At 40.4% G+C, this 72,089-nt stretch overlaps 1 protein-coding gene and 2 non-coding genes across 3 annotated transcripts in view; all 3 read right to left on the reverse strand.

Moving 5' to 3' along the window:
• Positions 1–88, reverse strand: part of LOC112587501 — a 163-nt gene extending 75 nt beyond the window's left edge. The window contains exon 1 of the small nuclear RNA XR_003112020.1: positions 1–88. This exon is cut by the window's left edge and continues 75 nt beyond it. This is a non-coding gene — a small nuclear RNA (U1 spliceosomal RNA).
• A 33,667-nt stretch (positions 89–33,755) lies between these two features.
• Positions 33,756–48,575, reverse strand: CPOX (coproporphyrinogen oxidase). Its single transcript, XM_006047803.4, has 7 exons — positions 47,893–48,575; positions 45,455–45,598; positions 44,249–44,359; positions 43,499–43,640; positions 40,614–40,832; positions 36,698–36,802; positions 33,756–35,788 (listed from the first exon to the last, which is right to left on the reverse strand). Exons 1-7 carry the CDS (start codon positions 48,431–48,433, stop codon positions 35,701–35,703), a joined length of 1,350 nt encoding a protein of 449 aa, XP_006047865.4. The 5' UTR covers positions 48,434–48,575; the 3' UTR covers positions 33,756–35,700.
• A 16,901-nt stretch (positions 48,576–65,476) lies between these two features.
• On the reverse strand, positions 65,477–65,613 carry LOC112587436. The gene has a single exon (XR_003111930.1). It is a non-coding gene; the product is annotated as a small nucleolar RNA SNORA68 (small nucleolar RNA).
• Positions 65,614–72,089: the final 6,476 nt, after the last annotated feature.

Raw genomic sequence — 72,089 nt, forward strand, 5'->3', positions numbered from 1 at the left:
GGGTCAGCACACCCCGAGTGCAATGGGTAAGTCTCACCTGGGGCAAACCACATTCGTGATCATGGTAACTCCCATGCCAGGTAAGTATCCCATTTTTCAATTTTTTAAAAAAATTTCTTTTTGTATGAGCTATGTATATGCATTTAATATTAACCCCTTATTTGTCATATCATTTGCAAAAATTTTCTTCCATAGCCTCTCCTATTAAGTAGATTGTCTTTCTGTTTTGTTAATGGTCTCCTTTGCTGTGCAAAATCTTTGAATCTTAATTAGGTCCTATTTGTTTATTTTTGCTTTTATTTCCTTTGCTTTAGGAGAAGGATCCAAAAAACGTATTGCTGTGATTTATGTCAAAGACATAAATCTGCCTATGTTTTCCTCAAGGAGTCTTAACATGTTAAAAAAAAAACATGAGTTTTTAATATGATAAATGATTGTTTTTCCCCCTTGCTTTACTATAAAACACAGAGTGAGACACAATAAGAGAATCCTCATGGCCTTAAATAATGTATTCGAAATTTTCAATGTAAAAATCTAGTTAAATTCAGATCCAAATTGTTAGATTTATTGTGCCAAATTTCAAATGGAAATGTGGTTCTCTGCATTTTAAAATGTATAACAACTGTTTATAATATTCTGTATAATACAGACATATCACTATGTGCATGACAGAGTTAAAGCCTTATTTATGCAATTTGTATAGAATACAACACAAACATTTCTGTCAAAAGGACTTGTAAAATCATCTACCTCAACCCACTCATTTTTCAAATGAAGAAACTAAGTGTAGAGTCTTATTCAGAAGCAAAAGTCCTTTGAGTTATTTAAAAAAATCATTAAGCTGATACACATGGGTACTATTATAAACGTTGTTAAGATAGTGATACATTTCTGTTGCTGGTGGTAAGTAGCCACCCCTGAGTACTCGAAGTGCTCACCTCTCCTGGCCTTCAGTCATCTTTGCTAGGAGCTCCTGGGCCCTTCAACATCAACCACCTAAAGGGTTAACCCTGTGAAAGCAGGAGGCCCTTGGGAGACAGGTTCCTCCTGAAGTGGTGCCCATGAAGATGCAGGCTGTTAAACAGTTGTGAGCATCACCTCTGCCTGCAGTCAATGACAGAAACTTAAAATTCCCAGCTGCATCGGACACCTGTCAATTGAGCCAGCATCCATTCCGATGCTTTACCCCCACCCTCAGGCAGTCATCTGCTCCTTCCCACCCAGCTCATGTGTTTTGGTAAAAGCTGAACCCACTCTCAGGCCCATAGAAAAGCCTTAATAGACTTCAGCTCCTCGGTTGCTTCCACACCTCGGCCACAGCCACCACAGGCTGAGCATGTGACCACTTAACTAGGCAGTTCAGAGTGTCGGGTCAGCATTGCTATCTCCCCAGCTGGGCTGCATGGAAACTTGCAACCACCTTATTAACAGCAGGGGGGCCAGTCAGAATAAAATTAACGTGGTTAACAGTTAAGAGAGAAGACAGAAAAACAAAGCAACACAAAACAAACTTTTAAAACTGAGTTTTTACTGGCATGGCTGAGCTGCTAGTTCAATGAACCTAGGTCCTCCCTACATCTGGACTTTCCAGTCACCTGAACTTCACTCTGTTGGTTGTTTTCTCTTGTTGTTTAAGCCCGTTTGAGTTGAGTTTTATTTCAAACCTCAAAAGACCTCAAAGTTCCTCCAGCAGTTTTGCGAGAATTCTTCAGTACAGCACTTAAGTTAAATATATCACAAAGTTATAAAACAAAACAGAATTTCCCAAAATGTGTTCCAAAGAACATGAACTGTAAGAGAAGTTAATAGTTATTATGGTCCTGGAGAGGAACAGCTCAATAAAGTCAACTAAAATAGACCTGGATCATCTCACAAAGAAGATTTGTGGTGTACTCAAAATATAACTTTTATTTTTTATTCTTACCTAATCTATTTCAAATGTATTCATTACAGTAATTGCCCCTTGCCTGAAGACCTTGGGAGATTTATTGACTTTTCTACTTATTTTGGGGGGAAGACTTTAAAATCTCAAATCACAACATTAATTCAGAAAACAAAATAACTTTGTTCTTTTCTTCTCACCATTCACTTAATAGCCAGCTCTTTGGGGAAAGTTGGGGTGGGGTAAGTTACCAGATTTAATAGATTAAAATATGAGATGCCTAGTAATATTTGAAATTCAGACAAATGACATATATTTTTTTAATATAAACATGTTCCAAATATTGCATGGGATATACTTATATTTATAATTAAAAGTGTTCATTGGATACCTGAAATTCAAATTTAACTGAAGATCTTGATTTTTTTCTAGGAATGGTAAGTAAAAGCAAGGAGAAAAGGCAAGGGGAGTTATAGTTCTTTGCTGAATGACTATGTTCTTTGGGCATGGGGGTTGGTGAAGATGACTCATATGAGCCAACATTCGGGTTCTTTAAATATTTCTTCATAGCGGAATCTCCCCAGCATCAATACTCAAGACTTGAGTGATACTCCTCATTCCCTCAGGATGTCTACGTCCCCTAGTCCATCAGCTGGGAGATATAGATTTGTCCACACCAGATATAGATTTGTCCCCATACATCTTTGGCCCTACACAGCCTGGCCTCCAAAGTGGCAAAGCACTTGGAACAGTGCCTGACACAGAATATGTGCTCAGTAAACATCAACTGATATTAATAGTAGGAGTATCAGCATTAGTAGCAGTATAAGCAGTAGTACTGGGGTTGCCTAGGTGACAATTAAAAAATGGCAAACTGAGTTTCGATTACATTGAGACGTGTCATTTTGCAAATTCATGTGTTTCTGATTTTACTGGTCTAAAAAAGCAAATGTTTCCATACATTTGAGTATGGCTTAGTGAATCAAAATGCCTGTAGAGTCCTTAAATAATACTATAATTTTCGTATCCTCTTGTATTGAGTTGACCAAAAAGTTCATCTTGGTCTTTCCATAACATCTTAAAAAAAACTGAAATCAAACTTTTTGGCCAACCCAATATTTTAGCCATGTAAAATCTTTTTTGAAATATAGACATTTTCACATAGTTAGAAGATACATAATTAGGAATTATTTTGTATCTTTTATTTTTAAATAAAGTGAGGTAAAGTGTTAGTCACTCAGTCATGTCCAACTCTTTGCGACCCCATGGACTATAGCCCACCAAGCTCTTCTGACCATGGGTTTCTCCAGGCAAGAATACAGGAGTGGGTAACCATTCCTTTCTCCAGGGGAATCTTCTGTACCCAAGGATCAAACCCAGGTCTCCCGCATCGCAGGCAGATACTTTACCATCTGAGTCACCAGGAAAGCCCCATTCTCTTTTAAAGACAAGAGGGTGCTTAATCCAAAAGAAACAAATATTATTAGCAACTTTGGATAAAAATATAATCATTACAAAACACAACATTGTCTATCTTCTAACCAAATTTCCAAAAAAGTGCATTTTTATTTTGTGATTTTTCAACTTTTGCAGCTCTGCCTGAAGCCACAATCTTATGACTTGGATCACAAGATAAGCACCCTGCTGTCATTAATTTTTAAGCAATGTCTCAGTTTCACATGCAACCCAGAAAGGGCAGAAAGAAAAACAGCAAGCCCCACCAGCATATGCCTCAAGATCACTAATTTTAAACACACAGTTGTATCCTAATTTGCCATAAGCAGCGCACCAAGGAAAGGTGGGCTCTAGATGAGCTGGTGAAAAATCCCCATCAGAACGATTGGGTTTGAGTAGTTCAGCAATCTTGAGAAGCAATTCCATTCAACTTCAACAGACTATCTTGTCATGGTATGAGCTGTGTCCCCTCAAAAAAGATGTGTCTTAACCCCCAGCAGTCTTAACCCCCAGCACCTTAGAATGTGACCTTATTTAAAGAGAAGGTCTTTATAATCAAATTAAAATAGGGTAATTAGGATAGGCTTTATTCCAGTGTGACTGATGTCGGTATAAAAGGAGGAAATTTGGACACAGACCCAGAGGGCTTCCCCAGTGGCACAGCAGGAAAGAACCTGCCTGTAATGCAGAAGATACAGGTTTGAGCTCTGGTTCAGGAAGATCCCCTGGAGGAGGGCATGGCAACCCACTCCAGTATTCTTGCCTAAAGAATCCCATGGACAGAGGAACCTGGCAGGCTACAGTCCATGAGGACACAAAGAGTCGGACACAACTGAAGTGACTGAGCGTGCAGATGGACTATGATGTGAAGTGACTCAAAGAGAAAATGGTCATCTACAAGCCAAGGAATGCCAGAAGCTAGGAGAGAAACCCCCAAACAGACACTTTCCTAGACCCTTCGGAAGGACCATGGCCCTGCTGACACCTTGCTTTCAAACTTCAGGTCTCCAGATCTATGAAACCACAATTTTCTGTTTCTCTAAGCCACCCAGTACTTTGTCATGCTAGACCTAGGAAACCAATACAGCGTATGAAAGTTTGTCCTTCCAAACATCCAAATTACTAAAAGTAGCTGTTCTATACTTTTTTCTGCCAGCTTTTGACAGCTCGTCAAATCTCAGGTTCTGCCCTTTGAAGTTAGTAGAAATGTATACACAAAAGAACCCTACAAAATGATGATACAAGGGAGATAAAATGAAAGAATGCCATTTCAGTATTTCTAATTTTTATTCAAATGGTTAAGCATCTCTTTTACTGAAGGGGGTCACACGCATATTCTGCCTCTGAGATTGCTAGATTTAAAAAAAAGTACTCTTCACTCTTTATTTATTTGGGGGCAGATAGGGTATTACTTTCCCAAGCAGGGCTCAAACCTGTGCCCCGTGCAGTGGAAGCATAGAGTCATAACCACTGGACCACCAGGAAAGTCCCCAGACTGCCACATTTAAAAGTAAAATATTAGTGTTAGAGACCAGGTATATTACATTAAGAATAAATTTTAATTATAATGAATAACCCTGGGATCCAAGGATTGATAGCAATTCTTAAACATTTATTGGCTCCACTCAGAGGATTATTTCCAGTAACTAGCAGGTCAGAGCTTAAGTCCAGCTCAGCCTTGCACACACGGCCTCTGAGTTCCCCTGGAGCCCTCATTTACTAGGCGTGACTACAGCAAAGCAGGGGAGGAAGTGAACAGCTTTCTTAAGCTCCCTGCCTCATGTATAACCCTGAAAACATCCACACTATTGGAAAAAATAGCAAGAAGTTTTGTTGGCTGGATTGTGGTAGGATTCCTGGAAAAGCACAGTCCTCAAAGCATACCTGAGAAAATTCTCACAGGAGTTAAAACAGTTTCCCTGTTTTGTATTTTTCTCTTCTCCCTACTTGTTCTGCAAAACTCCCCATGGAGGTCTTTGTCCCTCAGACCTCTAATCTGAATAGCATCATCTGTTAAGCCCAAAGTGTCTGGACAGAGAAATTAGACCAGGGAAAACAGGACTTCAGGTTTCTAAGACTGGGATAACCACAAGCTGTGGTGGGGCTTTGCACGAGCCCCTTCCGCATTGGCTACAGAAACCTCAGATTCTTATGTGTGAAATGAGGAAGTTGTACTACATGGCTTCAAATAACTCTTACAGCTTAAAAACCCTTTGACTTTGATTCTTTTTTTGTTTGTTTTAATCTTTATAGACATATAGTTGATTTAGCTTCCCTGGTGCCTCAGACTGTGGAATCAGTCTGCAATGCAGGAGACCTGAGTTCAATCTTTGGGTTGGGAAGATCCTCTGGAGAAAGGAATGGCTACCCAGTCCAGGATTTTTCCTGGAGAATCCCATGGACAGAGGAGCCTGGCAGGCTGTAGCCCATGAGGTTGGGAAGAGTCGGACACAACTGAGCGACTAAGCACACACACACACGTGGCTGACTTCCAACGTTGTGTTAGTTTCTGCTGTACAGCTAAGTGAATCAGTTATACATATACATGTATGAATCTTTTTACGTTTCTTTTCCTATATATGTCATTACAGAGTACTGAGTGGAGTTCCCTGTGCTGTACAACAGATAACATATGATATCACTTATATGGATATCTAAAAATGGAATCCAAAAAGTGGACTCTAAACAAATGATACAAATGAACTTATTTACAAAACAGAAATAGAGTCACAGATGTAAAAAACAAACTTGTGGTTATCAGAGGGCAAAAGGGGGAAGGAATATATTGGGAAATTGGGACTGACATATACACACTACTATATATATAAAATAGATAACTAATATATATATATAACTAAATATATATATATATAAATTTATATATATATAACTAAAATATATATTTTTTTTATATATATATAAAATAGATAACTAATAAGGTCAGACAAGTATCCTATGACTTTGATTCTAAACTCACAAGGGAGCAGGGCATGGGTGCTACAATGATGCAATGACCTCACAACTTAGGCTAATTTTAAGAAGAAAAAGAACCCTGACCGAAGAGACGGTGATGTTACCAAAGGAAAGTTAGAGGGGTTTGTGGTAGATTCCCGTAGAAGGCAATGGCACCCCACTCCAGTACTCTTGCCTGGAAAATCCCATGGACGGAGGAGCCTGGTAGGCTGCAGTCCATGGGGTCGCTAAGAGTCAGACACGACTGAGCGACTTCACTTTCACTTTTCACTTTCATGCATTGGAGAAGGAAATGGCAACCCACTCCAGTGTTCTTGCCTGGAGAATCCCAGGGATGGGGGAACCTGGTGGGCTGCCGTCTATGGGGTCGCACAGAGTCAGACATGACTGAAGTGACTTAGCAGCTTAGCAGCAGTGGTAGATTCCCAAGGAAAGTGCTACAGTATTAAATGATCCTACCTGGAAATAGAGAAGTAAGACTTCCAGCTGCAGCAGACCAAGCCATTCCCAGGGAGTGGGTCCCACTGGGCGGGCAGGGATCATCACGCGTTGGGTGATCCACCAGTGAACTCTCTCTCTCTGTGTCTCTGTCTCTCCCTGTCTTTCCCAGATTGCTCTTACTTACAAAACTCTCACCTCACACTGAGAATGACTCATATTCTTTCATGAGCTTAAGTAATATATCAGGATTCCAGGAGGAAAAAGATGGTAACTTCAAATTAAGATAATTTAAGAGGGGCTTAATAAAGAAAGATCACAAGGTGTAGGGCAGTAGCCTGGGATTGGTAACAACAGAGCTTATCCATTCAGTTCAGTTCAATCGCTCTGTCATGTCCAACTCTTTGCAATCCCATGGAGGATAGCACACCAGGCTTCCCTGTCCATCACCAACTCCTGAAACTTGCTCAAATTCATGTTCATCGAGTCAGTGACGCAATGCAAATTTTTTGGTGTGGGATAGGTATAAGTATGAGAAGGGGATGACAGAAGATGAGATGGCTAGATGGCATCACTGACTCAATAGACATGAGTTTGGGTAGACTCCGGGAGCTGGTGATGGACAGGGAGACCTGGCATGCTGCGATTCATGGGGTCGCAAAGCGTCAGACACGACTGAGCGACTGAACTGAACTGAACTGAGGTATAAGTATCTAACATGATTCCTTAACCCCAGAACTCCCCATTGTTCCTCCACCAGAGATGGAAGAGTTGGTAAAAAATAAAAAGTTCTAAAAGTTTGCTACTTGTTAGTCTTTGTAATTAAATACATGAAAGACTGGTTTTTCTTTGGATACACTCTGTGATTATATTAATACTTAACCCGTGACCAAACGTCTAGACTTAAAACTGGGGGGTGAGGACTTCCCTGGTTGTCCGGTGGTTAAGAATTCGCCTGCCAACCCAGAGGAAACAGGTTCAATTCCTGCTCTGGGAAGATCCCACAAGCTGCAGGGCAACTAAGCCCATACGACACAGTTACTGAGCCCATGCACCCTAGAAGCCATGCTCCGCAACGAGAAGCCCATGCTCTACCACTAAGAGTAGCCCCAGCAACTAGAGAAAGCTCGCGTGCAGTGGTAAAGGCCCAGTACAGCCAAAAATTTGAAAAAGCAAAAACAAAAAACTGGGGGAATTCACTCTAGAATTCATTCTCTCACAAATAGCCAGCATTGCTTCAGGAGGCCACCAGGGTCAAACTTCTACAGTCTTACCACAGGTCTTCTTTAATCTGAGAATCTTTCACTGTGTCCTGCTTTATCTGGTATGCTTATCTTAAAATCCCAGTTGGATCAATTCTCTTAGTTGTATTTCTACCCAAAAGAATAGCAAAATTACTCCATATCTAACCTAGGATAGCAAAACGCTTCCATTCTTCACTCATATACGCTCAACTGATGTGGCTAATCGACCGTTTCTCATTCCTGGAAACTGTAAAATAAGGTACTGAGTGTCTCTGTCAACAAATTCTGCTTCTGTTTCCACCCTTAGGAAACAGAATTTTCAAAGTGATATGAATATGTACTATAAAAGCCTTGTTAGGACCTATTTCGATAAACCATTACCATAATAATAGCTCACTCCCTGTAATCACCTTCTGCCAGCTTACTTATATATCATGCTTCTCTTTCTCATCTGCTTCTCTTAATCTTGTAATATCCCTGGTGTTAAGGACTAGTCACAACTAATTAACATTTATCCTTCAGGTAGTGTATGCTGTAAACACTGTGGTAATCAGTGTGTTTTCTTACGGGAACCTTGTTTATAAACAAAGGCAGAATTCTTCCACTTCTAACTGAAAAGGGCCAACTGAGGCAGGGAGAGCATCGCCTAGGGGGATATAGCACTCCTCTGTGTCTTACGCTTTGTTGTTGCTCAGTCCTACTCTTTGCAACCCCTTGGACTGCAGCATGCCAGGCTCCTCTGTTCAAGACCAATCAAATCAAATCCTGGAATACCAAAGCTGGGGGTGGAGTGGGGGTGGAGCGGCCGGGAACCTTTCTTGATGTTAAAAAGAGGTAATTTTTAAGATAATAGGAAACAAAGTTAAAACAAAGAACTTGTCATGTACAATTGGTAACATAAACTAAGATTAGCTCCAAAGGAGCATAGATAACTACGTGCTGGTTGACTTCATGGCTCATTCATTTGTTCAGCAAATATTAAGTACTCCCAAGCCAAATATTTGCCAGGCACTGTTACCGGCATTGTTTACAGGCTCTTCCTAAACTTCAGAAGTTGTCTGGAGGGCAATCACCAGGTCATTGCACACACTAACCCTGAATCAGTCTGAATCAGATGGGTGGATCATAGATTTGCCATAATTTAATAGCATTTTTATTGTGGATATTGATTTCTTCAATTATATAAGCATAATGTACCTAATACAAACCCTTTGATCTGAGTTATTACAAAGAATGTATAAATAGACAAAAATAAACACTCAAACTGAAGTCCTACTTCTTTACCTGACTAAAATTCCATTTTTTTTTTTAAGGCAAATGCTTTGGAAAAATACATAGTTGGCTTTGTCTATGCTCTGTGCTGGGCTAAACCAGTTTCTCTAATATCAAAGCTTCCTTTTCCACCAACTTGATCCACTGTCCTGTTGCCCAAAGTTCTTGTCCCCACAACTTCACTTTACCCAGTCTGATGACAAGACACTGAACTCCTGCAAACAAGAAAGAATGCTTGTGGGATACTATGATAAGTGACTAAATAATTTCAAAATGCTATTGGTTTGTTTTCTTTCTAGAGTATACATAAACAGTAATGCAATTTCAAAGGAACTAAAATCCTTCTCCCTTTCACCACATAAGTTAACACCTCCTTTTCATACAAGTGATCATGTACAAAGCTGTTCAAAAAAGTAGTTTAGATATGAGTTTCATTTAGAATTTCTCAGCTGCATATTTTGTCTTTCACCTATTTTCATTTGACAATTATTTTAATGTATACACCATTCCCAGTACTTAAAACAAGAAATTATGATTTTTAAAAAAACAGTTAGAAAAACAACAGAGGAGAAACCGGTGGGTGAAGAAAAAGTCATTGAAACAAAATTTATCTCGAGAAGAAAAGGAAACCAACAATGCAGCATAAGCAAAAATGTCTTTCTAGAATTATACTTGTTGATGAGGAAATGACTGAAAATCAGGAGCATAAACATGCCTGCCTTCTTCTACTATTCCAAATACCTTCTCTTTATACATAATTATGCAGCATCTTACCTTAAAGAGGAAGATCACAGGCTACTATATCACTGCTTTTTTGTTCAAAGTAAAAATCATATCTTTGTGTGTTTTTTTTAAGTTAAGTGAAATTCAGAAAGACAGATACAAGGCAGAGAAAGAGAGCAAAGAATCCAGATGCCTGCCTGTATGTCTGAAAGAAGGGTTTCTGAAAGGTGTTATTTTATTTTTTTGAAACCTTTTCAGCTCTAGCTAAAGCTGAAGCTAGCCTGAGCATCGCGTGCCATTCTTGAAGGGTCCTTGGGGCTGACTCATTTGTTTTATCATTTCTTGTGAAAACGAGAGGTGGCAACTATCACTGGAGAGCAAAGGGTGACTTGGTGACTGATCTCTTTACCAAACCGAGGGAAGCGATCACACGCGAGGCTCAGAAGCTCCCCACTCCCTGGGAAACCCAGCAGCTTGGTAGAAAGGGAGTAGATTCTATACAAGCAGACAGGTGGTAACTGAGAATACAAACATGAAGAAGAATAAATATGTTTTTCAGAAATATATACCGCAGTAACAATCAGAATTATTCTACTTCTCATTTACACCCTATGCTCTTAACTGTAAATAGTGCAATTTAAAATAGAATTGATCGTTGCTCTGTGTTTTAAAAATTCTCTCCCTTTATAAATGCATCACTTCACTTTTAACTGTCCTTAGAACCTTCATAGTTTACTTCCTCTAAAATAGGTGCACTTTTAATAGAACGGTGGGGGCAAAAGCCACAAACCCACTCATAGGACCGAGGAGTGAGCAATGGGAACAATGAGCAGGGGGAGATAAAAAGTAGTAAATGCCCTAAAAGAAGTCATGGGAAAGTCAGGGATTCTTCTTTCCAGAGTCAATGGGGCTTGACTTCTGATAATTCTTGCTGTTCTTTAGATGCTAAGTCATGTCTGATTCTTTTCAGCCCTATGGACTGTAGCCCACCATGAGATTTCCCAGGCAAGAATGCTGTAGGGAGTTGCCATTTCCTTCTCCAGGCAATCTTCCGGACCCAGGGATTGAACCCATATCTCCTGCATTGGCAGATGGGTTCTTTACCACTGAGCCACCAGGGAAGGGGAAGCCCTGGAAAAGAAATGACCAAAACATTTGTGGAATACTTCTTGGGATAGGAGTGGAGACAGACAGACACTTTACAGACATATATTTTTAATCTTTAAAATATCCTGGGGAAGTAAATATTATCTCAATTTTAAAGATGATAAAGTTCAGATGCATAGTTAATGGAAAAGGAGAGAAAAATAGGCAGACTGACTCCCATTGTCAATCTGGAGACTAAATGTTTCAAAAGCACATCTGCCTTCTTTGTGACTAATAACCAACATATTTTTATTAATTCAATTACTGAAGCATGTCTTCCTATAGTAACTGAATTTATCTTCATTAAAGCACCGATAGGATGTTCTCTCAGGTGAGAAAAACGAGTCTCAGGGTGTTCTCAAGATCACTCATCCTGGAAATTATAGAGCCAAAATCAGAGCATAAATCCTGTGCCCTCAATTCTTCTGCTTTTTCAATCTTTCCCTTTGCCTTTCATCTCTGCTCCCCTCCTCTCCTTATGATTCATGAGAGGGCTGTGATGTTCTTAAACTTTCACATCCACTTGCAGCCAGAACTGAAGCTTCAGCCCATCAATTTTACAGCTTGTCTCCCTGTTGAAAGCCAAAGGTCCTTACGAGAGACAGCACTTTAATCTTTCATCCATCATTTGCACTTTAGTATGACAAAGGGACTGAGACCAGTTTGTCTTTAATAGACTTATTTCTTAGGGTATTTTCAGGTTCACAGCAAAACTGAATGGAAGGTCCAGAGATTTCCCATGTACCCCGTCCCCCACCCATGTTATGTTTTCAACATCCCCTACCAGAGTGGAACATTCGTTACAATTGATGAACGTAAATTAACACACTGTTATCACCCCAAACCACAGTTTACATTAGAGTTCACCCTTGGTGCTATGTATTTTGTAGGTCTGGACAATGTATAATGACATATATCCACCATTATAGTATCCTCCAGTGAGGTCTCACTGCCCTAAAAATCCTCTGTTCTCTGCCTATTCCCCTTCCTTTACCCTAGCCTTTGGCAACCACTGATCTTTATACTGTGAAATAAGTTTTTGATGGGAGGGGGGAATGAAGACTAAAACAAGTGAACAATCAAATACAGAAGACAAGAGCATTTAGACTCAAGGTACACAGGTTGATATGAGTGGGGAAACTGAAGACCTAGACAGAAACTCAAGCAACTTTATAAGTAAGTTAGACACACCTTTCGCTACCCCACCCATCCTCACATCTTGCTGAAGACTCAGCTCAGTGGATTTGAAACAGTTTTAACAGTGAAAACCTATGTTGAAATAAAAGCGTATATTTTTATACATAATATAATAAGAATGTAATTGATATATGTTAGCATGCACATTCAGCTATTTTAATGAAAGTTATAGTCTTACATGCACCCCAGCATCTACCTCAGCTGACAGCATCCAGTCTATTTTTAAAATTTCGATTTAGTTTAATGGTATTGAGATTAAAATCCAATTCATAGTAACAAATATTTGCAAATGGTTCTTTAAAGGAATTCACACTGAAGTCTAGGACTACTTCCATTAAACTGAGTCAGAAGTTTGGAACAGCGCTCACAACTTGTTTGCATTTTTTAGTATAAACATAAAAGTCTAAGACACGCCTAAAAATGTACAGTCAGTATTAACAGCATTTATGTCAAAATATTATCAAAATATGACCAAGTTATGTGTTCATCTGCTTTTATCCAATTGTATTGTATTGCACAGGGGACCCTGGTAGGCTGCCGTCTGTGGTGTCGCACAGAGTCGGACACGACTGAAGTGACTTAGCAGTAGCAGCAGTACTAGTCCTTAAGGAAAGAATTCACCAAAAAGCATTCCTGAGTTTTTCCAGGAACATGATCACTTAAGTATTATTATGGTGTACTCTTAGTTGTGCATAGTCATAGACTTAAATTTTTAAATGACTAGGGCAAAGCTATAAACCTTTCTAAGCCAAGGGTACATCTGTAAGAACTGTATATGAACAGAGCCAGGGAAAACTCTGGGAAAGAAGACTATTTAAAAGAGCTAGCCTTGCCAAGTACTAAAAAATATGATAAACCTCTAGTAATTAACTGTGTGGTGGAACAGATAATCAATGAAAGAGGCCACAGGGTATAGAAATAGACCCAAATACATATAGAAGACATGAATATGATCAACTTGAACATTCCTTCTGTCAAAATTCATTTCTGGTGCAGGGATGCACTGGAACTGGCATACAGCCAGCTGACAAGAGGCAACTGTGCACATCTTTTTCTAACTCTGTGTTAAGTAAATTTACATAGATAGCTTGTAATTGATCATGGTGGGGTGTTTACACTTCAGAAATTGGCAAATATTACAAATCAGTGCTTTTCTTTTTGTTCCTTGAGATTCAATTTTCCAGTCACCAGTTCTGGGAGGTTAAAAAAAAAAACGTAAGATATGAACCAGAAGATAATGTGAGTATTTTTCTCTTAATAATTTTAAAAATGGTAGAGAAACCTTTTTACAAAAATCCAAAATACAGTTTACTACAAAAAGTAAAACCTTCTACTCTGAAAAACTTCTGTAAGTAATACCAAAGTTAAAATGTCAAAATGGGTGAAAATATGTACACAGATAAAACAGGGCTAATTTTCTTAATACACAAAGAGTGCTAACAAATTAATAGGGAAAAGAGTAATTCAATGTAAAGATGATTGAAAGACATCAATTGACAGTTAACAGAAATATAAAACTGTCCAATAAATACATGAAAAAACTGCTCAACCTCATGCCTAATTAAAAAATCCAAATTGAAAAAAATTTTAAACCTATACAATGACCAAAATTTAGTGTGGGTTGTGATGATGAGGGTAGATACGGGGAAGCTTATTCATTCACTGTGAGATATGATTAAATTAAATTTTATATTGTTAAGTGAAATTTAAAATTCACATTTGTTTTAATTTAATAATTCTACTTCTAGGAATTGGTCTTAAAGACTTTCATAGACTCACAAAAGTAAGACAGGGATGATTGTTATGACTGTTTGGATAAAAGTTATGTATCACAGCCTAAGAAATTACCCTGAAACTTAAAAGCTTAACATCATACCATTTATTTCATGCAGTGTCTGTGTGTCAGGAGCTGGAGAGCAGCTTAGCTGGGTGGGTATCTCACGAGGTTGTAGTCATGGTATGGGTGGAGGCTGCTGTCATCTGCAGATTGACTGGGGCTGGAAGATCCAGTTCCAATGTGACTCACATTCATGGCTGACAAGTTGTAGGAGACCTTAGTCCATCACCCCAAAGACCTCTCAGTAGGACTGTTGCAGTGTCCCCAGCACAGGACAGCTGGCTTCCATCAGAGTGACCGATCTGGAAAAGAGCAAGCAGAAGCCACAGTGCTTCGTAGGATCTAGTCCTGGAAGTCACACCTGACCACTTCCACAATATCCTAGTTACACAGGTCAACCCAATTCAGTTAGGGAACTGTATACAAGACGGCACAAAGACCAGGAAGAAAGGCTCATTGGAGGCCATCTTGTGAAGCTACTTTACACCATTTGGACTAACAAGAAAAATAAAATAAAAAAGAATCTCAATATTCATTAATAAAATACTGGTTAAGATTTTAACTTAATAAAATGTTATAGAACCATTGAAAAGAAGGAAACAACCTATCTCTGCTGTGATGGAAAAATGCCCAAAATATAAAGTATGTAAAGCACATATCTATACTTTTATAATAAGATTCCCTTGATATTCTTATAAAAATAGGCATATATGTACAATTACATGCATAGGAGCATGAAATATCTGCAACAGTTTACAAGGAGAGCTATCAGTGGGCAGTGGAACTGGGGTGATAGAGGTTAGGCATATATAGCTTTTTATTGTATGCTCTGAACTTATAATAGAAATGTTTGAAAAAAAATCTAACTGTGCACATATATCACATTTATAATTTTTAAAACTAGCTAACAATATACTCCACAGATATTACAGGACAGACAGCCAAAGGGGGACATTATTTTACCCAAGCTTAGGCAGACTTCCTTCAGATTCTAGCTCCTGCTTGGAAGAGCTGTGTAGATAAGCAGGGAAAACATAAGATGGTTTACTGAGCTGAGGACTGAGTACTGCCAGTCTTCCAAGTCTTCCAGTCTCCAGCCTCTGCAAAGCTGGATTAACAGGAGACAGGAACTGTCCCCAAAGTAGAAATGTGTTCTGTGGTGGATGGCTTCCTATCTGAGGCCACAGGGGCCTTTGGCGCGTCTGGCAGCTGAGATGTGCAGAAATGGTAGGGTTTGCAGTAGGCAGCAGAGACACAGGGTCACACCACCCCGGAATGCCTCTTAACACCTTGATGTTAGCAAACCTTGGCTCCAGTGGATTTCCAAAGTATCTGCTACTGCTGGGGCATGTGAACACCTGTCCTGGAAGATTTTCAGCTGCTGGAAGTTGAGTGATCACTCCTGCTGGATTATCTTGAATGGGTTGAAGCCCAGGAAAGCCCATGCTCAGTTTATTATAAGGCCAAGTTTGGGGTTTGAAGCCTGGAAGACGTCCTCCACTGGGGTGAGAAAGAAGATAGCTGAAAATTGTCTACAGCAACATGAGAAAAATGGAGTCACAAGGTTTTAAGGGAGCCTCCTAAAAGCTTATATCAAATGCCAATAATACAATGATAATAATTATTAAAGGTGCATCTGACATTTGTGTGGTGGTTGGGGTTGGGGGGGGTGGTGTTAGCCGCTCAGTCATGTCCGACTCTTTGCAACCCCATGGACTGTAGCCTGCCAGTCCCCTCTGTCCATGAAATTCTCCAGACAAGAATACTGGCATGGGTTGCTATTCCCTTCTCCAGATCAGACGTTTATTAAGTGGTTATTCACTTACTAGTCATATCCATTTTCCAAGTTAAAAAGCTGAGAACTGGAGAGGCTAAGCAAACCTCCCAAAGATATTATGCACCCTTTTTTTGAATTTCGGTTTGACAAATAAGGTCTATAACATACTTGGGAAAGTTGGTTAGCCTCTCCAGTTCTCAACTTTTTAACTTGGAAAATGAATATGATTAGTAAGGGAATAATACTGATTAGTAAGTCAGCCAACAGCTGATTCATTGGAAAAGTCCCTGATGCTGGGAAAGATTGAGGACAGAAGGAGAAGAGGGCACCAGAGGATGAGATGGCTGGATGGCATCACCAATGCAATGGACATGAACTTGGGAAAACTTCGGGAGATGGTGAGGGACAGGAAGGCCTGACGTTCTGCAGTCCGTGGGGTCACAGAGTTGGATACAACTGGGTGACTGAACAACAACAAAACAAACTTCCCAAGGATATTATGCACTTTTTTTTTTTGAATTTTGGTTTGGCAAATAATTCAAAAATGTACTTAAAAAAAAAAAACATGGAATCAAACATTTTAAGAATTCATGAAGCACTTCTGCCCAAGGAAATAGAAGAATGCTGCTAGTTAACCCATGACTGGAAACCATCAGTGGAATTCACAGAAGGGGAGATTTCTGTTCGGTATAAAGCATAAGCTTATTCAGAATTAAACTAGTCAATCTATTTTCCTGAGAGGTGGTAAGCTCTCCATCACTGGGAATGTTTAAGCAGAATCACAGTTACTACCTGTTAGGTATAATACAGAGAAATGTGAGCAGCATACCATTGGCTTCTATTTCAAATCTAAGTTCCAATGTTTCTATGAGAATAAAGGCTTCACTTTGTTATGCTTTGGGTTGAATTGAATTGAAGCTTCTAATTGCACAAGGCCGGATAGAGTATATTTCTTGAGATTGTAAGGTTTTAAAAATGATAGCAAACACTTAAGTACTTATTATATGCGTGGCATTGTTTAAAGTGCTTTACATAGATTAACACAGGTAATCCTTCATAACACCCTAGTGAGGTACATGTTATGTACATAAGATTTACCTAAAGATTCTAACCTCAAATTCTGGGTACCAAGTCCATGCTCTTCAGCACTCCGCAATGTTTATGCTCTGCGTAGTGAGATTGTTGCAATTACAAGACCCTTCAGGTAGAGAAGGTTTAGCTAAGACACTGCAGATAAATGAATAAACAGACACAGGAAGTGGTTTGTTGCATAATAGGGAGTTTCTATCCATGTTTCTATAGTTACACCACCAAACCACAGACTGATACCAAGAAAAAAAATCAGTGCGAGAAAACCCTCGATATCATTAACATTCCTTGATTCTGAACTCAGCACAGATCAGCTTAATCTAAAATTTTTAGTTTAGTATGGGAAAAGGAAGATAAGGAGAAAACAATGAAAATAGCATTAGTAGAACATAAGTTTCCTACCTTTTGTTTCTTTATTTTTTCCATAACAATAGGATTTCTTTTCATAGAGCAACAACCATAAGACGTTTACTGTCCCTTATTGAATGCAAATCACAGTGAGGTGCTGGTGGTACCGGCAATGAAAGGCAAGGTCTTGGCTGACATCTCGGAGCTTCCAGCAACTCAGTAATTCAGTTCAGCCTCAAAACCAGACCTCTGGAGGCCTGAGGTCGGAAGAACCAGAACACTTGGCTCTAGGGTGTTGAGCAAATACTTCATTCACCCTTCAGTTTTCTAACATATGCAATAGAAATAATAGTACCTCTCTCAGAGGATCCTTTCAAAAATTGAATAAGTTAACTTGTGTAATTTTAGAACTCTGCCTGGCATATAGGCACATAGAAAATCCTCAATTAGCGTTAGCTATTAACATTAGCTGGTGTGAGGGGAAATGGAACATTTAAGTGTAAATCTAAACTTGCAAAGAGATGTTATGTTACTGAGTGGCATGTGAGAATCAGATGAGAGTTACAGATACTAAATACACCTGGGTTCAAAGTGGAGTGAGATGGTTACCGGTGGGAGTGGTAGGGGCCACTGGGGCAGACTCTCAAGGCGAGGAGAGGAGAGCCAAGAAACGGATTCTTTTGCCCACCTTTGATGTGGCATACTTTCAAATTCTGTCACAAGTAAAATTTTCTCAGCTAATCTAAGGTGGTCTATGATATAACACTTGACCACAAAGAAAAAAAAAAAAAATAGAAGAGAATTAAAAAGTTAAACAATAGGTGGAAAACAATGATACACAAAAGAATTAAAATGCACTAAGAAATAACATGTTATTTCCTTCCCAAATAAAATATATGTACATATAAAAATATGTGCTTAATATTGATATTTTGATATCCATGTTAATAAATACCTACCACTGAATAGTTTTTCACTCTTCCAGCTAAATTACTCCATCAGATTACTCAAATTTCTTAGCTTTAAAAATAATTATTATTTTAAATGTTGACCTGACAAAGTGAAAAGCAACTGACTGAGGCATCTGTCTGTATAATCTAAACACATGCACATCTATATTTTTTACTGGGAGGGGAGTAAGTAACCTGCAAATGACTAAACTCTTCTTCCTGACTCATCTCATCTACTCTTCTTCTGACTTTTAAAATGATAACTAATCATTTACTTTGTTTTCTTTTTATGAACTATCTGACTTGTTTTAATGCCTTCAGCACACCTTAACAGATTTACTAGATACGTGCTGTCTGGATACACTTGACAGTTTACAGAACTCTTTCCCATGTACTCTATCAGTTACCTCTCACAGTAATTTTGAGAGGAACACGTTACTCATTCTGTTTTACAGATGTGGTAACAAGAGTAGAGTCTATGTGACTTTCCCTGGATCCCACAGCTTTGACTGGTCTGAGATCTCAGCTCAGGTGGTATGGGAATATTAGCAAAAGTTTCAGAAATGATTGCTATGCCTTGAAGGGTCGTCGTCAGTTGACTGGTTAAAAAAAGAAAAGGGGAGCACAGTACAGACTTATATTTGAGTCTCTGTCTATAAATTTTTTGTGTTGTTATTTATTTGTCTTACTTTCTTTTTTTTTTTTTTTTTTTTTTGCTTTCCCTATTGAAAGTTATTTTTCCTCACAAGCTTCCGAAGCCTGCCAGAATTAGCAACTAATTCCTGCAACTCCTGACTGTGGTCTGGTCTCTATTCTTCAGGTGAGTAAGAAGGGGAATCAAGCAGAGACACACTGGACTGCTGGGCCCTTGGAAATCTTCCCAGGAATTGTCCTATTGTTTATCCGTATAGCTTTATCCTCATATCCTTTATAGCTTCCCTTGTGGCTCAGCTGGTAAAGAATCTGCTTGCAATGTGGGAGACCTGGGTTTGATCCCTGGGTTAGGAAGATCCCCCGGAGAAGGGAAAGGCTACCCACTCCAGTATTCTGGCCTGGAGAATTCCATGAACTGTATAGTCCATGGGATTGCAAAGAGTCGGACACAACTGAGCGACTTTCACTTCACTTTTTATCCTCATTAGGGATGAAAGTAAATTGTTAAAGCTGCAGGCCTGTGTATTGGCGTCACTGGCCCCAGAAAATGTGGCCAAGGCTGGCAAAGCTGCTTCCTACTGTACAACCCTTTAGCATAAGTGGTGGCTCATGACAATAGACTTGCAACAATGTAAGGAGTTTTTACAAAGGGCTGGGCACCAGGGCTGTTGGAGGAGAGATTAGCAGGAAGCCCAAGATAACTTAGGAGCCTATTCATAAGCAATTTTTGGCCACCAGAAAGAATGTTCACCCAATCCTGGAAATAGGAACTCATGGCCTGATGAACTATGGACTTCTGAGTCTCATGAGTGGAAGGAGTAAGAAGAGCGGATGAAGAGAAACTTTATGGTTTAGGGGAAAATGGGAGAGGAAAAGTAACCCCTTAAAAAGGCAAGTGGATGGTAAAGGCAAGGAAGGAGAAGATTTCAGTGGTATGATAGTTAATTTTATGTATCAACTTGGCAGGGCCATGGTGCCCAGTCATGTAGTCAAATATTATTCTAGATGTTTCCATAAGTGTGTTTTTCAAATGAGACTAACATTTAAATGAGTGGAGCTTGAGTAAAGCAGATTGCTCTCCATAATGTGGGTAGGCCACTTCCAATCAGCTGAAAGCCTAAACAGAACAAAAGCCTGACCTTCCTGAGCAAGAGGAAATTCTGCCAGCAAATGGCCTTCATTGTTCTTTATTTATTTAGTTTCACCAGGTCTCAGTTAAGGCATGTGGACTCTAGTTCCCTGACCAGGGATAGAACCAGGGCCTCCTGCACTGGGAGCATGGAGTCTTAGCCACAGGACCACCAGGGAAGTCTTGGCTTTCATTTGACTTGAACTACAGCACTGTCTCTTCCCTGGGTCTGCAGGCTGATGGCATTAAAACTTAAACTGCTTAGATTTCTCAGCCTCCATAATGGCCTTATGGAGCCTATTCATTAAGTTTCTTAAGAGATAGAAAGATATGTATCTCCTAGGCAATGGCACCCCACTCCAGTACTCTTGCCTGGAAAATCCCATGGATGGAGGAGCCTGGTAGGCTGTAGCCCATGGGGTTGCTAAGAGTCGGACATGACTGAGCAACTTCAATTTCACTTTTCACTTTCATTCATTGGAGAAGGAGATGGCAACCCACTCCAGTGTTCTTGCCTGGAGAATCCCAGGGACGGGGGAGCCTGGTGGGCTGCCGTCTATGGGGTCGCACAGAGTCGGACATGACTGAAGCGACTTAGCAGCAGTAGCAGCAGCAGTTTCTCTGGAAAGCCCTCATACAGGTGGGTTATAGTCCTCAGCCTACAAGGAGGGGATTTAAAATTGGTGAACAAAAACCAAGGATTGTGCACCAAGCCAGGTGTGACTCTAATTGGCAAGTATTTGTATACTGATCTCACCTTTGGCTTCTTAATTTTCCAACATTAGTTTTTCCTTGCCAACTTTTCTTACTTTTAATTGAATACATCCTATTATACTTCATGTTATTATAAATCCCCTTAATTCCTTTTTAGGATGTTAGAAGTATAAATAAGTTAATAGATCCTCATCATTTGAAACCATGATTTAAGGTTAGATTTAGATTACTACCTATAAGGAAGAAAGGAGTACATCAAGACTGTATATTCTCACCCTGCTTATTTAACTTATATGCAGAGTAATCATGAGAAATGCTGGGTTTGCTAAAGCACAAGCTGGAATCAAGATTGCCAGGAGAAATATCAATAACCTTAGATATGCAGATGATATCACCCTTATGGCAGAAAGTAAAGAAGAACTAAAGAGCCTCTTGATGAAAGTGAAAGAGGACAGTGAAAAAGTTGGCTTAAAGATTAACATTCAGAAAACTAAGACCATGGCATCTGGTGCCACCACTTCATGGCAAATAGATGGGGAAACAGTGGAAACAGTGACAGACTTTATTTTGGGGGGCTCCAAAATCACTGCAGATGGTGATTGCAGCCATGAAATTAAAAGACACTTACTCCTTGGAAGGAGTGTTATGACCAACCTAGACAGCATATTAAAAAGCAGAGACATTACTTTGCCAACAAAGGTCTGTCTAGTCAAAGCTATGGTTTTTCCAGTAGTCAAGGATGGATGTAAGAGTTGGACTATAAAGAAAACTGAGCACTGAAGAATTGATGCTTTTGAACTGTGGTGTTGGAGAAGACTCTTGAGAATCCGTTGGTTGAAGATCCAACCAGTCTATCCTAAAGGAAATCAGTCCTGAATATTCATTGGAAGGACTAATGTTGAAGCTGAAACTCCAATACTTTAGCCAGCTGATGCGAAGAGCTGACTCATTGGAAAAGACCCCAATGCTGGGAAAGACTGAAGGTGGGAGGAGAAGGGGACGACAGAGGATGAGATGGTTGGATGGCATCACTGACTCAATTGACAGAAGTTTGAGTAAACTCCAGGAGTTGGTAATGGACAGGGAGGCCTGGCGTGCTGCAGTTCATGGGGTCTCAAAGAGTCAGACACGACTGAGCAACTGAATTGAACTGAACTAACTGAAGAACAAAATGATGAGGAGATACAGAATTCCAAGTGCATGTACAAAGGAAAGTATTTTGGTAAAAGAACAGAAAGAATTGAAATTAATTCAGAGGATAAACGTCAAACCACAGATATGGGAGCAAGAACCAAAAACTCTATATTTAAAAAAAAAAAAAAGATGAGTAACAAAAGGGAAATGAGTTGTTAGTAGGCCTACCTAAATTTTTATAAAAATTATATAATTAAAAATATTTTCTGGTGTGAGAAAAATTAAAGGGTTCAAGGATATGATACAAGTAATGAAAACATTGCTATGTTGTCTTCATACATATGCTTTTCAAAATGTGTATGCTTCTTATTCTAAAATATTTTTCTAAATTTAAAAAATGCAGATAAAATTTCATGCTATGTCAATAAGAGGACTTTAGGGCTTTTCTGACTATCTGTGATTACAGAAAGACACTAGAAATCATGAGGAACAAACAACAGTGAACTCAGAATGTCATACCACAAAAGAAGAGTAGGAATCACACCTGCCCACGCGAGGATCTGGCCTGGGTGAAACATTGAGAGTAAGCCCACAGACTTCAGGAAGAAGCATTCCCCATCTAACAACTCATCTTTCCTAAAGAGAAAACATCTTTCAGTCTGATTTCCTTGCTCTCCTGTGGTGTATCTCACACCGATCCAACCATGAATTAATAACACTATAGCGGCAGCACATAGACCGTTTGATCGACAGTCCAGGGAGGAGGCCAGATTACTTGTTCCAAGTCCCACGCTGGCTCATTATTTCCACTGAATTTCCTCTAATCTGGAGGGGATCAAGGAGGAGCAGTCAGGAGTCATGAGCTTTTCATTAGGTAACTTTCCTTTCATTTCCATTTCATATTCTACTGATTGCCAAGGAAACCATGTTGAGGTTTTCAGCCACTGGTAGCAAGTCCTTCAAGTTGTCACTAAAACATAATTTGAAGAAAACAAAGTAGATCTATAAAAACGGAAATGTTTATTGTTTTTCTTAGGTTTCTTTCTTTACAAATACAACTCTGCTCAAGTTCCTCTATAACTCATGAGATGCTTCTGTGGTTAAGCCAAAGGGCTGCTATGTTTAAAAAATACAACCCCAGAAACAGTGGTCAAGTTGTTAGATGGCCACTGATTTCAATATAACTTCTAATCTCCCAAGCAGAACCTTTAAAGAAGTCACACATCTGGGACATTGTCTAGCACCCACCCTTTGAAATGCCTTCTCTATATACATTGGTATGTATGAAATCTGTGATTTTTTATTTTATGACAAATAGTTTTACTTATTAGTATAGACAGAAAAGACACTTTAGTACCACACTGAAAGTTCTATGGATCTTGAGTATTAGAACCTGTTAAATAATTCTTTCCTAGCATATCTGACTCTTCAACTAGTTAGAAGATTCCGTGCATTTAATGAATCTTAACATGAAGTTAAAAACAGGAAGAGGTCTTTAAAACACTGATAAGGTAATGGCAACTCACGATAAAAAAAATCAATACCAAGGAAACCAGAATTGAAAGAGACACATGTACCCCAATGTTCATCGCACCACTGTTTACAATAGCCAGGACATGGAAGCAATCTAGATGTCCATTGGCAGACAAATGTATAAGAAAGCTGTGGTACATATACACAATGGAATATTCAGTTCAGTTCAGTTCAGTCGCTCAGTCGTGTCCGACTCTTTTCGACCCCATGAATTGCAGCACGCCAGGCCTCCCCGTCCATCACCATCTCCCGAAGTTCACTCAAACTCACGTCCATAGAGTCAGTGATGCCATCCAGCCATCTCATCCTCTGTCGTCCCCTTTTCCTCCTGCCCCCAATCCCTCCCAGCATCAGAGTCTTTTCCAATGAGTCAACTCTTCACATGAGGTGGCCAAAGTACTGGAGTTTCAGCTTTAGCATCATTCCTTCCAAAGAATACCCAGAACTGATCTCCTTCAGAATGGACTGGTTGGATCTCCTTGCAGTCCAAGGGACTCTCAAGAGTCTTCTCCAATACCACAGTTCAAAAGCATCAATTCTTCAGCGCTCAGCTTTCTTCACAGTCCAACTCTCACATCCATACATGACTACTGGGAAAACCATAGCCTTGACTAGATGGACCTTTGTTGGCAAAGTAATGTCTCTGCTTTTGAATATGGAATATTACTCAACTATTAAAAAGAATGCATTTGAATCAGTTCTAATGAGGTAGATGAAACTAGAGCCTATTATACAGAGTGAAGTATATTAGAAAGAAAAACACCAATACGGTATATTAACCCATATATATGGAATTTAGAAAGATGGTAATGATGACCCTATATGCGAGACAGCAAAAGAGACACAGATATGAAGAACAGTCTTTTGGACTCTGTGGGAGAAGGCAAGGGTGGGATGATTTGAGAAAATAGCACTGAAACATGTATATTATCATATGTGAAATAGATCCCCAGTCCAGGTTCAATGCATGATACAGGGTGCTCAGGGCTGGTGCACTGGGATGACCCAGAGGGATGGGATGGGGAGGGAGGTGGGAGGGAGGGTCAAGATGGGGAACACATGTAAACCCATGGCTGATTCATGTGAATGTATGGTAAAAACCACCACAATATTGTAAAGTAATTAGCCTCCAATTAAAATAAATTTAAAAAAAAAGAAAAAAAAATTTAATAAAATAAATCTTCTCAAACTTCAAAAAAAAAAAAGAAAGAAACAACTATATGATGGAAAAGTATACAGAATGATAAGTGTTTTGAGATCTTAAATAAAATGTGAGATCTTAAAAAAATTCATGGCCTTTACTTTTAAATTAATCTGATAAATGTTAGCAGTTAAAAAATCAAATAGGATGGGGAACACATGTATACCTGTGGCAGATTCATGTTGATATATGGCAAAACCAATACAATATTGTAAAGTTAAAAAATAAAATAAAATAAATTTTAAAAAATCAAATAGGAATAAAGGTTTATAATGAAATGTAGCAATTCTCTGTCCCCTGGTCATCTATCCGTAGTCCTGATCTACAAAAGCAACTTGTTTTAAAACTTTTAGATCTATCTTCTGTTAACTTCTATATAAATGATCAGCTCAATCTCTTTTCTGAGAATATTAATTAGAGATGTCTGTTTTCTCTGCTTCTCTCTCTTATATTTGGAAGTTTTCCTCAAATATCTGATGATCTATGATCTTAAAAAGGCAACAAAAATTGGACTGAAAACGCTAGATGTTGGGGGTTATGAGGGTACAGGATACGAAAAGAGTTGTGCATGGTGAAAATGCCAAAGATCCCTCCTAGGGGTAAAGCTTTTTTTGTGTGTGTGTCTAGAACTATTCTATGAGATAGTTTTCTAGAAAAGAGCTCTTGAATTTCCTGCCCAGCTGCAGGTGAAATTCCCTTGAGGGAAAAGTCCTCAGTCAGGAGGTCACTTTTCAAGAAAACCCCTATTGCGGTGCCAGCCTGTCATGTATTTTTGAAGATTTTAAATAACAGAGGGAAGTGTTTAAGATATAAAGTTAAGGGGGGAAATTAGTATGCAAAATTGTATATACAGTATGACTTGACTAAATTCAAATTTACATGAGGTAGCTAGGAAGAACTACACCAGAATATTAAGTGGTTATGGTTATAGTTATTTCTGAACAGTGGTACAAAATGTGACGATTATTTCCTTTTGATACAGCTGTTTTCCAAAATTTCCATAAAGTATTGACACTGATTTAAATATTAGGGAAAAATACTTGATTTTTAAAGAAACACATATCAGGATGCCAAAAGGAAAACTCACAGAAGTAGATACATGCTAGTATCAAAGTAAAAATCTTTCTGCCCTAGCTTAAAGGGTATAATTAAACATTTACTGTTTTTTAATATTTAGAAAATGAGGATATTAAGGAAAATCCCCCTGGTATACTGAAATGGCTGCTTGCATACAAGAATCCAGCTAAGAAATAGAACACTGCTAATTTTGAAGCTCTTGGAAGCTTTGCCTCAGTCCTTTTCCCCACTCACCAGAAATGTATTTGTCCTTGGCTTTTCCTTAGTTTTTTCACCTAAATACAGTTTATGGCCTAGCTTTGCATCTTCTGAATTTTATACAAATGGAATCAAACTGCACGTTTTATTCTACAGGTTGCTTTTTTCACCTCATATTATGTTTGTGAGTTTTATGGATAATCCTAGTTTATATTTTTATTCCAATGAACATCTCTACTATAACATCTTTATTTAACATCTACAGTCTCCATTTCTTTTAGACAGTATCCATTAGTCCCTCTAAAAACTGATGAGATATTAGCATATTTTCATTTCCTCCCCTGTGACTCCAGCCTGGGGTAAGAAAACAAACTTTATTGTTATCTTTTTCTTCCTTTGATTTTTCAAGATATTCTGCTTTCTGAATTCTCCAACTTCATTTTTAGTCCTTCAAAAGTACAAAAATGTACTTTTTTTTTTTTTACTAAATGTACTTATTTTTTACTACAGTACTATTTTTACCAGAAAGCTTTGAAATTTTTGATGTCATTAATTTTAATACTCCCCCAATATCTTTATTTGTGAATATATGCATTAATGTACTAATTTATTATGGACAAATAATTACATTACACATAAAAATAGAACTTTTGAAAAGAGGGTGTTTTCTTATTTTTCCTCACAGAACTATCACATGTCCACCCCTCACTCCCTCCCCCGAGCATAGACACCCTCTCGATTCAGATGAGTGCTGCTCCATCTTTTCAGGATTATGTATCCTTTTGAGTCAAGTTAACATCAGGAACTCAAAGAAAAAGGCACATATCTTCTCATGATTTCAGACAACTCACACTTCAGAAATTCAGTAGGAACTCAAGATAAAGACCATGCTTTAGACATTCATAATTATTCAGATTATAGACATTGCCAACTTTAGAATCTGTCTTTAAGAGAGAAGTGAAACAGGGTGGAGCCATTAGATAAGACAGAAACATCATAGTGGAATTAACTGTGCTTGATTAAATATGTGATAACTCCTTTAGATAGTCTCGCCGACTATACCACAGTTCAGCGAAGGAGAGATCTGCATTCTCTCTCATCTCCTCCCTTTTCCTGCCTCCCTCTCCTCTTTTGCTGTCCTGTTCTGTCTCTCTCATTACCCTGCTCCCTTTCTCTTCCATTTCTCAACACCCACCAAAACAGCAAAACAAAAACAAAACTCAACACAGGGTTAGATTTTCTTGAGCAAACGGGCTCCACCTACTGGTTCCTTCAGGAATTTCATGTGAGTGAAAGTCGCTCAGTCATGTGCAACTCTTTGCGACCCCTCAGACTATACAGTCCATGGAATTCTCCAGGCCAGAATACTAGAGTGGGAAGCCTTTTCCCTTCTCCAGGGGATCTTCCCAACCCAGGGATAAAGCCCAGGTCTCCAGCATTGCAGGCGGATTCTTTACCAAGTGAACTATCAGGGACGCCCTAAGGAATTTCATATTTAAACACAAACTTGAGAAACTGGGCTTCCCTGGTGGTTCAGATGGTAAAGAACCCACCTGCAATGAAGGAGACCTGAGTTCGATCCCTGAGTCAGAAAGATCCCCTGTAGAAAGGAATGACTATCCACTCCAGTACTCTTGCTTGGAGAATTCCATGGACAGAGGAACCTCGTGGGCTACAGTCCATAGGGTCACAAACAGTTGGACTCGACAGACATGGAACAACAGACTGGTTCCAAATAGGAAAAGTAGTACATCAAGGCTGTATATTGTCACTCTGCTTATTTAACTTATATGCAGAGAGAAGGAAATGGCAACCCACTCCAGTGTTCTTGCCTGGAGAATCCCAGGGACGGTTGAGGCTGGTGGGCTGCCGTCTATGGGGTCGCACAGAGTTGGACACAACTGAAGAGACTTAGCAGCAGCAGCAGCAGCAGAGTACATCATGAGAAACACTGGGCTTGAAGAAGCACAAGCTGGAATCAAGATTGCCAGGAAAAATATCAATAAGCTCAGATATGTAGATGACACCACCCTTATGGCAGAAAGTGAAGAGGAACTAAAAAGCCTCTTGATGAAAGTGAAAGAGGAGAGTGAAAAAGTTGGCTTAAATCTCAACATTCAGAAAACTAAGATCATGGCATCTGGTCCCATCACTTCATGGCAAATAGATGGGGAAACAGTGGAAACATCGTCAGATTTTATTTTGGGGGGCTCCAAAATCACTGCAGATAGTGATTGCAGCCATGAAATTAAAAGACGCTTACTCCTTGGAAGGAAAGTTATGACCAACCTAGATAGCATATTCAAAAACAGAAACATTACTTTGCCAACAAAGGTCTGTCTAGTCAAGACTATGGTTTTTCCAGTAGTCATGTATGGATGTGAGTTGGACTGTGAAGAAAGCTGAGCGCTGAAGAATTGATGCTTTTGAACTGTGGTGTTGGAGAAGACTCTTGAGAGTCCCTTGGACTGCAAGGAGATCCAACCAATCCATTCTGAAAGAGATCAGTCCTGGGTGTTCTTTGGCAGGAATGATGCTAAAGCTGAAACTCCAGTACTTTGGCCACCTCATGCAAAGAGTTGACTCATTGGAAAAGACTCTGATGCTGGGAAGGATTGGGGGCAGGAGGAAAAGGGGACGACAGAGGATGAGATGGCTGGATGGCATCACTGACTCGATGGACGTGAGTTTGAGTGAACTCCCGGAGTTGGTGATGGACAGGGAGGCCTGGCGTGCTGAGATTCATGGGGTTGCAAACAGTGGGACATGACTGAGTGACTGAACTGAACTGTGCAACTAACATACACTGAGAAACTAAAGACACTATCCAATATATGGCAATGAAAATAATTTTATTACCTACCATATTTTAGTACCTGAGAAAACCTTGGTAATTTATAGACTAAGATCATTTCTAAAAATCTGAACTTAATTCCTAAGTTATCAAACATGTTTATTGTAGCATGTATTATTTTAATATAGTCTATGTAGAAACATAATAACATTTTAACCCTTAATTACAATCACACCTAACTTGTCCTTTTTGATTCCCTTCCTCCCTATTCAATTTGTTCAGGGAGCTACTCTCAGGACCCTTTCTTGACACCTTTCTCCCTGCTCATTTCTCTGCCCCCAGTTCAGTCTTTGACTCTTTCTTATTACATTACACTTGCTTCTCCAGATGGCTCACCTATTTTTTCAATTAAGACCTTCACACAAACAATTGGTAAATATATATTTCTAGACTTAACTTCTCTCTCTTGAGTTTTAGACTCACATCTCCAAATATAGGTGTAGGTGCCTCGCAGGCATGCCAAGCTCACCAAATTCACTCTTCTCATTTTTTAAATGACATCCAACCTGTTCTCTAGAGTAGGGAAGGACTACCCACTCCAGTATTCTTGCTTGGAGAATTCCATGGACAGAGGAGCCTGGTGGGCTAGAGTCCATCAGGTTGCAAAGAGTCGAGCACGACTGAATGACTTAGCACACAACTTCTTCTAGCTATCCACTGCTGTTTAACAAGCCACCTCAAATGTAGTGACATGAAGCAGCAACCATGCTCTTCTGCTCACAGATTCTGAGAATCAGGAATTCTGTCCGAGGGAGCACAGAAAACAAAGCTAGGTGGAGCTGAGCAGACCACCTTTTGCTATTACAAGAGAGATACCATATCTTCCTCACTTCATCAAATAAGAGGGAGGTGAAGATGAAAAGGAAGTGTGTGTTGTTTCCTTGAGATATATTCACAGTATTTTAAAGCCATCCTCTTGTTTAATAGCCTAAGATCAAGTACACACTAAAGAATTAAAAGTTACTCAGCATAAGTTAGTAAGTCAATTTGTATTCATACTATGGACAATGTAACCTACATTTCTGTGAACAAAGAATTGTTTTGGCCATAAAGCTATCAGCCCCTGCAGCCACCCCCAACAGTGCACTCTGAAGGGAATTCAGGATGGAAAAAAAAACAAATCCTGGCCTTAGTTAAGATGTATGTCAATGGAATAATTTCAGTGAGCCCAGACTCTTGCATCTCCTCATACATCAAGTCACTACATAAAATCACTACCTTAAGATATCTGGGATTATTTGTGATTACAGTAATCTATGGATGTTTGACTACTTTTTTTCCAACAAAAACTCCCCTATATCCTGGCTGCCCCCTTCCCTCTTTGTAACTATTTCTCAGAGCTAGCTAAGAGGTTGCCATCCTGGGCTATAATGTTCAGTAAGGTCACCAAATAAAACATGACTCTCAACGTTTACTTGTGTACTTTTTTCAGTTGACAATATTAAATATTGAGAATATCTACCAAATTATTTTTCACAGTTAAACTACAACTTAAACTAAAAGAAATGGATAAATTGGGTTGAAATTTTGCATATTATACGCATGGTTAGAAAGATGTCAAGCAGCAGGCATGGAGTATTCTAAAAGCCTCAGGATGCTTCATCAAATCAAAAAACAGAAGCACAGTTTATCATACATAAGCATAAGATAAGGGCTTCCCAAGTGGTGCTAGTGCTAAAGAACCCACCTGCCAATGCAGGAGACATAAGAGACATGGGTTCAATCCCTGGGTTGGGAAGATCCCCTAGAGGAGGACATGACAAACCACTCCAGTACTCTTGCCTGTGGACAGAGCCTGGCAGACTACAGTCCATAAGGTCGAACAGAATCAGACACGACTGAAGTGACTTAGTATGCACACACACATGCAAGCATAGATAAACTACTAGGAAGACTTTTACTCTAAAATCCATTATTCACTTGCTGTTAAATAACAGAGACTTCAACTCAGTTCAGTTCAGTCACTCAGTCGTGTCCCACTCTTTGCGACCCCATGAATCACAGCATGCCAGGCCTCCCTGTCCATCACCAACTCCCAGAGTTCACCCAGACTCACGTCCATTGAGTCAGTGATGCCATCCAGCCTTCTCATCCTCTGTCGTCCCCTTCTCCTCCAGCCCCCAATGCCTCCCAGCATCAGAGTCTTTTCCAATGAGTCAACTCTTCACATGAGGTGGCCAAAGGACTGGAGTTTCAGCTTTAGCATCATTCCCTCCAAAGAAATCCCAGGGCTGATCTCCTTCAGAATGGACTGGTTGGATCTTCTTGCAGTCCAAGGGACTCTCAAGAGTCTTCTTCAACACCACAGTTCAAAAGCATCAATTCTCAACTAGTACAACTTAATTGTGAACTTTAGTTTGGAACCTCCCTAACCATCTCATAAGAAAATACATTCATGACCGAGTTGATGCAGCAACTCTTACATGACCACAAAGTCAACTTGCATTACTAAGTGACTGAATTTGTGTCAACTGATTGAAACTATGGTGGATTAGAGTATGTCAAGTGTTACCTTCAAACATGTTTTGAAATGTGAACAGGAATTAGTAAGTGAAGGATACTTTAAAATACTAATACGTTTAAGTTCTAGAATCAAAATCAAGTGTACCGATTAGAAGATGGCAGTTTAATCACCTTGCTCTGCCAGTGGATGCTGGGGTGTGTATAGAGTAAAACCACCTATAGAAACAGGTCTGAGAGGTTTACTTTGTGCAACTCATGCCAGTTTCAGGTCATAACACAAAGATAATCAGTCAAGCCATATTGTAAATGTCTAAGCTTCACTAACTTGAATATGCTAATTTAAGTCTATTATGAAAGTAGAATTTATATGTTTCTTTGGAAAGAAGCAACTTTCTATAAATGTGGGATTTCAAATACATAGTTAATATTTGACAGGAACAATACACACACTCTTGAAAACAATTTCTAAATGGGTTCTTAAAAGATGTATACTGGGAACTTCTGTCTTCACAGACCAGGAATGAGACAGTTATAAAGGAAGCCAAAATTCCTAGGTAGGTTAAGTCCAGGGTCTCAAGGAGGAGAGAGGGGTCTGAGGCTCTCAAGGAGAAAAGGACAAACTTTTTTTTCTACATTGCTTTGTCTTAGTTAATATAACAATGTATCTTGCTCAAGGATGTTTCTCCATAACAAGAACCTTCTGACTAATCTTATTCTTAAAACTTGTATACTGTGGGAGCCCGCCTGGTGAGACCTTTCTGTTGTCAACTCTAAGCTTGTTAATTTAAGATGCATGTTGGGGGAGTGGGTCTGATAAAAGTATATAAGGCCTTGCTAAGACTAGAGAGTGGGGCATTTTCTGTTGCCCTTCTGATGTCTATGTCATAAGCTCTCTCTGTCCTTCTTTACACTTTTATAAAACTGCTACACAAAAGCTCTTGAGTCATCAAGCCTGATCCCTGGTCCCAACGCTAAAACTTCTTCAGAGATCACGAATCCAACCTCATTCACCGTAAGCTATCAATGCCACAGTATAATGTTGTAAAACAATGCTGAAAGGAAAAGGTCAACACGTCATTCCAAAGGTAGATGTTATAAATGAGGATGCTCTGCTGTGTGACCCCATGGATAGACTCATCTTAAATATTTTGAAATAAGTATAGTGTACACTGAGTGATTATATGAATACAGACTGTGATGAGTAAACTGTGCTGAAGGAGACAGACTCCAAGCAAATAGCAGCAGCCTGAGCACAGGTCGGATGGTAGAAATTTATGAAATGCTCAGAAAAACGTGGGGTGGTGACATGAGTCTGAGAATGCCACACAGGGGAGGGTGGAAACAGTTTAGGCTGAGAGATTTGGGGAAAGATGGTGGATGGCTTTCACTATCAGACTGAGCTTAAAAACTTCTCTGTAGGAGAAGGGAGGCTGCTCAGTACATTTGCGGGCATAATTATGGGGTTCAGTGAAGTATTATAGGGAGAGGATGGAGGTCAGAGTGACCAAGGGCAGGTGGTGGATTGCAAACATTCAGGTGGGAGGGAACGTGGGACCAAAGCAGTGATAGCAGTGAACAGAGGTGGGGAAAAGAAACACTTCAAAGGGGGATGCAACAGGATTTGACTAGGGCAGTGAGGGAGGGGTGCCAAATCTATTCTGTGATTTTGAGAATCACACAATCGCACACCTCCCACTGAGAGCTGGGGTACAGTTCCTGCCCCTGTGGATCAGGAGCCATTCTTACTGACTCACTTGTAACTAAAAGAAGGTGAAGAAGTGACGTTGCACAGCCTCTGGGGTGAGATCAGAAGGCACCGCCTCTGCCTTGCTGGGCGGAACGTGTGCTCTGAGCCACCTGCAGACACTAGATTCACCATTGGAGCTGAGCCTATCCTCTGAGTCAGCCTAACCAGGCACAGACGCGAGTAAAACAAACTCGAACACGATTCTAGCTGTGATGAATTGTAACAGCAAATGACTCGTGGAAAGATAAAGCATTTAAAAAAAAAAAAAAAAGATTATTTGGTCTTCTAATCTGATACTCTTTAGCATGCAGAAGTTTTTAATCTCATTAATTACTCAGTTGAACAGGTGGGTAAGCAGAATACAGTCATAAAGTAGAGGTTAGAAATTTGCTCCAAAGCATTTATATCCCTCCCCCAAATTTCCACCCTTTATGACCATCAATATAATGTGTAAGACAGCAGCAGTTAGGTGTCCAAGGCATTTAGAGGTGTACCCTGGGCCTCTAGCAGACTCTTATCAATACACATTTGAAACAAAAATTCACTTTGAATAACAGCAGAATGATTTTCCAATAGTTATGCAATTCTGCTATTTTTTCCCCTATAGTCTCATCTATAAGAAAAAGATTACTGAAGAGTATAAAAAAACTGACATGTACCGAAAATTTATGAAATTTATCTTATTCCCATGCCCAGACCCCAATAACCCCAAACACAAGGTTGGCAGATCTATACGATAGGGACTTTTTATTGTAAAAGGCAAACCGAAGTATACTGAACATTTGCTCCTATATGCCTAATAATTTTTTTTTCATTTGTCTGACTTTGTTGAATTATAAGTCATAAACAAAATAAAATTCCATGATTTTAAGTGTCCAGCTCAATGAGCTCTGATAAATATATACAGTCTGGTATCAGTGCCACAATCAATACACCGAATATCTGCATCACTTCAAAACATTCTTCTGTTCCCTTTCACAGTGAATTTCCCTACCCAGCCCCTGGCAGTCACTTGTTTTATGCTTTCTCTTGTTAAGAGTTTTGACTTTTCTAGGTTTTCATATAATGCAGTCATACAGCGAGTGTGTTCTTTTGTGTCTGGTTTCTTTTACTTAGCATAACCATTTTTTGATATTCACCCATGTTGCTGCATTTATCAGTAGATGTTTCCTGTCACTGTTGAGTACTTTAACATAAGGATATCTTATAACCTGGTTATCCATTTACCTGCTGACGGGCATTTGTGCTATTTCCAAATGGCTATTGAGAATAAACCTGCTATGAAAACTCAAATACAAAACTTACATTTTTCTTGGCTAAAATATTCAGGAATGAGGAATTATGGTTTTAGTACTAAAAAATATTCATCTTTCCTAAATCAACTATCCTAGAAAAAATGAAAAATACAAACCTTCCTTAGTTATACTTCATAACAAAATTTATCAGCATTCTTGTGGGAAGAGAACTGAAGAAGTCATACATCTTCAAGCTCTGAAGAGTCACACGCAACCATACATTCAACATATTCCAAAATAATGCTTAATAACGTGTAGGGAGATACCATTCCTTATAAACTACAATATATTATGAATAAAATACATTCATATTATTATTTGAACAAAGAAGTCTCAGAAACTCTGTTGTGATTTTCTCTTAGGAGCAAAGGTAAGACTTGCAGAATCTCTAATTTAAAAAGAGGGTGATTTCAATTCGTCCATCTTCTAAGAAATATGTTTATAAAATGCCTACATGCTTCTTATATTAGTTGTCTGCTCTAATTAGAGAAGGAAAATGTTTCTCACTTCCTAAATGAGAAACATTCCCTAAATTCACAAATCCCCCGGATTGTTCTTAGTCTAAATCTCTGTATAGAAGTGTCTGGAATAGAAGTGTGCAAATATCAGAATTCAAGGATATAAGCTTTCACGCTGAAAAGTGCCTAGACTTTCAAAATCGACAAAAATCAAAACTGCCACTTAGATATTTCTTGTTTAAATAACAGTGATGTTACTTTACAGTTAACTGTAGGTAATCACTGAATTGTAACACATGCAGAAATTAAGAAAATTTCCAGTGTTTCTAAATATCTATCATTATAAAAATGAATATTTTACCAAATTATGGTCTCTAAAGATATAAAGATTATGATCTAAGAAACTTCAGCAATGACAAAGTAAAATTTTTACCTTCATTTCCAGCAGCTTTCTAAAATTACCATTCTAAATCTTATTGAATTAATGAAAATAAAATTTATCCCCAGATTTTTGTGGCAGAAACTAAATCTTTAAAAAATACATGAAGTAAAAGTAACATGAAAAGTTTCCTGAAACAAATTATAGTAGTTAGATCCCCTTAACCAATTCTTGGAAATATGATGTCTTTGTAAACTTGTCATGTAAAATGATTCTAAAGTACAAATGAGTTTTTACATCAACCAGTTGACAAGCTTCCACCTCACCACCCATCACCAACAGCATCTGGCGGAAGCTTCCGGTGCTTAACACACATTTCACCACCTGTCAAGGAGGCAGACTCCAGGGTAGAGAAATAAGACTTGAGCTCTAAGACCCAGGTAACTACGTGCCACACCGTGGGGGTGGTGTCGGCCAGTGGATAGGAGGTGCCCTGAGTGTCCCCCAGCCCTGGGAAGGCTGCTCTGTCTGCATCAAGGCACCCAGTCCCTCGGGTGGCGCAAAACTTCCAGAATTTCAGCTTCTTTGGAGTTCTCTGAGGGTGAATGCATGTACTCCCATCTATGAAGGTTCAAAACAGAAGCAAACACATGTAATAGCAATAAAAAATAAATAACAACACACACCTCTTTATTGAAACTAAATAAAATTCTAAGGGTAATAAAAAGTGCTCTAACTCTTTGTCTCCACTAAGCTTTTAAAAAATATTTGCTGCTAAAGAAACAAAGTTTCTTAATAATTCTTGGAGCATAGTCTAGCTAATATTAATATTCCAGAGCCAAAACACACTTTTACTACAATCTAGGGTTTTGTGAAGTATAGAACCTCAGATGATCCATGGGCGAACTTTTTTTTTAGCTTAGTACTTTTTCTTTTAATGTGTTCATTTCTATTCATGACAAAAATGTTGGTTTGCCTTTAATTTTCTCTCTGAAAAATATGAGTGTAAAATTTTAGTAAATAATATGCCAGATTATATACAAATATATAAACAATGGCTAAACTGTAGTATGAACACTGGTAAACACTAGTTTAGACCAGGGGCTGGCAAACTTTGGGCTTCACTGATGGAAGGAGACTCGGGTTCAATCCCTAGATCGGGAAGATCCCCTGAAGAAGGAAATGGCACCCTACTCCAGTATTCTTGCCTGGGAAATCCCACGGACTGAGGAGCCTGGCGGGCTACAGTCTATGGGGTCGCAGAGTCAGACTCGACTTAGCAACTAAAACAACTAGCAAACTTTCCCTGAAAAGGGTTGAATAATAAATATCTTGGGCTCTTGGGGTCACATACATATTGCAAGCTGTTGCCTATTCCTTTTTTGCCTGTGATTTTTTTATAAAGACAGCAAAGTCAAAACCAAGGAAGTCTTTAGGAAAGCTATTTGTGGTATCAATGTTCATGCTTTGTAGGGGTCAGAGGACTGGGGGGGGTGGGGAGTAACTATCATTCTCATGAGTTATGCTTACCGGGCAGTGAGAGGTAAAGACATCAAGATGCTTTCGATCCTGGATCCCGGAGTGAAGAGGCCAAACTTTGTACCCCGATCATACAGCAGGTTAAATTCTACATACCTGAGATGAAGACATCAAAAAAGATTAAGAGCTGGTGAGTATAGTCTTATACTTCATGGGGGCAGATGGGTTGGGGGCCGTGTGTGTGGGGGTTGGTGGGCACCTTCCCACCACCCCCACCCCATCAGCTGTAACTGGCACAGGAAACACCAGTCTCATCAGCTGACTTTTCTCCATCCGGACAGGCGTAAAGAAAAGGGTATTCTACCCAGCAAACAAGAGGATATAGATTCAGCCCCAGCACACAGCAGTTACAAAACAATAAGGTTATGTTTTCCAATAAATAAACAGGGTGAACACAAAGCTTAGAACTTGAAGGCACAAAAACAAGAAAAGCAAATGGCACCCTTTATCAGGATAGAGCAGCTCTCTCTGGGTCTCCCATAGAGTCTGAGATGTTTGAGTCGAAGACTTTATTCTACTGCTAATAACTCACATGAACTAAGACAGTGTAAAGTTCTTGTAACTGAAAAGCCAAGAACAGTTAACAGAACTCTATCACCTATAGTTACTAACATATCCCAGATATTTCCTTTCCTTAAAGTAGTTAACAGCATTAATAAGCAGTCATATAATTCTGTCTTGCTGCAGATTGATGACAAAAGTCATAATGAAAGGTAGTAGTGATTTGAGTTGCAGTGCTTAGCTTTATTTTCTTAGAAAAATATCCTTCACATCAACTAAAACCTGGTTCAGGATATAAGTCTTCCATTAACAGACACAGAGTCATATCTAAACTCTGTCTAGCTTAAAAATCTGTGATTTCCTTTAACATCAAAAGATTCTTTATAAAAGGGTCTTTTGTCTCCAACTTCTAGGAGATATTTCAAAAAGATCATTTCTACTAGCCAAAAGAATTGAAAATGACTCATAAAGCTGAAAATTTCAATAAACAGTTCCCCCTTCAAATCATTTCTCAACTCCTTCAAAAACTACTCTCTTGGTCCAAACTTCCCTCAGACATTATTATCATTAATGCACTGGTTACTGTAATTTAATCACAACTAAAAAATATATATATATATTCTCTAGATTCCAACAGCGCTTCAATTTTTAGAAAGCACCCTTCACTATGGAAACCTGCCAATGGCTCTGAGAAAATTTAAATAAGTTACATTCATGGACCCCTTTCTACTTCTCATCATTTATCACCGACTAAGTTTTGTGCACTAATAACTAATACCTTCTTTAGTCTGTTTCAAAAGATAACTTAAGTGAATCTTCTTAACTTCTTCCTAAGACCACAGGAAAAAAAACATCAGTCTCTCAACTCCCTTTCTCACCCCTGATGTTATCTTTCTGAAACGTGATATTTAAGGAATGGCTGTGATTCTCTATTTGTACTGATGTCTTGTTCAGAGACCCCTGTAAGGAGCTACCAAATGAGCCTCTTGTGCTCATGAGCGAATCCTTGTGCTGCTTTCCTGTTTGAGTGAACAATGTTCCTTCCTGTGTATTAGCCTGACTTTCACCAGGTTTTGCTTAGATCTGATCTTTCCGATCCTTTCCATACATTTATCCTCTCCGAGATATCTGTAAACTATGAACCTCAACCATTCCCTTTAATATAACTGATATCTACCTTGTATCCTGTTTCCCTGTCCCAAAATACAACAAAACAAGTTACAGGTGTTTAGTTTCTCTGAAAAAGAAACTAGAAAAGCACCTTCCAAGACTAGAGGTTCAAGGTCTGGGGAGAGAACAGAAGTAACTGAGGGCAGGCACGTGTGTTCAATTGTGTCTGACTCTTTGCGACCCCATGGACTGTAGCCTGCCAGACTTCTCTGTCCATGGGATTTCCCAGTCAAGAATAATGGAGTGGGCTTCCACTTCCTCCTCCAGGGGGTCTTCCCGACCCAGGGACCCAACCCACGTCTCGTGCATTGGCAGGCACGTTCATTACCAGTGCACCACAAGACTAAATGAGATTGCCAAAGAGGCTGTCAAGTCAAAAGATAAGCAGCCTGACCACCACAGGGGAAAGCTGTATTTGGGGCGACAGGAAGTGGGGAAAAGTAATACAGATAATGGGTTATGAACGTCATGTAAGAAAGTGACATCAGGGCTCATAACCACAAAAAAAGAGCTGGGGTTATCTTAAGTCCCAGAGTTGACTGCCATTTTAAGGCCCAGAGATAAGGACAGTAGAAGGGGCCTCTCTTTGAAAGTATCGTCACCCACCACACCACAGAAAATTAACCTAACACTCCACGCTTCTGCCAAATTCAAAAAACACGATATGCAATGATACACACAAATGGAACTCTCAAAATACGCTGTCAATTAATGACAATAATAAACAGAATAAGACATAATTCCTACATCCAAAAAGTTTTAAAGGCTTCACCTCATAAGTAGTCACAAACCCTGCTGGCTTTGCATAAGAAATCTCATGTAAAACTAGAACATTGCACTTTCCACAGAGTTTGGTTTATTTATTTATTAATTTTTAGTTTCTCTTTTTTGTTGTTTTGTTTTACTTATGTTTTGTTTTCATTTCTTCCAGAGTTTTAATTTACCCTCTTGGGATGGTCTTCCCCACTAAACTGTGAACATCTCTGCCCAGCATGGGCCCTAGCCATGGGGGCATACGATAAATGCCAAGAGAAAGGGAAGGAGGAATAAGGGTGTATTGGGGAAATCATAGGACCAAAAAACACACCCGTCCTAAAAAAAAAATGCCCCTGTTTAATAAATGTCTGACGAGAACACAATCAATTCTCATTTTCCCAAGTTTTATACACAGGGAGCAGGCAGGCACAGGCAGTTCTAAGAAAGTGTAAACAACAAACATTTATCTTTAGACTTGGAACAGTATCTAAGTGAACGTTTTCAGGGCATTAGCCTTATCTCCTTAAGTTCCCAAAGCTTCATATGCCCAAGACAGAATTAATATAAATGAGAAAATCCATTTTTGTAGGCATGGAACAGTAGAACACATGCGATTAAGATGGTAATGAGAAACAGTGGCTAATCTGCAGCAGATCCACAATCACACCCCAGCTGAAGATGCCCTCACGCGGGTCATCCAACTGAGCTCACCCACTCAGCGCACAAAGCAGGGTGGCCAAAGTGAGCATCGTGGCTGGAAACACTAACTGCTTAACCATTCACATGGAAGAAGGTCTGAAAGTTTTGAAGGCACAATGACCTGGTTCCACATCTGGGATCTTTGATTTCCCAGCTGTGTAAACTTGGGCAAAGGACTTACTTCACTAAGTTTTATCATCTGTAAAATGATGATAGTTATACCAATTCCACAGGTTTGTGATGAAAATTAGATGCAAACTGCCTAATATACTGGCCAGCACATATGAACAGTTCCATAACAAACAAATATCATTAGAGTTCCCTAACTAACCATTTCTAAAACAATCATTTTCACTATAATAACTTCCATGAAAACCTGAAGTTAAACAAAAAAAGGTATGATTCAGAATTTACAAAGCAGCAAAAACATTAAATGATTCTCGCCTACCTTGGCAGAAGGTTGGAAGGTATTGTTCGAAGACAAACTAAAAGAAATCAGCTGAATTAAATTCAACACTTACTATAAGCCTAATATGAGTCTCTAATGTACAGACAGATGAAACAAACTTTGCTCTTTTTATAATACTATTTCACAGTGTTTTTTTAATTCACTTTGTTATTTATCTAGTTATGAAAAGAAATCAGGGTGAGCATTAACACAGCTCTGACAAAGTACTGCCCAAGATGACCATCGGCCACTGTTATCACAGTTGCCCCACTCCACCCTCCCACTCCCACCTCTTATGACATGAGAGGCTTCATGCTCCCGTCGCTCACTCACCGCCCTCTTCGGAGCTGCTGCCACAACTTCTCCTGGGGAGTGAAGGAGTCATTACAGTGCTTCTTCACAAGGGGGACGTAAGAAGGAATGATCGCCTGGGTACAGCTCTGCACAAAGCGAAACACCTCCTCCTTGGATGGAGAGTCGAGGTCATCAAAAAAGATACCCCCGATACCCCTCCGCTCCCCACGATGGGCTATAAAAAAGTAATCGTCACACCTGGAAAACACAGCAAGACCACAGAAGGAAAAAGAGACGTGCGTGAAAATCAGTGTGAGCATTTCAGCTTACGGCACCATCCCTGACTAATGCCAGCACAGTGCCCTTTCTTTTTGTCCACATCTGAAATGAAACTAGAGTCTTAGACAGATTTCCTGCAGTTATTACCAATGTAGAAAACGCTTACACTTTTACCTACAAATCAAGTAGGCAAGTGAATACATGTCTATTTAATGTGGCATTGTAAGACCCTGACTGAAAAGAAAAACAAAGAGTCTACTCTTAATACTCGTATTTCTTAAAACAAGTGATGCTGCTGCCCTCGGAAGCATTGCTGCTTTTGCAGGAGGCAGGAACCCTCCAACAATGACACCAACCAAGTCCATGAGCAGGTGCTAACCCCTAAGCTCTCTGAATCAGTTCTCTGAATTCAGTTCTTAGAGGTAATCAGTAAATTACCTCTAAGGTCTCTCTCAGCAATAAAACGTGATGACTCTATAGTATGTGTGACTTCAGGGGAGGGTTGGTGGAAGGAAACATTCAGAAAATAAGAGTCCTCAGAATGTTAAAGGTTGCCCTTGTGAGCCAGCACATGAGACTATCAATTTGTTCTCCAGTCTTCCCCATCTGTGCCTATGCTATGCTAAGTCACTTCAGTCGTGTCCAACTCTGTGTGACCCCAAAGACGGCAGCCCACCAGGCTCCCCCGTCCCTGGGATTCTCCAGGCAAGAACACTGGAGTGGGGTGCCATTTCTTTCTCCAATGCATGAAAAGTGAAAAGAGAAAGTAGAGTCGCTCAGTTGTGTCCGACTCTTAGCGACCCCATGGACTGCAGCCTACCAGGCTCCTCCGTCCATGGGATTTTCCAGGCAAGAGTACTGGAGTGGGGTGCCATTGCCTTCCATCTGTGCCTACTAGAGCAGATTTCCTAAGTCACTTCCTAATTGCTAAATCTGTGGTACAGCTGACTTCATGGAAATAATTGACTTCTTTCCATTATCTCGATATAAAAGGGTCTGTAAACAGGAAAAATTGTACAAACAAAAACTAAAAACTACTGAGAAGGTTATTGTGAAAATAGCCTTAATAGTTTAAAATTTTTAAAAACGTTGGGGGGAGGGGGTAGAAGATACAAATCCCTAGGACTGATGCACTGGTATAATTCACCTTGACTGCAACTTCTTGACTTTTTTTCACACATACATTTTATTAACAGAGTTAAAGAACAGCCGGAGCAAGGCTGTAAAGCCAGGTTTAATGAAATCATATTATTTCCACATCTCTCTTCATGGATTATGAAATTAAGAGATTTAACTTAATACACTAAAAACTTTTTAACTAGCCTGTTTCTGAGATATTTTCTTAATACGACTCAGATAAAGTTCTTCAGTAACAGGGATAAAAGCAAACCAAAAAAAAAAAGAGAATATCCCATCCTCCTGCTGGAAGGAAGCTAATATGTAACAAAAAAACAATTCTTACACCTCTGAGTCCATGGCTGTGCAGTGTTCAGTGGTAATGTCAAATCAAAAAGAGGTTATGTAAATGTCTTATCTTTTCTGAGGATTTTAAAACTGAACTCCATATTCTTACATAAATAACAGCAAGATTCTACAAATATTAGCACTAAAAACAAAGCAAAAAACAACCCACCCCAAACCCTTTCTGTTCCTCCTTTTTCTAGAATGGCATTTAGTTCTAAGCAGTGATGAGAACTTTATTCTTATTCCAGATAACTTATGCAGAGATTCCATTTCATATCTATCAAATACCCAGGGTAACTCTTTTCTTTATCATTAGAGTTTCTTTCACAAAGTTTCCAATCCCAGTGTTCCGCTTGTCCCAAATCTCCAGTACATTTGCACCTCTCCTAATAGTTCTCCAACTCTCCCCATCCTCTAACACATTTCTATGGCAACAATGAGATGATAATCCTCATGTGGGGTGAGAATTTAATACAGTAAGTCCCTTACATACGAACCTTCAAGTTGCAAATTTCCAAAGATTCTACACTTGTGCATGCCCGATCTTCTAAGTTAGTCCCATGTCTGGTGTACACTGTCATGCATGCATCCTCTGCACCCTCTGTACATGTGCTTCTGTACACTTTACAGTACAGTACTACAGTGTTCAGAATCCTTATTTCAAGCCCAGGATGCTCAGAAGCAAGCACAAAAACGGCAGTCTGTAGCTGGTACTATGCTGTACTTTTCAAGTTACTGTACTTTAAGATTAAAAATGTTTTCTTTATTTCCTGTCTGTTTGTCTATTTATGTATTCTTTGTGTGAAAAACATTATAAATCTATTCCAGTACAAGACTATATGACCGACTGTATTATCTGGGTAATACAATACAATACTTTGTTGGACTTATGAACACACTCTTGGAATGGAACTTGTTTATTTGTAGGGGACTTACTGCATCCCAACTTAGGATTAAAAACCTCTGATTCTCAGGCATAGATCACCTTCAAGTTTATATACTAATCCTCCGGTTTAACATTAAAACCATGTAAAACTGGTATCTCACTTCTGCTGGGCAAAGAAAACAGTTCAACCTTCACAAGCTGCAAAAGGTATGTAGTGACACAGTAGTGCCTTCAGGAGCTACAGAAGGAATGGTAAACACGTAGGGATCATGAGAAGTTCAATAACTTTACCTACCACTTTTTAAATTTGGGATAGAGATCTGGACCATGCTGGTCACATGCCTCCTTGAGAGTCCTGTGAAAATGGACCGCATCCTCTTGGTTCAAGTATGTTGGGGTAAGGTCACATCCACCACCAAACCACCACAGGGTGTTACCTAGGAAATCAAGACATGTGATTCAAGTGGATGCTGCTCAAAAGGAAGAGTTAGATATGTTGCTTTAAATGCCATCACCTGCAGAGGCACGCACAGCAGTGGCAGGCACTGCTCAGGAGCTTGGACAGGGTAATAGCCCAACTAATGGCACACATAGTCTGGAACTATATTTATATCATGAGGCATGATCAACTGTACCCCATCTTAAAGCCACTGATAATGCACTGGGGACTGGCAAAGCTACGTATATGGAAAATAATTTCCAAAAGCAAGTTCTCAATGGCAACTTAACATGGCACGTGAAGCTTCCCTTTGTTCATAATAAATTGCTATTTGCAAAGACCCCTATGTGCGCTTTTGGTTCAGGTGCATTACACCATTCCTTGTGTTGGAGGAAACATGGGGACATGAGTCCAGCCAATACCGCTTTCACTTTTCACGTCTAGTGCATACAATCCATTGCACCTGCCAAGGAGTAAGCCTTCACGTGCCTCCTGAAACAATTAAGACTGTACTTAATTTTTCTTGACTTTAGATGTTATGCCTAGTAACCTGTTTTAAAATACTCATTTTGCACAATACTACTTTTCACAGCTTGAAACGCTTACCGTCCGCTTCTTCCACCTCGAAGTATCTGTAGTTGAAATGGATAGTAGGAGTATGAGGATTCTTGGGGTGAATGACAGAGCTCACGCCCATGGCAGAAAACGGCAATTTACCTGGAAAGGAATACAGAGAACTGCACTTGAACACCTGGCTTGATACAAATTAACTCCAACATGGCTTTTGAATCAATTTTCAAAGGTTGTTTTTTAATTTATCTCTTAAAACATAATTTTTAAAAAATAATTGTGAGGAATCCCCAGGTGGTCCAGAGCTTAAGACTCCTCGCTCTGACTGCCAAAAGCCTGTGGTTCAATCCCTGGTCAGGGAACTAAGATCCCACATACCTCAAAGCCAAAAAACGAACAAAGAGACAACTGTTAACATTTTAGCATATGTGCCTAGGTGCAAATGTGTGTGTGTATATACATACCTACATGTTTGTGTGTATGCTTAGTTGCTCAGTCATGTCCGACTCTTTGTGACCCCATGGACTGTTGCCCGCAAGGTTCATCTGTCAATGGAATTCCTCAAGCAAGAATACTGGAGTGGGTTGTCATTAAAAAAGAGTAACTGTGAACAGGCTCATCTGGTATATGCACCTGAATGGAATTTTACAGAATCAATGTTAATTTTACAAATAAAACTTATAGAGAGAAAAGGTCTGCAGGAACTATTAAAGGCTGCTGAGATTGTCTGCATATTAAAAAGCAGAGACATTACTTTGCCAACAAAGGTTTGTCTCATCAAGGCTATGGTTTTTCCAGTAGTCATATATGAATGTAAGAGTTGGACTATAAAGAAAGCTGAGCACTGAAGAATTGATGCTTTTGAACTGTGGTGTTGGAGAAGACTCTTGAGAGTCCCTTGGACTGCAAGGAGATCCAACCTGTCCATCCTAAAGGAGATCAGTCCTGGGTGTTCATTGGAAGGACTGATGTTGAAGCTTAAACTCCAATACTTTGACAACCTAATGCAAAGAGCTGACTCATTTGAAAAGACCCTGATACTGGGAAAGATTGAAGGCAGGAGGAGAAGGGAATGACAGAGGATGAGATGGTTGGATGGCATCACCGACTCAATGGAGATAAGTTTGAGTAGACTCCGGGAGTTGGTGATGGACAGGAAGGCTTGGTGTGCTGTGGTCCATGGGGTCCTGAAGAGTCGGACACGACTCAGCGACTCAACTCAACTGAGACTGTCTGATTTACCATCTTTTGTCTTCAGTAGTTTCCCTCTGCTTCTCATTTGTTTTGCTGCTTCCTCAGAAAGATTTCCATGAACGACAGAAATGCTAACCCCGGCCTTTTCAAAAACATGCCCGTCTTGAAGAACACAGCTGATGCCACCACCTCCTGTGAACAGAAATGTAAAATGAGGAGAGAATGTAAGGGTATGTGCAACGCTGAAAACTACTGCTGCAAGAAGATGGTGGGATTAGGAGTTATTTTCCTTCTCTGCTTTCCAAATCTTCCATAATATCAGTATATTTATAATTGTTAAGTACAATAAAATTAGATAACCAGCTTAGCACTATGATATTTTCTATTGACTATTAGCAAATATTTTAACTCTCCACATCACCATTTCTTCTATGTCATTGTTTGTTGTTGTTTAGTTGCTAAGTCCTGTCTGACTCTCTGCAACCCCATGCACTGTAGCCCGCCAAGCTTCTCTGTTCATGGGACTTTCCAGGCAAGAATCCTGGAGTGGGTTGCCATGTCCTTTTCTAGGGGATTTTCCCAACCCAGGCTTGGAACCCATATCTCCTGCATTAGCAGGTAGATTCTTTGCCACTGAGCCACCTGGGAAGCCCCTTCATCCTTACATCATCCTCTAAATTACTGAAATAGTTTCCCTTCAAATAAGACCATTCAGAATGGCATCTATTTGTTATGGGATGTGAGAAAACGAAGATTAAAAACTGGAATGAATATATTTGAAGAATGTTCTATTACTACCAAATTTAAGAGCTCCATATTGTTTCAATTGTTTTTCTCTCAAGTGTGCTGTTTGCCTTTTCATTTTGTTTACAGGTAATTAAAAAACAGTAGATATTTGAATGCTTAAGGGATTCGGAGGCTTAAACTGAGTGAGATACATATTAACATTTAGGTATATGACCTTTAAGGCTTCTCAGGTGGTGCCAGTGGTAAAGAACCCGCCTGCCAATGCAGCAAATGTAAGAGAAACGGATTCGATCCCTTTGTGGGGAAGATACCCTGGAGAAGGAAATGGCAATCCACTCCAATATTCTTGCCTGAAGAATTCCTTGGACAGAGGAGTCTGGGGGGCTACAGCCCCTAGGGTTGCAAAGAGTCAGTATGAGCTTTACTCCCAGTAGCTGGTATGTTTGTTTTTTAGGACACTAGAATTAATTGTTTCCTGAAGCTTCATGTTTGGCTTGTTTTATTTCTAAGAATTTTTAGAGCTGGATGGGATCCAGTACAATCCTTGTATATTTTAAATGAGAAAACTGAGGCCCTGAAAGCAAAACACCATCTCCAGAAACACACAACTAGCAAATGGCCCAAACAATTTGTCTAAGTGCTTTCTAAGCATCAAACAGTATCTGCAGCAGTTCATATATATTCATGTTATTTTACCATTACAATAGCCTCATATAAAATTTCATTTCATAGATGAGGAAACAGAGGCACAAAAAGTAACTTTCGAAGGTCACACAGCCAGTCCAGGTTGTCTCCTGAATCAACAGTCTTCACTTATAAACATTACAAGATAGGGAATTTCCTGGCAGTCCAGTGGTTAGGACTCTGAACCGTAACTGCTGAGGGCCAAGGTTCAGAACCTGGTCAGGGAACTAAGGTCCCACAAGCCACGAGGCAAGGCCAGGAAAAAAAAAAAGAAGGCTTCAAAAAAAAGCTACAAGATGGAAAACACTAAGAAAACCAGATTTAGTTTCATTTAAAATAAATGTGTCAATATCACAATCCAAAACCAGCTAATAAGAAGTTGCTGTAGTATTTCCAGGTAAGAAGGATCAAAAATCCTTTAAGTTTATAACCAAGATACAGGGTTTCACTGTATAGGTAATAACATGAATATATGACTCTATAAGAGCTGGGCTTTAATACTTCAGTATTTTGCCAACTGAGGTAAAGATTCTTCTAGCAGGAAACGTGACGGGTGCACTTGGCTGAACTGCTAGCCATTTCTTGCGAAACCTGGGTAAAAGACACAATGACACAACACCCTCAGCAGGAGGAGTCTAGCTGACAGTAAGGAAGAGACTTTCTCTTTCCATCTCCAGAGAAGGAGAATGGGTAAACGAACCCAGAAAAAGGGATAAAATGTAGAGACAAATCTATGCTCAATTACAACCTTGGGCATCCTTGCCTGTGGGTTAAAACTGACCTTAAGACTTCCTTGAGAAGTGCCATATAAAATTGCAGATTTTTGAAATGTCCAGTACTAGAGTGACAGCAGGTTTGGGTCCACACCTGCAAGCTGAGGGCTGATGACCCTGTCAGTGTCAACCGTTTTAAAGGTGAACCTTTTAACCTGGCAGCCGCTGTGTAGGTACCCCTTCCTTACTCCCATTCCTTATTCTGAGTCATTTTCTCCCCGCAAACTAAAACCCGACCTCTTTCCCCCATCTCCACCCTCCGCTAGGGGCCGACCTCCTCACCTTCCTTCCTCTCCCACCGGTCCACAGAGAAGCGGGCGCCCCCGTCCACCTGTGCCAGCGCCTGGCACACCTGGGCCTGGGTCTCCAGTATCAGCAGCTCCATCTTGGTCTTCATGTCGTCCGGCCTCCTCCGCAGCTCGCGCAGGTCGGTCACCGGCGGGGCCATGAAGCAGCGGCAGCGGCGGGCCAGCTCATCGTCCTCCTCCTCTGGCCTGCCGAGAGATGCGCTCTGCGCCCCGGAGCTCTTGCGCACCATCTCGGCCCGTTCCACGTGCCCGAAGGCGACGGCGGCCAGTCCCACCAGCCCCGCGAGCCCCGCGGCTAGCCGAGTTCTCAGCCGGGAGCCGCCTCCCACGGGAGGTCCGTACCCCAGGCCGCGGCTCTGCTCGCCGCAAGCGGTACCAGGGAGGCGGCACAGGCGTCCGGCTGCGCAGCGCGGGGACCAAGCGCGCAGCTCCCCGTAGGCGCGCAGCTCCCCGCAAGCGCCCCGCACCGCGCGCCAGCAGGGACCCGCGCTCAACCAGCGCAGATTCATGGCCATGCTCTCGCGCTGTCACCCTGAGCAGTGCCCGCCTCCTGCAGGCCGGCCCCCGAGTCCCCCGAGATCCCCGGTGGCAAGTGGCGCCGGTACTGGGAACCTTTGCTGGAGAAGAGATACTACCGGGTCGATCCCCCGCGGCGGCGGAGGCGGCGGCGGCGGCGGGCGGGAAGTGAGGGATGCCGGGATCTGTAGTCCCGGCTCCTATCGCAGCCTGCAGGGGCGCGCCGGGGAGATAAAAGAATCCAGCGTCCCCAGAAGGGCGGATCCCATGGGAGGAGAGCTGGGGTGCTGGGTAGGAGAGGGCAGGGGAAGCGAAGGCAGAGATAAAAGAGGTCTTCTTGTCACGTACAACCTCTGTCTGTTCAACCAATCACAAGGAGAAGGCAAAATAGGGCTGGCCGCGCCAGGGGCTATACAGAGCAAAAATATGGCCAGAGACCCCTGCCCCGACTTTTATTTTTAAACCGAGTTGCAAATCCTGACTCTTGTGTTTCCCTTTGTCCCCAGTTCTAGTCCTCTAAGGCTTCTAGAGCTTGGACGATTGTGGGGGGAGCCTGGGAAACTCCTTACCGATGAAAACTCCTTACTTTGTTTTGTTTTGTTTTACAATATTGTATTGGTTTTGCCATACATCAACATGAATCCACCACGGGTGTACACGTGTTCCCAATCCTGAACCCCCCTCCCACCTTCCTCCCCATACCATCCCTCTGGGTCATCCCAGTGCACCAGCCCCAAGCATCCTGTATCCTGCATCAAACCTGGACTGGTGATTGGTTTCTTATATGATATTATACATGTTTCAATGCCATTTTGTCAAATCATCCCACCCTCTCCCCCTCCCTCTCCCACAGAGTCCAAAAGACTGTTCTATACATCTGTGTCTCTTTTGCTGTCTTGCATACAAGGTTATCATTACCATCTTTCTAAATTCCATATATGTGTTAGTATACTGTATTGGTGTTTTTCTTTCTGGCTTACTTCACTCTGTATTATCAGCTCCAGATTCGATGAACTAGTTTTTAAAGGGAGTAAGAAAAGCTATAATCGGGCCCATAGGAGAATTCTGAGAAAAGAATTTCTGGAGTCAACTACATAGCACAGGCCTAGCATTAAAATCTTCCCAGGCCTTGCCTATACAGTGCCCACTCAATTATTTTAGGAATAAGAAAAGCAAAGTATTGTACTGTTGAGGGAGTTTGTCATTTCCTCCGGTTTTGTCGCCTCACAACAAAAATTTGAAGCAGCCGATAGACCAGCTTTACAGCCCATGGACAGATCAGTGTAACAGCCCTGGGTTGGACTAGTGTTACAGCTCTGTTTTGCAGCTGAGTTTTATTTAGAAAGTAAAGGAAAATGCATCCTCAAGCCTTGAGGACATGCCGACTCAGAAGACCTGAAGAGAGGCCCCCAGCCCAATTTTGGCTCCTCTTTTTATGTTTTTTCCTCCCCCTGGGCCTGCCCTATATAAGTTAGGCTAGCCAGGAGTGCTGTTTTACCTGAGGTCCTCACTCTGGTCCTCTGACCTTGCTTTGTTTTATTTTCATGGGTTTTTCCCTTCCTTGTCTTTTAGCCACCGCCATTCTGGACTCCTTTTTCCTATTCTAACTACCTAATAGAACTAAACTGCATAAAACTCATGACCTGGTGTGTTTGAGTGATCAAGGAATGGAGATTTAAAAAATACTCATCATACATTTGTAGGATGCTGCCAAATATTTTTCATGCTTCGAATAACTCCTGTTAACTAGGCAGGACATTCACCTACCCCCTCAACACACACACACACACACACACACACACACTCTCTCTCTCTCTCTCTCTTTAGAGAAATAAGGAAAGAAGCTAAAAGATTTGATAGATTATTTTTGTTCCTGTATCCATGTCACAGTTCCATTATGTCTGGAAGTGTAAGAAGGAGGAATTTCCCTGGCAGTCCAGTGGTTAGAGGCTGCCCTTTCACTGCTGTGGGCCCCAGTTGGATCTCAGGGGGGAAACTAAGGTCCTGCAGCCAGGCCATAAAGCCAAAAGAAAAAGAAAACTGTAAGAAGGACTGTTATGGGCTAATTTGTCCTTTAAATCTCCAAGATGATTTTAATTTCTAGTAGTAGATAATTAAGCCATTGGTGGTGGTTTCTACGTTTTTTCTTTGTGGCTAGATGCAGCAATGGAACTTCCATGGCTACAGGTCAAACTAGTTGTTCAAGGCAGATATTTTATCATCCACAGATAACTACATCCAGTGGCTCTCATACAGAGAACATTCTTGGCTGGTTGGGTGTGCTTGACTTCCTAGCAGATTCAATGAGCGTTAAATGCTTGGATTAAGAAGTGAATAAACTACATTAGGCAAAGTTTTAGCCACAATATAACTTGCTGGGAGGCTGAGTTGGCAAAGGAAAAGAAAGATAACTATCCCTGTATAACGTGACCCACTGCAGGGAACATGGGGGCTGAGTGAGCACCAGGAGGGGACCAAGTCCAACCTGGAAGCCTGGTAGGTCTTTTGGCAGAAGAGACACCAAAGCTGAAGAACCTTAAGGCGGTTTGGCCCTCAGCAGGGACAGGGAGAGTCTAGGGGCCTTGGGTGAGGATAAAGAAATGTTGTTGCCAAAGTCTACTTAGTTGCTTAGTCCTGTCCATCTGTTTGTGACCCCATGGACTGTAGCCCACCAGGCTCCTCTGTCCATTGGGTTTTCCCAGCCAGAATACTGGAGTGGGTTGCAATTTTCTTCTCCAGGGGATCTTCCCAACCCAGGGATGGAACCTGTGTCTCCTGCATTGGCAGGCAGAGTCTTTACCACTGAGCCACCAGGGAAGCACAAAAGCAATGTTAGTTGGGTATTAACACTTCTTGCGGAGAAGGCAATGGCACCCCACTCCAATACTCTTGCTGGGAAAATCTCATGGACGGAGGAGCCTGGTAGGCTGCAGTCCATGCGAACGCTATGAGTCGGACACGAGTGAGTGACTTCGCTTTCACTTTTCACTTTCATACATCGGAGAAGGAAATGCCAACCCACTCCAGTGTTCTTGCCTGGAGAATCCCAAGGACAGGAGAGCCTGGTGGGCTGCAGTCTATGGGGTCACACAGAGTCGGACACGACTGAAGCAACTTAGCAGCAGCTACCCTTCTTCAGTGGTCTAGACCATTGGAAAGAATACCTCAAGATATAAGAGAGGAGATGAAGGGCAGATGGTGTCTATGTTCAGAGAAGAAAGATCCACTGGGCAGTCTGGTACCTCAACCCCATCAGGGATACTCTTGCTGCATCCTGGATTCCAGGTCAGTGTACCAGCCCACAGTCACTAATCACTGCTAATCCCATTCCTGCCAGCAACCCCTCCCCTCCCCCACCCCCGCACCCTTAACCTGACCAACCCTTGTGTCCCTTTAAGAACTGGGCTCTGGCCTCACCTCCCATAATGCCATCCCTGACACTTGAAGGTTGACTTGGACGGCATCTTCTCCTCCCCTCGGCCCCTATGCTCACGTCTACCTAATACTTGTCCTATAGACAACAATGTCTGTTTACCCTACCAGACTGTGAGCTTCATTAGAGCAGGGTCTTTGTATCCTCAGCACCTACCACAGTGCCTGGAATATAGTTGGCCCTGAATGTTTATAGAATGAATGAACAGAGGGCAGACTAGACAGGAGAAACAGACTAGAGGGAGACTAGACAGGATTCCTTCTTGTTCCAAAGGAATCAAGAAGAGTGTTGTGAGACAGTGAATGGGGCTGGGGGGACAAAATGAATGAAGGGAGTTAAAAGATACAAACTTTCAGTTATAAAATAAGCCCTGGGGCTGTAAGCTACAGCATGATGACTATAGTTAACAATGCTGCTGCTACTGCTAAGTCGCCTTAGTCGTGTCCAACTCTGTGCGACCCCACCAGGCTCCCCCGTTCCAGGCAAGAACACTGGAGTGGGTTGCCATTTCCTTCTCCATGAAAGTGAAAAGTGAATGTGAAGTCGCTGTCATGTCTGATTCAGCGACCCCATGGACTGCAGCCCACCAGGCTCCTCCTTCCATGGGATTTGCCAGGCAAGAGTACTGGAGTGGGTTGCCATTGCCTTCTCTGACAGTTAACAATACGATATTGTATATTTGAAAGTTGCTAAAGGAATAGGTCTTAAAAGATCTTATCACAAGAAAAAAATGTTAACTCTGTATGGTGATAGATGTTAACTAGCTTATTGCAACCATCATTCTGCAATAGATACATGTTTATAAAATCATTATGTTGTACACCTAAAATCAATTTAATATTATAGGTCAATTATACCTTAATTTAAAAAAAAAAAAAAAAACACAGAAAAAGAATTGTCACTCAAGAAAGGGTTTATTTGCCTTTTCCAGATGCCTGTGATGGAATTTGACTGAGCCTGGTTGTGATGAATGAAACTCATTAATAAAAAGGAAACTCTCTGGCCCATTAGTGCCTTAATTCTGGGAATACCCATAAAGTTAGTAAAAGATAAGCAGGCACAGGCTATTTTGAACATTTGTTCAGGCAGATAGGCTGGTCTTGAGCCCAACTGTCTGCTAGTTTCCAGATTTCCACCCCTCCTCATCCTTAGCTTTTCTATGCCCGGGGCCTCTCTCATTTCTTCTTCTGGTTTCCAGTACCTTCCCTATCCTCACCTTGTTATGCTATGTTCCGGGAGCCAGCGTGAGGCACTCCGCCCGTGGCAAAGGTCATGAGGAAGGAGGCTCGGCATACGCAAAGGCGGGATCTAGCTTCAGGAGTCCCCCTGGATATTCTCGAGCATCTACCCCCAAAACCAGAGTCTGCCTACTTTACTGTTATGTGCTCTCACCTCTGACTTTACGGGGGGCTGTCCCCCATCACCATCTCGCTCTCTCTGAAAAAGAGTTAACTTACAGCTCCAGTTAATAAAGTTCCTGGGCATAATAGGAGTGTTTAAATCCAAACCCCTCAGATAGCTCTCTAACTCGCCTGACAAGTTTACCCGGACTCCTACAGCTATGCATATGATTGTTTACAGTCTCCCAGCCGCGAGAGGCATGGGAAGCTTAAGATATTCAAATAGCTTAGAGCCTCTCAGAGAGTTAGAAACTGTCAGAATAAAACTAGTAGAAGATTTCATTGATGAGCCCATGCTTGCTGCCAAGTTTCCACATCCCCTGTATTGTATCCTTGAATGTGTATTAATTTATATAGTTGGTATGTAGAAAAAATAAGTAGTGGCCTTGGTGTTAGCAACTTTAGACCCTTAAGGTAATAAATTCTTTCCTTTGTTGTAAACCCACTGCACCTCTGCCCTATAGGAATGCAACTTTATCTAACACCTTCGGAGGATGGTGTCAAACCTTAAAATAATTACTCTTAGAGAAAATAAGTCTTATGGTTGACAAACCTTTGTCAGAGTCATAAAATGTTAATAGGCCTTCTGGCCAGAAGATGATGTAAATCACCTAAACCATTTGTATACGATAAGTTTGCAGAAAAGAAACCCTGGTTTTGATAAGGATCAAAGACTGCTGACTTTGCATGATTTCCCACCCCCTATTATCCTCTATGTGCAACTTATGGTATAAAAGCCCCTGTTGAAAATAAAGCTTCGGGCCTTGCTCACCGAAGTTTGGTCTCCCCATGTCATTCTTTCTTTCACATTCTGGCTGAATACCCATCTGGAGCGTGGAGGTCCTCTGTGACCACTTATTTGCCTGGGCTTCTAAGACCCACTTGAGAAGGTGCCTAAGGTGGGGCACCTTCCGCTATTCGAGAGGGCGCCTGCGGCCTCCGTGGTCAGAGCTAACCTGATGTCACAGGTTATATTGATTTTCCACCTAAACCAAGTTACTCAGCCTCTTTTCTCCACTAAATTTTCCTCCTGAGCTATCCTCATTCTATTACTCTTTATATCTTTGATTAAAGAGTATTAGTCTCCCCTTCGAACTCCCTGGATCAGCCGGGGCTGGACCCCGGCAGCTATGCTTGAAAAAGGCCTTAACAGCCTGATCAGTGTGGATTTAAACCACATTCCTAGGGATTCAAATTGTCTCCAAGGAAGACACTAGTATGTAAGTTTCATTTGTCAGTGTAGAGTAAAAGACAAGCCCTAATCAAGCAAGTTCAAGCATCAGAAAGTTGACAGGGATAAAATCTTGCAAGTTTACAGTAAGTAGTAAGACTTAAGGTGTAAGGTAGAGGTTCTCATGCTTTTCGAACCCAGTTGCCTGCACTGTTCCACGTGACCCTACCAGCCAAAAGATACTGACTAGCCTTATTCCAGGTCACAAAGTATAGGTACATTATCAGTTTTCAAATCCACATTCTTCCCAGAATTCTTATGGACTTCCCCTCCTCTATGCCCTAAAGTTGTCAACTAAAAAACATTTCACAACCTAATGTTAAGAGTTATATTTCATTTGATGATAATTTTTAGGAGACAGCATCTCAAGTAATCCTGAGAGAACTGTTTTGAGAAGGTGAAGGGTGGATGTGGGGAGTCAGGATATATAGAAAATTTGCAACAAAGGGCAGGTAGTCTGAAGTCAAAGGTTATTAACAATAAAGAAAACCAGATAGCTCAAGTTAAGGAATTTAGTGCTTTTTCTATGCATGAGAAGGTGGAAGAGCCTAGGCTCACTGAAATCATTCCTTCGATATGCACCTCACCTCACAGGCCAGTATCCTGTGTTTTCACAACCTGAGTTCCCTCAGGGCTCACTGGCTCACTGTCCAGGGGTGGCTGCAATCTCTGATGGTTGTGATAGCCTTTGTTTACTGATACGACAGGAAATATCCCATTTATCAAAGCGCTGTTGAACATAACTGACTTCAAGCCTGCCAATAATATATGAGCCTGCCCTTTTGTAGAGAGAATTAGAAGAGAGCCTGACATCCCTCTGGTAACTTTCCTGCCTTCTAACAACACACACAGTCATAACTCCACTGCATTTACTAAATTCTACTATTTTTACCAATTCCCAAGTTTGGAGAGCCAAACTTAAGAAATGTATTATTCAAGTGACTCAGTTTGATTACTTTCAGCTAGCTACAGAAAGTCAGGCTAATTGTTAGCAAAGTACTGTATTGCAAAACAGATATGTTTGCCTTGGCTTACTTAGACCAATTTATCAGAAATTCTAATGGGGGTGGTTGTTGGTTTATAAGGCTTCTCAGATATTGCTAGTGGTAAAGAACCCATCTGCCAGTGCAGGAGACATAAGAGACTCGGGTTCTATCCCTGGGTCAGGAAGATCCCCTGGAAGAGGGCATGGCAACCCACTCCGGTATTCTTGCCTGGAGAATCCCATGGACAGAGGAACCTGGCGGGCTACAATCCATGTGGTTGCACAGAATCAGACATGACTAAAGCAGGTTAGTACGCACAAACATGGATTGATAGCAGTGAGATTATCAAAGAAGTGGAATTTTTGAGACTGTTACTCTATTTTTGACTGAGAATTTGCACTCTAAACTTTTAGGTCTTTAGAGGCAAATATTTACATGAATCACTAAAATGATTTTTAAAGCTAAATATAAGCTAAATATCCAATTCAGTGTTGCTGACTTGTTCTTTTTCTTTACTGAAATAATTTCGAAATTCGTTTTTCATAAAGGTATAGATACTACCAAGTATTCTAGAAAATTTTTATAAAATAAAGAAAACCATGGTGCCAGCGCCTTAAGTCTTTCAAGTTCCGTCTTTAGCTCCTCTGTAATTCTTCCCTATAGTAATATGTATGTGATATGTGGAGTTGCAGCAGCCATTTAGTGACCAAGATTAAGAAAGTCCTATGAGAAATATATTTCTCCTTCAATATTACAGAGCAGTAATATTGAAGGAGCCTGGCTCCTGATGACATTCTCGAGCAAATGCACCAGCCCTGGGCTGTCTACCTTTGTAGTTGTTGTTATATAGGAAAAAATAAATAAGGTACTAATTGTCAGATTTTGTTTTACTTGCAGCTTAAGTCTTTCTAATACTCTAATTATTCCTCCTTCGCTCAGATGCCCACCCTGGAAGCAATCAACAATAGCTAAGGGTAGGAGATAGGATCATGTTAAGACACAGGGAAACTCCCTCTATAATTAGTGTTGGAGAGAATGAGTGGTGAGTGTGGGATGTCATTTCTAGAAAAGGGAAAATATGATAAGCAAATGATATTGTAAATGCCTACTTTAGAGAGAAGTTTTTGAAGATGATTCCAGCTATTGAGCCAGTGTGGATCTAAAATTAACAAAAATATGAAATTCAGAAAGAGAGGAGATAGGAGGTAATCACTTTGATGCAGACAGTTATTGAAAGAGTTGTTTCCACCAGCTTGGCCGAAGCTCTCCAGATGTTCATTCATGTGAATGCAGGAGTTCCACTTCTTTCTACCTACCCCTTCACTATCCTATGTTCTCAACATCCATTCTAGGGGGCTTAAAGATATCATGGGTCAACTGAAAAGAGGGGTCGGGGGAGTCATTTTGGAAAATGTTAGGGAAAAAGTGTGATATATGCAAGTGTCCTTTCTGTTAGGCAGTCAAGGAACAATGGGCATTAGATTGCTACTGAGTAATCTTAATGAGTGAAAAAGTTGGCTTAAAACTCAACATTCAGAAAATGAAGATCATGGCATCTGGTCCCATCACTTCATGGGAAATAGATGGGGAAACAGTGGAAACAGTGTCAGGATTTATTTTTTAGGGCTCCAAAATCACTGCAGATGGTGACTGCAGCCATGAAATTAAAAGACGCTTACTCCTTGGAAGGAAAGTTATGACCAACCTAGATAGCATATTGAAAAGCAGAGACATTACTTTGCCAACAAAGGTCTGTCTAGTCAAGGCTATGGTTTTTCCAGTGGCCAAGTATGGATATGAGAGTTGGACTGTGAAGAAAGCTGAGCCCCGAAGAATTGATGCTTTTGAACTGTGGTGTTGGAGAAGACTCTTGAGAGTCCCTTGGACTGCAAGGAGATCCAACCAGTCCATTCTGAAGGAGATCAGCCCTGGGATTTCTTTGGAAGGAGTGATGCTAAAGCTGAAACTCCAGTACTTTGGCCACCTCATGTGAAGAGTTGACTCATTGGAAAAGACTCTGATGCTGGGAGGGATTGGGGGCAGTAGGAGAAGGGGACGACAGAGGATGAGATGGCTGGATGGCATCACTGACTCGATGGATGAGAGTCTGAGTGAACTCCGGGAGTTGGTGATGGACAGGGAGGCCTGGCGTGCTGTGATTCATGGGGTCGCAAAGAGTCGGACACGACTGAGCAACTGAACTGAACTGAATTGAACTGAATCTTAATGAGAAGACAGAAATAAGAATAATAACATTGCTCCTGGGTACCTGCCTCCATGATGACTTCATGACACTTGCAACTGGTGGTTTTTGCATAAGAGATGAAAGCTGCTTCTCCAGTTCATGTCATGGAGAATTCATCTCAGATGGTGGATGGACTATAATGCTGTCTTGGAAAAGGAGAAGGTAACAGGCAGGAAGGCTAGGGGGCCCCAAACAGAGGAACTAGGGTGCAAGTGTCAGATGATTTTTATCTCTCTCTTAAGTGGCAGGAGGGAAAAAGCTACAAGTGTCAGATTTTTTTCCCTCGCTATACAAATTTAAAAGGAGGTTTCTTTTAGAATTCTGTGTTGCCATGAGGGTACCTAGTTCCACCTGAACTTAACTTTTCTCAAACCTTGAGCTAACCAATGTGTTTTTCTTATGGAAATATTCTTCTTAAGCTATGTTAATGAATTATGTATTTACCTTAGACTCTGCCTTGCTTCAAGTCGGTTCTGCCTAAGACTCAGAACCTATAATGGCTCAACAACCCAGTGCGTTTTACCCATGGAAATGTTCTCTCAAGCTATGTTAATGAGGCTATGTATTGGCTTGGAAACCTGACTTTCTTCAAGATTCATGTCAATCGTTTTATGGCCCAGGATGACCCACCTTGTGCCAGTGTTATCTCAATATGAATGTTGTGGGTGAGGGGCCTGGTGCTACTCTCTGAGTTTTGAGACATTTCCTTTCTCTAATTAGCAGCCTGCTGATAGGTATATAACTTCTTGCTAAAAACTAGCAATGGGGCACTCTTTCTGCTAAAAACTAGCAATGGGGCACTCTTTCTGCCCCCTCTGATGTCTGTGTCACATGCTTTCTCTCTTTTACACTTTAATAAAACTTTATTACACAAAAACTCTGAGTGATCAAGCCTTGTCACTGGCCCTGGATCGAATTCCTGTCCTCTGGAGGCCAAGAATCCAGGCATCTTTCATGGCTCAGCAGCAATCTTTCAAAAAAATATACATTTAAAGCCTTTTAATGTAAACCCATAAACCCAAACATTTTAGTAAGTTTAGGAGTCAAGAATTAGTTTCCTTTGTTCTCTGCATCTATCTAGAGTGACCTTTTCTCCCCTATCTGTTTAGCTAGGACCAGGAGTTGCTTCTAGAAGTGATGGGGTTGAATGAATGTAGAGGGAGAGAGAAGCACATTTGAAACAATTCCCTCATTACAGACATATTGAACTTAATATCCTGGTGGTCTGTGTAAACTGAAATGTGGGTCTAGAGAGGCATAAGGACTGAAAGGGTAGATTTATGAGATACCCATAGCTGAAATGATTAAAAGTTCACAGAATAACTTTGAAACAAAGGGATGAAGGATTCAAAGTTAGAAGACAGGGCACCAGACATATTTAGGGACAAAAGAAACTAGAAGTCTTATGTCCCAGAAGCATGCGATGGGGATCCAAGGAGGAAAGTGTGGCCAGTGGATAGAAAGTTGAACTTTCTGATTGGAGAGCTTAGTGCTAAGTACTGGATACTAGAAATTATGAAATCACTAGATGCCTTTGTGACAAGAGCTTCAGAAAACCAGAGGAGAGGGCAGGTAATTTAAAAGAATGCATAGAACAATAGTAGCTTGGGTAGGCACTTATAAGACTGATCTTTTGTCTAAGTTGGAAGACTTGAGCATGTTTTTGTTTTTTGCTGAGAAGAGTGAGGCAACAGAGAGAACTAAAAATGCAAGAATAGGCACCATTAGGAGACCCCGAGGCCAGACCCAAGGTTTAATTCCTTTGATCCTTTTCCCAAATTGAACCATTCAACCTCCAGTAAGAGAACACAAAGGTCAAGGGGAATAGGAATGAGGACTGAGGGAAAATATTAAATACTTTTGATCTTAATATATGTAGCTTCAAGGGATCAGGCTTTCTTGCTCTAAGTATTTGACCCCCCTCTCACCCTCATTCTAACTAGTTCTGAGGCAGTCTGTCCTAGTCTCCACTTTAATCAAGAGGTTATGAGAACTTTGTGGGATAACTATTCTCAGTCATACTGAGTCCTGGTCATTCATTCTTCCTCTAGACATTTATTTAGCACCTTTTATGTGCTACATTGAAAACAACCCCATAAAAGAAAGAACCATTGTTGCTACCCTCACATGATGGATCAAGAAACTGAAGCTTAGGTTTAGACATAGAGCAAGCGTGGAGTTTGTTTCTAATGTTGTTTTAACATTACTTTACTATCTGATTCAGAGCCATTCTACGAAAACAATGAGACCAATATTTTCTAAATCCCTACATCTTGCTAGAAACTTCAGAGTACACAAAGGAGCTAACACCCTCTCCCACTCGCCTAGAAAGAAATTCCATTTGAGCCACCAGACAATCTCCTTAAATGAAATATCACACAATCAGTACCATTTTGCATGGTACTTTGGGATCATAAAAATGACCATGCAAACAGAAGCCAAACAAATCAATCTCAATAATCAATGTAAAAAAAGAACCAACTGTTCTGTAATCTTTAAAATATTTTGTCAAAACACTAAAGATTTGGTTACTGTAAGTTATAAATTAAAAAATATCAAACTGATATTTACTTAGTTCCCTTCCATTTAAAACATTAGGAACATTCAGAAGTAAAGTGTTTTATTTCTTTGTACTTATCAAGAATAGTTTTGGGAATTGCCTGGCTATCCAGTGGTTAGGACTCTGTGCTTTCACTGCAAGCAAATGGGTTCAGTCCCTGGTCGGGAAACTAAGATATTGCAAGCAGCGAGGTGTGGCAAAAAAACTGCCTTTTCTGTTGTATATCTTGCAATATGAAACAAGCATCTTTTCTATTCCTTGGTGAATTGTCAGTCTTCTTTCTAAGTTTGTATTAGCTTCTAATATTTTATCCTTGTACTTTTGGTGGTGTCAAATATTCCAAGAGTTCTGCAATCTGAAGATTTCCTGTTTGTTTCTTTGTTTACCACCAACACTTCCTCTGGGACATCTTTATCTGGCTTGTCATAACCACTTTTTTCATCTATGTCAATAAGTTAACCTTCACGAAGTTCCTTTGATGCTTAATGTTATGTGTCAACTTGGTTGGGCCATTGTGTCCAGATATTTAGTCACATCTTGAATTGCACCATCAGCTTTCACCTAGGTCTCCAGTACACTGGTTCACTCTGCACATTTTCACTTGTTGGCCTCCAAAGTCATGTGAGCCAACTCTTTAAAATACATCTCTCACTATGTGTATGTGTATATATATATATGTAATATATGTTCTATTGACTCTGTTTCTCTGGAGAACATGGACTAACAATTCCTCTAGCTAAGCATCTGTGTCTCAAACAGTGGCAATGATGACATTTCCTTGATCAGCTTTTTCTAATTCCATTTATATTCAATTAGAATTTCACTTTTTGTTTCTTTACTCCACTTTCATCTCTACTGTCCAGTTATCATTTTTGTAAAATGTCACATTTTTTTTTATCACTGTAGGGTTTATCACTGGTAGACAAAGAAGCAACATAGCTACACACTTTGCTCTCTGTATGTAAACTGAGTAGCAGATGTGCAGTGGCCAGTCACCACAGACCTTTCTTTTTTTAATTTTTATTTTATATTGGAGTACAGTTGATTGACAATGTTGTGTTAGTTTCAGGTGCACAGCAAAGTGATTCAGTTACATTGATATGTATACATATATTATCCCCTGAATTTTCAAGTTCTCTTCCCATATAGGTTATTAAAGAATATTGAGTAGAATTCCCAGAGCTGCACATTAGGTCCTCATTGATTACCTGTTTTTAAAAATAATCCATCTTATTTATTTTTGGCTGCACTGGATCTTCATTGCCGCATGCAGGCTTTCTCTAGTTGCAGTGAGCAGGGGCTACTCTTCATTGCAATGCATGGGTTTCTTATCACGATGGCTTCTCTTGTTGCAGAGCATAAGCTCTAGGCACACAGACTTCAGTAGTTGCAACACTTGGGCTCAGTAGTTTTGGTGCATGGGCTCAATTGCTCTGTGACACGTGGGATCTTCCTGGACCAGGGATCAAACCCGTGTCTCCTGCATTGGCAGGCAGATCTCCACCCATTGTGCCACCAGGAAAGTCCTAATTATTTATTTTGTATATAGTAGTATATATATGTTAATCCTAACCTCCTAATTTATCCCCCACCCCAGCCCCATTTCCTCTTTGGTAACCATAAGTTTGTTTTTGAAATCTGTGAGTCTGTTTCTATTTTGAAAATAAGTTCATTTGTATCATTTTTTAAATTCCATATATAAGTGATATCATATAGCATTTGTCTTTGTCTGACATATTTCACTTAGTATGATAATCTCTAGGTCCATGCATGTCACTGCAAATGACATTATTTCATGTTTTATGGCTAAGTAATATTCCACTGTATATATGTACTACATCTTTTTTATCCATTCCTCTGTCAATGGACATTTAGGTTGCCACCAATAGACTTTCAAAAAAAAATAATGTGATTGGTAAGTGAATAGCCTGTGCATCTCTTATCTATGTAGTGATCTGTGGACTGAAGAGCTAGCACCAAGTTTGTACTTTATATATCCATCTCTATCTCTGTCTACCACGTGTGTGTGTGTGTGTGTAGTAACTGGCATTTAAACTGTGTGGTTGGGCAACCAGTAATATTTAACTAAACCACAGTAACTAATTAAATGTATGCATATTGAAGCCATGCAATGCAAGGACTGCTTCTATTTACTTTTGAACTAATTGTCTAGGTCCAAAAATCTCTACTATGAAGGACAGTCCCTTGAACAGCAAAGAGATCAAACCAGTCAATCCTAAAGAAAATCAACCCTGAATATTCATTGGAAGGACTGATGCTGAAGCTGAAGCTCCAATATTGTGGCCACCTGATTCAAAAGCTGACCCATTGGAAAAGACCCTGATAAAACTTGAGGGCAGGAGAAGGGGGAAACAGAGGATTAGATGGTTGGATGGCATCACCAACTCAATGGACATGAGTTTGAGCAAACTCTAGGAGATAGTAAAGGACAGGGAAGCCTGGCATGCTTCAGTCCATGGGGTCTCAAAGAGTCATACACAACTTAGCAACTGAAGAACAACTGTGATGGATAAGAAAACCGGTTCTCAACTGAATCAGCAGCACCTATGTAAAAGTTGTATCATTTTATTAACTGTTATCCTTGAAATACCGGATACTTGCTTTCTTGCCTATTATCTGTGAATAGCTGGCTGCTTAGAAAATCACATAAAAATGTTCAAATATAGAAGGTGGTTTGTGGTACAGACAACTATTTGTCTACTGAAAATCCGTTCTCCAATTCTTCCTTGAATTGTGAAAGTCAAAGTTTTATTGGGCCATATAGCTTTCTCACTAAAGACTACATTCCCACCCTCCCTTGAAGATTATGGCCAAATTCTGGCCTATGGGATGTGAACAAAATTGTTGCATGCCACTTCTGGGTTTGTCATTAAATGGAAAGGATGTGTTTTCCCTGGCCATTTTTCCATTGGTTAGGATACAGATGGAAGTGGATCAGCTATTCTGAACCCCAAATGGAATCTGTATGTTGAATGTAGATATCAGAGCTACTATCTCTAAATAGTTATATTAGAGGGAATAAACATCAGTCTTGCTTTAGCCACTACATTTTGGGATCTTCTCGTTATAGACATTTAATTCTAACTAATGGATGGTTTCCTGTGTGGGAATACGTAATACTGTAACATAGTAATACAGGGGATTTACATATATTTATATCACACTAAAGAGTTAATTGATTCTCTTCCCTTCCAGCTCTAACTTAAAGAGGATAAGAAAAAACAAGGTTCTAAGTATAATCCCCTTCTGAGAAAATAAATTGAGCAGAACCTGTTGAAGACAATTAATGACATCATGAAGCCACCACAGACAGGATGAGTAAGATCTGCTACTCTGAAATGTGCATTTAATGTTTCACATTTAGCAGTTACTGTGCACTAAGGCTACGAGCCTCTATTTCTAGTCACCAGACATGCTGGGATGGAGGCTTCCAGTAATTAAATTTCCAGGAGCTGCTAAAATCTGATGAGAGACAGTTACTGGAATAATTACATAATTTTTGTGGCAAAATAAATTTAATATAGTGTTAACCAGTTAAGTCATTGACATGGAAATACTTTATCCTAATGCAGTTCTTAAAATTTGTGCATCATGAAATGTGGCTCTTCAGTAAGCAACAGATTAAAAAGATCTGATTTTTAATCTGATTTGTGCCTCAGCTGGTAAAGAATCTGCCTGCAATGCAGGAGACCTGGGTTCGATTCCTAGGTTGCGAAAATCCCCTGGAGAAGGAAAAGACTACCCACTCCAGTATTCTGGCCTGGAGAGTTCCATGGACCGTATTCGTTAGTCCATGGAGTCGCAATTTCAAGTCAATTCAATGTGTAACACTTGCGTATATGCACTAGAGGGCACTCACCTACTGTTTTCTAGTTGAGCAAAATGGTTTCAAACAAGCCTATTGAAGAATTACCTTAGAATCTTGTTTAAAATGTAGACTCTTAGACTGTAAAGGAACCCTGTGAATCTGCATTTTTAGTAAGAGCTTATTATAAGCGAGCATGGTTAAGAGGATGACTTGTGAAGCTTGACTGCCAGGATTTGAAACCTGGCTTTGACACTTGTGAACTTGGGTAATTATTTAATCTCTCTTCTTTGGCCACCTCATGCAAAGAGTTGACTCATTGGAAAAGACTCTGATGCTGGGAGGGATTGGGGGCAAGAGGAGAAGGGGTCGACAGAGGATAAGATGGCTGGATGGCATCATTAACTCGATGGACATGAGTCTGAGTGAACTACGGGAGTTGGTGCTGGACAGGGAGGCCTGACGTGCTGCGATTCATGGGGTCGCAAAGAGTCGGACACGACTGAGCGACTGATCTGATATGATCTGATCTTACCTAAGTTTCCTTATCTGCCAGATGGAGTCAGGAATAGCACCTATGTCTTAGGTTGTTGAAAAGATTAGAGAGTTAACCTAGAACATACAATATAATGCCTGGCAGTAAATATTCACTCTATTATTAAAAGTTTTTTGTTTGCTTGTTTATTGTTTTGGTTTTTTGTTTACCCAAAGAGTTTTATTTGGGCAACCCTGGGGACTGGGAGGGACTGCACATAAAATATGGTGTTGGGCCTCTTGCTGGTGAAGCGTGGCTTGTGCTAGCAACACAGGACCTGATGGGGCAGTGCGAAGTTGATCTTGGAGTAGTGAAACTGCTTGACTCCTGGTCAGCGGCACTTATACTGACTGTGGTCTCCTCCACCTTCATGATCTGTGTTCAGTGTGCTCTGCTGCTGCTGCTGCTAAGTTGCTTCAGTAGTGTCCGACTCTGTGCAACCCCATAGACGGCGGCCCACCAGGCTCCCCTGTCCCTGGGATTCTCCAGGCAAGAACACTGGAGTGAGTTGCCATTTCCTTCTCCAATGCATGAAAGTGAAAAGTGAAAGTGAAGTCACTCAGTCATGTCCAACTCTTCCCGACCCCATGGTCTGCAGCCTACCAGGCTCCTCCGTCCATGGGATTTTCCAGGCAAGAGTACTGGAGTGGGGTGCCATTGCCTTCTCCATCACTGTGCTCAGGCACCCACATGTCTGTCTGTAGGGATTGAGTGAGGGCACGGTACATGTGTACATTCCCCCAAACCTCCCATCACGTGTAGGGGAAGAAGGCACTCAGGGATCCAATGGCCACAGCATGTGTCCGCAGCAGGCACTGGCTACCAGAGCTGTAGAACCTTCAAATTCATTTTGAGGGGCAAGGCCAGAGCCTCCCAAAGGCAATGAAATCCACTTGGTACTAGCACCTCTGTTTAAACTATAGCTATAAGGAACAGCAGGCTTCCTTGGTGGCTCAGTGATAAAGAATCCACCTGCCAATGCTGGAGACTCAAATTGGATCCCTGGGTCAGGAAGATCCCCTGGAAAAGGAAATGGCAACCCATGTCTAGTATCCTTGCCTGGGAAATCCCATGGACAGAGGAGTCTGGTGGGCTACAGTCCCTGGGATTGTGAAAAAGTCAGACACGACTTAGTGACTAAACAAGAAACAGCAGTTTTCAGGTTTAGGTGCTTAGAAGTTTTGTTTTTTTTTTTAATAAAGATGCACATTGATATTGTTGCAAGAAGACTTGAGAACTACTCTTGAGCAACACAAGACTATTTTTAAAAGAAAAAAGAAGATATTCTCAACATTCTACCCAGCTGGGCTAAAACTTCAGGTTCTGACCCCCAGCTAGAGTGACCACAGAATGGAAAGAACCAAAGGTACAGGATAAAGCTGGTGTTGGTATGTTCTGCCAAACAGTTTTTACTTTATTCAGAAGTCAATGGAAAGTCATCTCAGGCATTGAGGCAGAAGATGGCATGATCAGGTCTATATTTGAGATGGATTACTCTGCAAGCAGAGTGGGGGTTGGAATGTGATGGGTTACACTGGAGGCAGATGGGTGAGGGAACTCGGGTAGATGCAAGGCTTCTCCTTTTCCAGCCCAGAGAACGGTCTCCAGAAAGCATTGCAATTATCCACATTAGTGATTCTAGTATTAACAATTTGAACCTTATAAATCTTTTCTTCTTAGGTGAAAATAGAGTGGAGTTTGTAATGAAGCACTCTGTGCCAACCCTACCCGATGTTTTATACACAGTATAGAGCACACAGAACCTGGCAGGCATCCTCCCTAAGTTTTGAGGCAGCCAGTCCTGCAGTGAAAGCTCATTAGCTATGCAGTCATCAAGGAAAAACTGGACTGCTTTCCACCATACCAGAGGCTGTGAAAGGACCACATTCTGTATCTCAAATGGTGAGCCTGTCGAGGTTGGGGTAGATTTCCAGGAACTGTGGCAGCTTTGAAGTGTCTGACCTAAGAGAGATTAAAATAAACTTCAGTTCTGCTCTATCACACCCCAGCCAAAATGGGAGGAGCTGCCAGAGGGGGCAGGAGAAAGCGGTGGAGGAGGAGGGGGAAATTGAAGTCACAGTCTCCTCATTGGCTTTGCCTTGAATTCACCAACACTGCTCTGCTGTTATCAAATTAGCGGAGGCAACAGTGCTTGGGGAAATAGCTACAATACATGAGTCTTTTCTCTAGTTGCTGAGGAGTGGCTATGAATGATTTTATGAGAAAAGAATCTATCCCTGGGGCCCCATCTAACAGGATCAATTCCTACTTGCTCCCTCAGCCAAGTCTCATGTATCACCCATGTACCTAGTCACTTAGTTCCTTAGAAACATATCTGTTTCTGAGTCTCTGAAAACACGCGAAATATAAAAAGATAAAACAACTCTTCCCTCCGTTAAGACTGCAGAATCAATCGTAGACTGCTTAGAGCTAGAAAGAATCTAATCCAATGGTTTTCAAGTTCGTTTTAGTATCTGATCCCTTCAGATGAAATCCGGTGAAGAAGTTCAAATAATATGTGAACAGAAAGCAGAGCTGCTTTTATCGAAAGGGATTTTTTCTGGCTGGGCAATGCCTCTATTTTTGTCACATCTCCAACACCCTATTTTGTGAATTAATTCTTTGAACACCCAGGAGTTAAAGGAGCAAAGTCTGAAAGTCATGATTAAACAAGTTCTTCCATTTTACAGAGGACAAAAATGAGTCCCAGAGAGTTCATAGCTATTTGGTTTTATGAGGGCTCCCCAGAGTAGTCATTTGCTAAGAAACATTTGTGAAAAAAATAATGTTTTCTTGATGGATGATGATGTAGGTGCACAGATATATTAAATACAACTTGAGCATTTATCAGTGGATATTATTTTTTATTCAGCCCCTTAATTTTCACATCATATTTTAAAAGGTAAAGGAAGTGAATTTGCCATTAACCATATGAAAATTTTTGGAACAAACTGATTCTCCCTAAAGCTTACTAAGAGAAAAATTTAACCCTAAAGTTATAACCAAATGTTTGAGACTGTGAGAAAATCAGAATACTCAAAAATTTATCCAGGAAATGAGTGTATCCCATACATGCATGCATGCTCAGTCATGTCTGGCTCTTTGAGACCTCATGGACTGTAGCCCGCCAGGCTCCTCTGTCCATGGGATTTCCCAGGCAAGAATACTGGAGTGGGTTGCCATTTCCTTCTCCAGAGGATCTTCCTGACCCAGGGACTGAATCCACATGTCTTGCATTGACAGGTGGATTGTTTACTGCTGAGCCACTAGGAAAGCCCATGACATACTTCATAACTTGTATTTTTTATATATAAATAGTAGCTTTATTGAGCTATAATTCACATATTATGCAATTCACCATTTAAAATATACAGTTAGGCAGCTGAGATTGTGGAGTAGGAGGAGCCTAAGCTCACCTCCCACAGGCATAGCAAAATTACAACTATTTACAGAGCAACTATTAATGAGAAGGACGTGAAGACTAGCTGAGAAGATCTTCTACAGCTGAAGATATGAAGAAGAACACTACAATAAAGACGGGTAAGAGGGGCAGAGATGTGAGATACGTGAGACCCACGTTCCCAGGTAGATGACTCACAAACAGATAATTTAAGACATTCTCCCCAAGGAGCTAGGAGTCTGAGCCCAATACAGAGCTCTAGGCCTAAAGAATCCTACACTGGGAGGATAAGCCACCAAAACAGTTGGCTTGGAAGGCCGGTGGGGGGGTTTTATATACATATATGTGGTATGTTCGACCACAAAACCCATCTCAGTGAATTTAAGAAGACTGAAACTATATCAAGCATCTTTTCCAACAACAATATAGGACTAGAAATCAACTACAAGGGAAAAAAAATGTGGAAAACCACAAACACACAGAGGCCAAATAATATGCTACTACATAACCATTGGGGCTTCCCATATGATGTAGAGGTAAAGAATCTGCCTGCCAATGCAGGAGACTCAGGAGACATGGGTTCAATCCCTGGATCAGAAAGATCCCCTGGAGAAGGCAATGGCAAGCTACTCCAGTATTTTTGCCTGAAAAAATTCCATGGACAGAGAAAACTGGTGGGCATGAAAACTGATTCACAGGGTCACAGAGTCAGATGCTACTGAACGACTGAGAACACACAACCAACCAATGGATCAATGCAGAAATCAAAGAGGAAATTAAAAAAAAAAAAAACACCTAGAGACATGAAAATGAAAACAATGATCCAAAAATCTGTGGGATGCAGCAAAGCAGTGCCAGGAGGGAAGGTGATAGCAATACAACCCTTCCCTAAGGAAATAAAAATCTCAAACAATCTAAACATACACCTGAAGGGACTAGAAAAAAGAGGACAAACAAAACTCAGTTGAGAATGTTTCCTTTAAATCAAAAGTTAACCGATGTAGTTCACCATTGTAACAGAATAAAGAGAAGAAAAAAAAAACCAAAAAACATAGAACTAAACAGGCGATGATAAAGGCATTTGATAAACTTCACCATTTATTCGTGGTTTAAAAACCTCTGTGGTATAGCCACACTGGGAAACAGTTCAGCACTTCCTTATAAAACTGAACATGAAACCACCATACAACACAGCAATTTGCACTCATGGACATTTATCCCGGAGAAGTGAAAACTTACATTCACACAAAAATCTATACATAGATTTCCAGAGCTGCTTTATTTGTATAGCCCCAAACTGAAACAACCCAGATGTCTTTCAATGGGTGAATGTTTGCACAAAGTGTGATATATCCATACTAAGGAAAGCAGTAAAAAAGAATGAACTCCTTATCTGTGAAACAACTTGGATGAATCTCCACGGAATTATACTCAGTGAAAAAAAAAAACAACTGTTCCTGAAGATTGCATACTACATGATTTATTTGATTTGTATAAAATGTTTAAAGATGAAATTTTAGAAATTAAGAACAGATTAGTGCTTCATAGGAGTTAGGGAAAGAGATGTGCATACAAAAGGGCCACATGAGCAATCTTTGTGGTGATGAAAATGTTCTGTATTTTGACTATGGTCAACTTACATGTGATGGAATCACATAGAACTAAATACACATGAGTGTATAAGTAAAATGGAGAAGGAAATGGCAACCCACTCCAGAGCTCTTGCCTGAAGAATCCCATGGATGGAGGAGCCTGGTGGGCTACAGTCCACGGGGTGGCAAAGAGTCGGACACGACTGAGTGACTGAGCGACTTCACTTTCACTATTAGTAAAATGGGAGAAGTCTGAATAAGATCGTGGGATTGTAATGTCAAGGTCCTGATTGTAACATTACACTATACCTCTGCAAGATGGTACCATGGGAAGAAACTGAGTAGATGGTACAGACTTTCTCAGTATTATTTCTTACAACTGTGTGTTAATCTACAAATTACCTCAAAAGAAAAGTTTAATTGAAGAAACTTCTCCTAAAAATCTAGTAATAGGTGAGAACTTCCAATTCTGATCAACAGTAGTTCTAAAAAGCATATAACAAACATAATTTTGGGGAAAATATTGAAAGCTTTTCTTGAATATTAAGAACAAGATAAATGCCTGCTTTCCCCCATTTTTATTCAGCACTGTATTAAAGGTTCCAGCTACAGAATAATGCAAAAAAATAAATAAATAAATCTAAGTTATAAGGGCAGGAAAAGAACTAAAATTACTATTAGTCACAGGTCATATGGCTGCATATGTAAAATTCCAAAAGGAAGTACAGTTAAATTTCAGAATCAATGAGTATATTAGCAAAGCTACAGGAAAAGTCAATGTACAAGACTGTGTTATAGTATTCAAAAATCAATTGTAACGTTAGCCAAAAGAACCCCAAAATATTTAAAATATGACATTTAAAATAAAATTAAACATATGAATAAATCTACCAAAAGATATGCAAGGCATCTTTGCAGAAAACTATTAGGATTATTAGGAAAAATTGTTGTTCAGTCATTCAGTTATGTCCAACTCTTTGTGATCCTATGGGCTGAAGCATGCCAAGCTTCCCTATCCTTCACCATCTCCAGGAGTTTACTCAAACTCATGTCCATCGAGTCAGTGATGCCATCCAACCATCTCATCCTCTGTCGTATACCACAGATGTTTTAAATGCCCGTATTATAAAGTGGTCAAGTTCCTAAGTTAATCTATGGAGCAGGTGCAATACTGATCAAAATCCCAATGAATTTTTGTTATTGCCTTTTCTGAAATTGACAAGTGGTTTTGTAATTTATAGTGAAATGTAGAGGTAAGGAAAGACAAACTGATGTTAAAGAACATCATGGGAAGGACTTCCCTGGTCATCCAGAGGCTAAGGCGTCACACTTCCAAAGCAGGCAGCCCAAGTTTGATCCTTTGTCCCGAACTAGATGCCACATCTGCAACTAAGTTCACACGCCACAATTGAAAAAAAGAACCTGCCACAAAGAAGATCTCTTGTGCCACAACTGAGACCCAGTGTAGCCAAATAAATTAATTTTTTTAAATCATGGGAAATTTCGCTCTGAGAATTAGCTAACAGAACTACTTAAAATATTAAAATCTTATAGAAGTTAAAGGAGTACAATTTGTTGTTGTTCAGTTGCTAAGTCATATCTGACTCTTAGTCGCAACGCCATGGACTACAGCATGCCAGGCTCCCTTGTCCTTCACTATCTCCTGGAGTTTGCTCAAACTCACACCCATTGAGTCGGTGATGCTATTCAACCATCTTGTCCTCTGTTGCCCACTTCTCCTGCTACCCTCAATCTTTCCTAGCATCAGGGTCTGTCCCAATGAATACAAATTTTGTGCAATACTGGCACAAAAAATGGACCAAAAGCCCACTAAAACAGAAGAGAACATGTAGACACAGGCAGTGAATAGATGGATACACAATCATGACAAAAGTGGAGCTACAGAGAAGTGGGTAAAAGACAGCCTTTTCAATAAATAGTGCTGGATCGATGTGTAAATTTTCTGTAGCTGCCATAACAAATAACCACAAACTTAATGGCTTAAAGCAACACATTTATTATCTTACCGTTATTTAAGTCAGAGTTCCAACATAAACCTCACTAAGATAAAATAAACGATTGGCAGAAATGTTCTTTTCTGGAGGCTCTAGGAGGGAATTAATTTCCTTGCCATTTCCAGATTTCTAAAACCACTGGAGAATCCCAGGGACGGGGGAGCCTGGTAGGCTGCAGTCCATGGGGTCGCTAAGAGTCGGACGCGACTGAAGTGACTTAGCAGCAGCAGCAGCAAAACCACCCACATTCCCTATTCTACATTGGCTTGTGGCCCCTTTCCTCAATCTTCAAGATCGACAGTGTTGCATCTCTCTGGCTTGTTCTTCCCTAATTAAATTTCCCTTTGACCGCAGCCTGGAAAGATTCTATTTTAGAGCTCTATTTGGTTGGGTTGGGCTCAGTCAGATAATACAGGATAAACTGGTCATTCC

Source organism: Bubalus bubalis, chromosome 1 (assembly GCF_019923935.1).
Source record: "Bubalus bubalis isolate 160015118507 breed Murrah chromosome 1, NDDB_SH_1, whole genome shotgun sequence".
Taxonomy (NCBI): domain Eukaryota; kingdom Metazoa; phylum Chordata; class Mammalia; order Artiodactyla; family Bovidae; genus Bubalus; species Bubalus bubalis.

Excerpts from the sequence above, each read along its gene's own strand:
- CPOX (XM_006047803.4), bottom strand. The coding sequence starts at position 48,433 with ATGGCCATGAATCTGCGCTGGTTGAGCGCGGGTCCCTGCTGGCGCGCG. Across the intron at positions 44,360-45,454 it reads ACTACTGAAGACAAAAGATG|GTAAATTGCCGTTTTCTGCC; the intron begins GTAAATCAGACA and ends ATTCCTTTCCAG. Across the intron at positions 40,833-43,498 it reads TATCCCAAATTTAAAAAGTG|GTGTGACGATTACTTTTTTA; the intron begins GTAGGTAAAGTT and ends TGTGTTTTCCAG.